Genomic DNA, 70,944 nt, shown 5'->3' on the forward strand with positions numbered 1-70,944 from the left:
TTTCAGTCTCGCGCCTATGTAGTCTCCTAGTAGATGCCCAAGAGTGTCTCTTGCCAGTTTCCATTATTGATTTTACAGGCCCAACAAGTGCGTCTTCGATGGATTTGGATGGTGACGCCGAGAATGAACCCTAGTCATAGAGGTATGGCGGTGGTGTGGTGTCTCTAGCGATGCTTCTGATGTGGATCATGCCACTCTCTATAACCCCCATATAATAGGGTTTTACGTCGCCTCTTGAAAATATTCCACCCCAGAGCTTTCACCAAAGTTACACGCTTTGATGCGTTGATCCTGAGGACCACTGATATGGTCTCCCAAATGGTCGTCTTAAGCGATAGTACTGTACTTCTCCAAATATTTTGAAAACTCCAATCGTAACATGCTCAGTGCGGTTGTCTTCTGTTTCACGAGGTTGTCTTCTGTTTCATGAGATCTTCACAACTGAGTTCCTGGATTTGCACAATTATCCCTTTTCCTGCGGATTGAACAATTAAACATAAATATTACGCATTCGGTGATTAATCAGGAATTAGTTAAGCAATAATTAATCATGATACGTCTTAAAACACAAAGAAATATGATGCATATTTGGGACCAAGCGTCTCTCAAACGACGGTTGTTTCAGCGTATATCATGTTGGGCTTGCATGAGCGTACCCTCGGCTGAACTTGACGAGGCACACCTTAGGCTGCGGTTGCCTAAGCGATGCCCAAGACCAAAATTCTTGGGTGTACCTCGGCTGCACTTGCCGGAGCGTAATCATAAATAAAAGGTGTTTATAGTTGATTCACATTTAATCACAGAAAAATGGTTTTGGGCATAAAGCTCTCTTAATCTGCAAAAACCTTAGACATAGTACACTAGAGAGCTTTATGTTTTATTTTTTTCTGGGCAATTGGGTGAATGGGTAATTGATTTTCTGTGGGTTAATTAGTAGTTCCAAAAATTACATATAGACCTTGAAATATAGTAGAAGATAATGAAAATTGCTAGTGTATTCTAGGAAATTAATTGAATAGTCTAATGCGTAGGTGGAACCAATTTTTGCTATTTTGCACTAGTTTCATGCACTTTATTTACAAGAAGTAATCCTGTAGATAATGCATGGATAATGTAGGATGTGACATGAAGTTCACATAACAATATACCTTTGCCTTGCACCAATTGTATCTTTAAAAGATGCTATGTAACTAGCTAGATGCTAAAGCTAGTGATAAAATTTAGGTAGATTTCACGATTTGCCACTGAATAACTTGTCATGTTCCTTATATGTCATCGTTGTGTCAATGACATGTGGATCTAGATCCCACATGTCATCCTCACAATGGATATCATATTAGGGATTAGACAATTATTCGATGCCATATCGTGGATTTATCCTAAAATTTAAACATACACCTTCCACACCGATATAATGACTTTACACCTTGATGGTTTTTGTACATAGTGTTGTCTGAGCATGTATTGCAGAATCGACAGAAAAGACAATGGAATTAGGCACTTTTGGACTTTACTGGAAGAGATGCGACAATCCATCAGGACTTGGCTCACTTAGGGCTCAAGCCAGGATGATGCCACGTGGTACTGTGTAACATCCTGAGTTTTAGCGTGTAAATGATGATTTTGTGTCGAATTCAATTTTTTTTAGATAATGGAAGTACAACTTCCGACACCCTCAAACTTTATAGGCTGGAGAAGTTGTACTTCCATTATCTAAAAAATTATATTCAAATTTCAATGCACAACTAAGGCACAAATGAATAATTTTGTTGTCATTCCTTGGCATAATATAGTCATCCAAAAAAACATATTCCAAATATAGTGATATATTTTACTGGACTAGTTTTCTTGAAAAGTGGCAATATTGATGGCTATATGCAGTTTGGCAATGATAATTTTGTATCTTACATAGCTTTTTTCTGATGCAGGGTTTCACTAATGATATTTTGAAGTTGATTTGACGGCCGCCATTAAGAAACCATATCAGGGCAGATTACACCTGGGCAGATGGTGAGGAAAATGCATTGGTTTGGTGCCAACTTCTTTCTCCCTCTTCCTTCGTGAAATTTTCTCTACTAGGATTAGCCACCAAACTTGGAGAGATCATAGAAGGGTAGATTTCACCAAGGCAGGGGGTGGAAGGTGCATTATTAGGTTTTCTTGGGTGCTCATCCTATGACTATTGGAGCCACCCTTCTCCCCTCTGCCTCGGTGAAATATCCTCAGCCAAAAATAAAATTAGCCACCAAAATATTTTAGAGAGGGCTCAACCTACATGCACGCATTATGCGACGATAGAGACGTAGTCCTCCTAAATGATGCCGAGGTATGTAATTTTACATATTAATGCCTAATTTTCAATTTGTACTTATATAAATGATGAAAACATATATGAATGATGAACTGCATACCAACCATCTATGACATGCGATGATTACCTATGTATGTGAAGGAAGATGAACTATATGTGAACCATCTATGCTTTTTTTTTATTGGTTGTGGAAGTATCATTGTCGGTTCAAGGTACGAATAGGCAATGATAGTGGCGATATCAATGCCAGTCCGTGGCTCAAACATGTAGTGACAGTGGAGATATCACTGACGGTTTGCAGCTCAAACCGGTAGTGGAAGTGGTGATGTTAGTACCGATTCATGACTCAGACTGAAAATAATAGTGGTGCTATCAGTACCGGTTCATGGCTCAAATCAGCCATGATAGTGGTAATATCGGTGTTGGTTCATGGCTCAAAACGGCAACGATACTAGGCAATCACTGATGGTTCTGGAACCAGCAATGATACTCCTAGACTTTCACCACCGATTGTGCAGTGACGGTTCAAAAATGGGCAATGATGGTGGTTCTGAACCGACACCGATGATGGTTTATGTAGTAGTGCCAACAACATTAATAGGGAACCCCCTCAACGTCCCAAGGATCAAAGGTCTCAAGTCTAGAACCAATTAATCTTAGTGAAACTCGTCCCTCTTTAGCTCTAATTGTCTAGGCGATCTATGTAGACCTCCGGGTTCTAACAAGATCAAGGTTTAGAGCTAGATCTACCGTTATCAAGGTATGCCATGATGGTGGTTTTATCTATTACTTCAATGAAGTACTATCTACTTTTATCTTGAGTTAGAGATCTAGTTTTCTCCCAGTCATGGTTATCATGAGTATGCTTTATTCTTCATCTAACTCACGACTAGATGATTAACTAATGGATGTAATCATGGTGATTACATCTATTAGTTGAAATAACCATGGCAGTTAAGGTATAGCTTAAGTGGGTGCGTTGCTAGTTTTTGCTAAGCTTAACCTGGTTGGAACGTCTATGGTAGATCCTGGATTTCTATTGGCCTTACAGACTTCCAGAAGTTGTTTAATGTTTTACAGTGGTGAGTGTATTGCTTAGGTTGTATTCACTAAAAAGCAAGATAATAGAATTACCCTACAACATGACAGGAAACTAGGGTAGTCTTCGAGGTCTTAGTAGGTGATAATCGAAGGAAATAATAGATTTAAATACGTCTCTCATATATCATGAAATAACATCTTTTGGCCAAGAACCATAACTATTAGCTACTGAGATATAACTTAATACATATCTAACTGAGGCTTGTCGATCTATATTTTGTGTTGTCTATGCTTTCTCACAACATTACAACCATCTGACATCTCTTCTGCAATTATATTCAGGAGTAGAGCTAATTTGTTAGTGTAAACTAGTTACTCATATTTGGTTTAATTGTTGATCCCTGTGGAGACGATAACACTAGAATACCCCGGGTGAAAGGTAGTAGACGACCCTTGTGCTTACGATAGTAATATTGTGCATATAACTAGCGTCAACACCTAGTTCACCAACTTTTTGTGAAAATGTTGAAACACTATAATTAAAATGGTGAACTAGTACATTCAAAATGTCAATTTTGTAAAAAAAAAAGAAAGAAAAATGTATTCATATTGGGTGTCATTTTGTTGAATTAATTAACTCTAAACAAGATTATGTTCAAACGAATTCAAAAGAGCATTTACAGTTCAAGACAAAATACATTTGAAGTTTGAGATTCAAACTAATAATTAAGGAAAAAGTCTAAATTACTCACATGAACTATTACCAGTGTTCGGATAACCTTCGAACTTTAAAACCGGATATTCAACCCCCAAACTTTAAATACCGGATCACATAACCTACTAGAGTGGTTTTTCTCAGTGGTTTTGCTGACATGGCAGCAATTTCACTGACGTGATAGCCCATGATGTCATTTTTGCTTATATGGCAGTGCCCATGTGGCAAGCAGGCCCACCTGTCATATTTTTCTCGCTCACCCCTAAAAGGATCGAATAGCTTAAGATGGGGGGGGGTGAATTGGGCAATTAAAAACTTCTACCGAAAACTAGAACAAATAGCAACTTTAGCCTAGATGAAAAGAAATACGACTACACGAACAAGCTAGGAGAAGGCAACTAAACAAGCAAGCAAAGACACTAAGACAATACGGAATTAAAAGCTTGCAAAAATGTAAATGCTTAAATTAAATTGCAGAATAGTAAAGAAATGGACAAGAGAACACCAGACTTTTTCCCAAGGTATGGAGGAGTTGACACTCCCCCTAGTCCTCGTTGGAGCATCCACCAAGTATATTGGTCCCCTTTGAGTCACCAGACTCAAGTGCTCCGTTATGATTGTCACTTCTCCATCTCTAAATTAGTGGGCATCAAACCAAGTACATAGCTCTTACTAGGGCTCCCACAAGAACTCCAAGAGCTCACCGAGACACCACCAATCACCAAAGACTAGCTAGGTGTTGCCAACTGCAAAGAGTAACAAGCCAATACCTTCACTTGACCAAGATCAAGCCTAGACTACAACTAGATGCACACTTGCTACTCTCCAAGTACTAATGATGTCCTTAATCTTAAATTAGGGACTTGGAAATCAACTCAAGTACTCTCTCTTGCTTCTTGATGACACACACAGTGTATAAACTCCTCTGGGACGTGAGAGAGCAAAATGAAACCAAGTGGAGGGGTATTTATAGGCTAGAGATCCAAATTATAGCCGTTGCCTAACCACTCACTTTTTCTGTTAACACTGGATGATCGGGTGAGTATCTCCTTACTCACATTGGACAAACCGGTGAGTACAAACTTTCATTGCCATTGTGCCAACTGTCATTAGCCATTACTACTGAGAAATAGTCTGATGACATCATCCAGTGAACACCGATCTGACATCGGACCATCTTATGCGTACAAACTAGCTAAATTGTTCGTTACAACACTCTTTAGAAAATATGCTCTGATGATGATTTCATTGCCATCACTGGACTATCTGGTGGATTAAAGTTCTTTTGCCCTCAAAATCTTCTATGGTAGAAAAGCTTTGATGTGTATATGTGTCTATTACCGGACTATCCGGTAAGTAGAACTTCTTCAATCCAACTAAAACTACCCTCTCTGGAAATATTATTTGGTGATCCATTCTTGCTTTTACTGGACCATCCGATGATTGAAGTTTCTTCTGCCACCAGAAGCTGTTCTCTGCTAGAATTGGTCCGGTGTACACACTGTGGTCATTGGACTATCCGGTGGAGTAAGCTTCAGAATTCTTTCCTTGGAATCGCTTATGAAATAAATAGTCCAGTGCTATCATCATTATATCGCCGGATAATCCGGTGAGTTAAACTTTAATTTTTCCTGGCAATGCCAATTATGCTGAAAATAGATCGGTGCTCTCACCACACTATCACCGGACTATCTAGTGTAACACTTCTAACAATTTTAGCCACGTGTCACCCAAAAAATTATCCGATGATTACATCACTTTGTTCATCGAAACATCCGATACATCTAGAGTGTTTTCTGTCTTGAGATAACCATATGCTCCGGTGAGATCACTTCACATTGACCGGATAATCCGGTGAGGTAAATTTTCTCTAAGCTCGTCCAATTCTAACTTTCTTGAGCTCTAGCTTCTCGATATATCAAACATGGGTTTCTATTAGCTACCTAGTACTAGAATTTCATAACTGTGTATCAAACCAAGTCTAGACTCACTACATCAAACTACTACTTTTAGCCCATCTTTATAATACGGGTAAAAGACTAAAGAAAAACAACATATAATACTCTAAATGTTCTTTATCTTATTTGTGACACTTAGAACTAGAAGATCCTTAATCTTAATGCACAAATCCTTTGATCGTCCACATAATCACCTTAGGGAACAAGGATACCCAATTATCATTGTAAACTAAATTTTTGATTCCCTTCAAAATAAATTATTAGTCACAATAATACGATTGTCATTAATCACCGAAACACTTACCACTTACCTAGATACCTAGATGCTACAACCCCTCTCCTTCTGGCCTCTTTGTCCCTCTAGTCGGCCTCTCTCTGCCTCTCCTCCCTCCGGTCGGCCTCTCTCTGCCTTTTTCTCTCCCTCACACTGGCCTCTCTCTCCCTCACATCGTCCTCTCTCTATTTGCCCGAACAACTCAGGTCATATACGACGAACTCCGTCAGTGCCTAAGCTAACTCGGTTCCAAAACACGAAAGGGGTGATGTAGTAGTCACGTGGCAAAAACAGGTGACGTGGTAGTCATGTCATTAAAATCACTGTTACAAACCACTTCAGCAGTTATATGATCCGGTATTTAAAGTTCAGAGTTAAATAAATAGTTTTAAAATTTGAAATTATGCGGATATTAGAAATAGTTTATAGTTTATGAAGTAATTTAGACTTTTTTCAATAATTAATCACCAACCATGGACCCCAACAATAAACTGCGATGTGTCCCCCAACCCATCTCCGACCCACACCTGCCCGCTCCGCACCAGAGCCGATTACAAACATTAAATATCCGGCGCACTAATCTGAAACACCACGCTACCACCGGTAAGCTGAAAACAGACCCGTGTGTTGGGCCTAGGAGTAGATACCTTGTTTATATAACATGCGAATCACGCGCAGATCCTGTCAGAGAGACCGCAAATAACTCTGCATGTGTCCAAAGCGTACGACGTCTCGACAGAGAGACCGCGAATCATTCATGGTGGTCTCAGGCTCTCAGCGCGCGTTTGGCATGCATGTGCTCGATCAGTCGTCAGTGGAGAGCGGAGACCCCGAGAAGCAACAGCAGCAATGTGATGTGCACCTCACACTCCACCTGTCCATCATTTTTACCAGCCAGCGCTACAACACTCCACTGAGGTCCGTGATGCATAATATAGTAATTAATAATTAGGATGGAGAAGTTCACGTGATGCATGCTCCGATCCGGTCTCGATCCACTCCGCTGAGTCTCGCTTGTCTGGGCCGGAGATTACTGCAAGAGTGCGCCGCGTGGATCCACTACCACGGCACGCATGCGGGCGCGCGAGCAAAGGAACGTGGCGCACAGCGCGGGGCGTGCGGGCACGAACTAGTCGTACGTAAGCCTATTTCTCCTTAAAAACTCAACAATAACAGTGTAAGTACAAATACATTCATAAGATTTACTTATAAGTATATATATTCTCGATTCCAATAATTATGTATTTGAATGAAAGTAGCGATGGTATGCTACAAGTTAAATTGATTTATATGAAAGCAATTTAATTGACACATATAATATGAACAACTAACATAAATCAATAACATAATCTATTCTCGTAGGATAACATATACATAAATATAGCCAATAAGTAAACACGCTCTTCTTAATATAAGACATGCAAGAACTATCTTCCAACATCCCACATCCCATCACACCCCAAATTGAACGAAACTTTACGATTGAAGTCCAATAGACATTAAGTATGCTCATAATAGAGAGCACGACAATTCAAATTGATTTTATACTCTGCAGGAAAGCATATTTTTATCCACACGACACGAGACCATCTGCTTGGCCCACATGGTAACTTTTTTCCACCCATTCTCACACGGTAAGCACATCTCTGTGATGCTAAGTACCTAGCTCCCATCGTGCACACACTAGGCCCCTCGGCACTTTATCATATTCTTGTGAGGAATTATCCAAATTGTACTCCTATTAATCATTAGAGCAATCATTTACACAATCACAACCATGATGATTAACAAGAATAAAGAGCATCAAGACATAATAAAGAGTGAGTAATAAAATTTGATTATAAGTCTTTAAGTGATTATAATTTCATAAATAATTTACATAACGAACACTAGGAGGATAAAAGATAGTTTCTCTCATAGTGAGTTAGAGTCACTACGCAGCGGAAAAATACATGGATGACAAAAGATGGGTAGTGTTATGGCTCATAAGCACCACCCCAAAATACATCTCTCGAGTAGGTAACACTACTCTTACCCATCGCCAATGTTGACGGGTGTGAAGTAGCTAAACACTAACTCTTTATCACCTAAAAAGTAAAGCAGTGTGAGTACGAAGATACTCGTAAGACTTAATCCGTAATGGATACTTAATAATAATCTCTAAGGAGAATGCATTTGAGGATACATAGCAAGGAGTCGGCCATAAAGGTTAAATGCATTTCATATGCAAAGCAGAATTTGATTTAAGGTGTGAGCATCTACACCTAACCATAAGCAACCTCCTATCATGAGATCATTAACCTAACATATCTATCATTGGAGCCATTTCAACTCGTCATCAACATCACCATCCATTCCCAACAACGTTCCAGTATTGAAACTCTATGATTGATGCAAATGGACAGAAGCTTACACATAACCGAGAGCGTGATAATTCGAATTGATCTTACATACTGCAGGGGTACATCTTTACTCACACGACACGAGAACCATTTGGCTTTTGCGACCCACTAAAGTCCACACAAGGGGTACCCGTGACAACCTTTCCCAAATGTTAGGCTTCCTGCTCGTTCACACGAGTATCTCTTTGACTTTCCTCTTTTACATCTTCCAATACATATATGAATGTATGCACGGCATGTTCACACTCTTCCTGCCCATTCACACGAGAATCTCTTTAACTTCCCTCTTTTACATCTTCCCATGCATGCATGAATGCATGCACAGCGTGTTCATACTATTTTGCGTGATAGCTTGGGTGCTATATATTTATAAGTTATAATCCTGAATATTCAATCAACAAAGATCGTGTGATTCATTCCACTGTCATAATATCAGATAGGTTCGCTTCTGTGACCTTGCTTCCGCCCCTCTAAACATTCACCGACGACATTCGTTCGTCGGTCCTCTTCCCTGTCTCGTTGCTCTCCTGCACGAGATGTCCACTTTCCACTCTATCGTGCTCTCTCTGCATGCTTTCTTGCCCCTTACCTTGTCTTTCTTCCACTCACTGCCATGGTTCTAAATGAGGCTGAGCGTGCTGAAGCTGAGCACGCTAAAGTCGCACGTCGCCTGAGGCCGCGCGCCTGGAGGAGCAACGTCGCCTCGACGCTGAGGCCACGGCCGCCCATGCCCTCGCGCTCGCTAACTCCATGGCGGCCCTGCACACACAGGTCGTCGCGGTCCAAAACTTTAGTGCAATGTTCCCTATCATCCTCGACACCAGCTCCACCAACTATAGCTGCTAGTGCGGCCTCTTCCTCAACACCCTCGGCAAGTACGCTCTTGCTGACCACGTCCTCTCCGACACATTCTGGATGACGAGGAGTGGCACCTTATGGACTGTACCGTGAACTCGTGGATCTACGCCACGGTTTCTCTCGAACTTCTTGAGATCATAATGGTTCTCAACGCCACTACTAGGGAAGTGTGGCTTCGTCTTGAGCAGCAATTTCTCGGCAGCCAGGAGACAAGCGTTCTCATCCTCGACACCGAGTTCCAAAACTTTATCCAAGGGGATCTCTCTGTGACGGACTATTACCACTGGCTCAAAGCAATGGCCGACGCTCTCGTTGATTTGGGTGAACCGATCGCCGACCAAACACTCGTGCTCTCTGTTCTTTGCGGCTTAAATGAGAGGCTCTCTCATCTGGCCTCGATCCTCAAGCGCTAGCGGCCCTTTCCCACCTTCATTGACATGCGCTCGGATCTTCTTCTCGAAGAAATCACCACGCAAAGCAAGCCTGGTGCGCCTTCTATAGCTTTTGTTGCTAGCACCGATTCGGGCTCCAAACTCGACCAACTAGTGATAACAGAAAATGTGGGTGGTTAGACAACGGCTATTTTATGAATCTCTAACCTATAAATACCCCTCCACTTGGTTTCGTTCTATACTCTTGCGACTCAGAGGAGTTTATACACTGTGTGTGTTATCAAGAAGCAAGAGAGAGCACTTGAGTTGATTTTTAAGTTCCTAATTGAAGATTAAGGACATCATTCAAAGAGGACTTATGGTTCAAGACAAAATACATTTGAAGTTTGATATTCAAACTAATAATTAAGGAAAAAGTCTAAATTACTCCCATGAACTATTCCTAGTGTCCGGATAACCCCCGAACTTTAAAATTGGTTTTTTAACCCCTGAACTTTAAATATCGGATCACATAACCTATTGGAGTGGTTTTGTCATTTGTTTTTCTGACGTGGCAGCGGTTTCACAAACGTGGCAGCCCACGTGGCAAGCATGCCCACATGTTATATTTTCTCGCTCACCGCTCTCATGTCGGCCTCTCTCTCCTTCTGGTTGGCCTCTCTCTGCCTTTGTCTCCCTCCTGCTGGCCTCTCTCTCCCTCACATCGTCCTCTCTCTCTCGGGCCGGACAACTTAGGTCATATACGACGAGCTCCGCCAGTGTCCAAGCTAACTTGGTTCCAAAACGCGAGAGAGATGACGTAGTAGTCACGTGGCAAAAACAAGTGATGTGACAGTCACGTCATTAAAACCACTGTTACAAACCACTTTAACAGTTATGTGATCCGATATTTAAAGTTTGAGGTTAAATAAACAGTTTTAAGCATCGAAGTTATGAGAATATTAAAATAGTTCATAGAGTAATTTGGATTTTTTCAATAATTAGTCACCCAACCATCCACCTAACAATAGCCTGCCATGTGTCCCCCAACCCATCTCCGACCCACACCTGCTACCGATGAGCTGAAAACAGACACCGCTACTTGTAGGGTTTCCTGCAACGCAGAGGAGATCCGTGAGTTGAGCCTAGAGCAGATACCTTGTTTATATAACATGCGAATCACGCACAAATAGTTTATGGAGTAATTTAGACTTTTTTCAATAATGAATCACCCAATCATGTGTCCCCAACCCATCTCTGACCCACACCTGCCCGCTCCGCACCAGAGCCGATTACAAACATTAGATATCCGGCAAACACCACGCTACCACCGGTGAGCTGAAAACAAACCCGTGAGTTGAGCCTAGAGTAGATACCTTATTTATATAACACGCGAATCACGCGCAAATCCTGTCAGAGAGACCGCAAATAACTCGACATGTGTTCAAACCGTACGACGTCTCGACAGAGAGACCGCGAATAATTCATGGGTGTCTCAGGCTCTCAGCGTCTGGCATGCATGTGCTTGATCAGTCGTCAGTGGAGAGCGGAGACCCCGCGCCGCAGCAGCAATGTGCTGTGCACCTCACACTCCACCTGTCCACCATTTCCTCTTCGTTAAACATGTACGACACGGATGAGAGTCTCACTGCGATCTTACGCGCGCGGCCTCATAAAAAATTTCTCGCCTTAATCGCCGGTCCAGAGATCGCACGGCAGGCGCACATGTCAAAACGCTGCACGGATCTCTACAAAGATCCGGTCTCATAAAATTTCTCTCCGGCGATTACCGCATGGCGTGCACCGCGTGGATCCACTTCCCCGCGCGTGTATAAATCCCGCGCCTCCATGGCCATCCATCTCTCGTCCTCAGTCCCCTCTGCGATCGATCACCAGTGGTGTTCTTCGATCGTGTGTCCAGCAATTAATTAATGGGGTTCGGGCGGAAGGGTCGGGGTGGGGTTTGGTGGCTCCTCCTGCTTGCCGCGGTGCTGCTGGCCGTGGCGGCAACGGCGGCCGGCGCGGAGGAGGATGGAGCCACCACGGTGGAGGTCGGGCAGCAACACGAGGGCGGCGGTGGCAGCCGTGACGCCGACGAGGACAACTACGGCAACGACATGTGCGATATCAAATGCCAACACCATCACGACCCGCAGAGGAAGCAGCAGTGCGTGGATGAGTGCAAGAGCCGGGAACATCACCACCCAAGCCGTGCTTTCTGCGAGATGAAGTGCCAGCACTGGGTCGACCAGAATAGGAAAGAGCAGTGCGTGCAACAGTGCATGAGCTACGGCCTCCAGCTCCAGGTGGGCGGCAGCCGCAACGCCGGCGAGGACAACTACGGCAACGATATGTGCGATATCAAGTGCCAACACCACCACGACCCGCAGAGGAAGCAGCAGTGCGTGGATGAGTGCAAGAGCCGGGAACATCATCACCCAAGCCGCGCTTTCTGCGAGATGAAGTGCCAGCACTGGGTCGACCAGAATAGGAAAGAGCAGTGCGTGCAACAGTGCATGAGCTACGGCCTCCAGCTCCAGGTGGGCGGCAGCCGCGACGGCGCCGACGAAGACAACTGCGGCAACGATATGTGCGATCTCAAGTGCCAACACTGGGTCGACCCGCAGAGGAGGCAGCAGTGTGTGAATGAGTGCAAGAGCCGGGAACATCATCACCCAAGCCGCGCTTTCTGCGAGATGAAGTGCCAACACTGGGTCGACCAGAATAGGAAAGAGCAGTGCGTGCAACAGTGCATGAGCTACGGCCTCCAGCTCCAGGTGGGCGGCAGCCGCGACGCCGACGAGGACAACTACGGCGGCCGCGGGCGCGAGGGCGACGAGCGCCTCCACGGCTGGGAGACGGTGGCCGGAGCCATCCTCGAGGTGGTGTGACGTGCATGGCGTGGCGCAACGAGACTAATAAAGGGCGCACGTCCATGGACCTTGACCGACTACCGCTGGTGCGTATATACCCACGTATATACGGGCGTGTATACGTCTTGCTGTACGTAGAGACGTAGGAATAAAGAGCGGTAGCTGCATCTCAGAGGATGCATACTTGTCTTCGCATGTATATTTGCTTCCGGTTGTACGTAGAGACGTAGGAATAAAAATCATGTTTGCTTCTCGTTCTGGTTGCGTATTTGCTTCCGGTTGTGTGTAGTTTCACACGATTGCAGATTTGCCTCAACCTAGTCTTGCAACAGGCTGAGCATATGACGTTATTCATTGGCAGCAAGCAATAGCAGCTGCACAAACAAGCCATTCAGGAAAGGCACATTAAACAGGTGTTGCTCTACTAATAAGGTACCACATAGTATATAGTTATCAACATGTCTTTGGGCTGTAAGTAGGAATATACATAGCATCATTTGTATGTAAAATATATATATATATATATATATCTATCTTAGTCTCTCTTGGCTATCTTGTTAAGTGTTCAAGTTGGCTTGGACTGCACAGGAACCACCTATTGCACTGCTAGTCTGCTACCATCAACTCTGCTGAAGGCTATGCTTACATCTTACAGTTCATTCACACATCGAAGTCAAGGCACATCACAAAGGTTTCCTTTTTTCGTCAACTGGTATCCCCTGAAGGTTAAGCACGGTCACTGCAGCTGCTTCCATAGGGATGCTTTACAAAGCTTCAAGATTCATCACCACTGTTTGAGTCCACGGAAGAGGAGGACGATGATGGCGAGCCAAGAGACATGTACTGCACTTGAGCCTGTCCCTGCGTCTGGTTCCTGAAGCTTTGAGTATGGAGCGGTGGGGAGCGGCGAGACGGGTGCCGGGAATGCTTCTGGCTGTGGCTCATGTTGACGATAGCAGTCACGATGTCCATGATGGTAGATAACAGTCTTGATAAAATAGTGAGGAGAGCAGACAACTGCAATGGCAGAAAACTCCTTTTCAGGTGAACAGGAAACTATGAGTAGCATGGTTCAGTTCCGCTAAAATGCATTGGACAGAAACATAAGAATATATATTCTGTATGTATGATGGAAAAGACATGGAATTCTGGAAGCAGCAACATGCTTTAGATTAATTAAAGGAACTATGAGATGTAATTTCTGCAGAAAGGGATATGTATAGTCTTACCGTGCCATGACGAAAATAAGCACTGATATCATATTGCAACCATACGGCGTAGCATAGTATGGAGGCAACAAAGAGCCCTAGAAGGTATAAAGGGTTCCTGTTCATCAGCAAAAGAAAATGATTACCCTGGTTACATATGTGATCCATGAAACCTGCAGTCTCAAGTCTCGATGGCTTGTCGTCCCATAGTCTCGCTTAGATAAAAATGGAAAAATGAGTAAATGAATAAATTATTTTGGTGACATGATTACCTAAGAAGGAACATAAACTCATTGAAACCTAGCATTGCAAGAAGCAGAATAGTCCATGCGGGTGGCAACCAGTTCTTGCTACGCCTATGTGCTTCCTGGCGGGAGATATTCAGATTGGGAGAATTTTATCAGCATGATGCAACTGTATTCGGATAAAAATATCATAAACACAATTCAACAAAATGCACGTGATACATATAATCCATCAAAACGAGTACATTAAACTGAAAAATAAGCGCCGAGGTAATCTGAAATTAGTGTTCAGAAGTTTCTGATAAGAAAACAAGAAACTCAGTTCCATAATTTGATTATCCGAGTATAACTATGAAATAGATCATAGTTATGCAAGCACTGACCTCAACAGGATGAGCAACTGAGAAGTCAATGACACAAAATATATATATATACCTTCATAGATATTGCTTGTGCAACAGCATATTCTGTCTCTGCATTGAATTGCCTCCAGATGGATTTACACTGCACTGGTGTAATCAGCGTATCCTTTGGTGACACCTGTACAAACACAAAAACGTTCCAAGCTATTTCTCACTGTAGTTGGTCCTAAACCATAATGATCCAAGTGTAGTGTAGGCAGCAGAACCTCTTCCCACGTGCTTAAAGCAAATGGATCGTAAGTAAATTCGACAGTCCTCTTCTGGGAAAGGGGTCCCCCTTCTAAAAGAGCAGTAATCAGAGCTCGATCTATTTTGTCTGGTTTATCATCCAACCGTATAGCTGCCATTACGGACAGAAGTCTTAAAGCCTGTAGTGGAGCATGATATCAAAATTATGCTTCTTATGGATAAACATCATAAATCGGGACAGGTACCCTAGAAATGATGCATTACTGATCAACTGAAAATATGTCAAGTACCAATACCGCTAAACGTGCTTCTCTAGTGATTGCACGGATGTCTTCATCTGCTGTCCATGTCCTTGGCATCGAATCCGCATCGCGGTTCAACACAGTGGAAAACCTACAGACAATCCAATTATATAGGTAGAAAGAGATGAATACTCATGATAGCATGGTCTGAAAACTAAGCTACATTTCCCTTATACTATTTTTTTCCTTTTGAAAGAACAAAGGAAGTAAATTCTACCTTTCTTTCATATGCATCAGAACATTTCCAGCTGCTTCTCTAGCTTTCATTTCCACTACACTTCTTGCATGTTCCTTCAAGTCTGAGACCATCTTATTGGAAGTTGTCTGGTCTAGCTCAAACTCAGAAAGGGAAGCTGAGAATGCAAGAGCAGCATTTTCAGTCTCACGCCTATATAGTCTCCTAATAGATTCCCATGAGTCTCTCTCGCCAGTTTCCAGTATTGATTGTATAGGCCTAGCAAGTGCATCTGACAGCTTCTTCTGCAATATCAATGGCAAAAAAGTCAAAAGATAATGATGATGTTCTGAGAATAATAATGACGTTTAGAACTTGTAAAATGAAGGATCACAGGACGTGCTGACGTCTCTGGACGTTTACTGTGTGGTGAGTGGGAAAGTAACCTCATAATTAGCTTTTAGTTCAGCCAACTTTGTGTTCCTAATAGATGCTACATGAGCTTGTATATGATGTTCCAGTTTGTTCCTAGCATTTGAAGCATCCCACTCCACATGATTAACTGTTGCATCTGCTAAGAACAAAGAACAAGAACTAGACATCAGTGAGTAGACTGGCCATAATTCACAATTTTACAGCGCCTATGGCGCGCGGCGTGACAACGCTATATACACATCGGTGTAGCGAATACACACATCATAGTATAGGATAGTAGGAAATTATATTGGCAAATGATAATGTAAATGTAGCTCAAAAGTGATAGTCTAGAATTTTAGGGAATCAAAAGTGCCCAGTGTGTTTGCTAATTGGCTATTGTGCTTGCTAATTGGCTGCTATAAAAGGTTGTTAGAAATATAGTCCTTATCCATTACTTACAGTTGATAAAGTCTTTATCCTGTACTCCTTCTGTACTCTATATATTGTTCATAGGGACCAAATTGATATTTCTAACAAAGGTTACCTACCATGAGCTTGCTAATTGACTCATTACCAATCCAATTGCCTATAGCTACTGACTACTGTGCTAGTGAAACATCAAACATGGTACTGTTACCTACACCTACCATGAGCTAGTGAAGCAATCCAAATATCCAATTGCTCCAATACCAAGCCAATTGAAACATGGTATTGTTACCTACCATGAGCTATATAGCATTTGTTTCCCAATCCAATTGCCTATAGCAGCACAGAGGAGTATTAGGATCCGTTTAGATAGGCTGTGGCTTTAGAGCTTCTGGGAAAAAAGCTCTACCTGAGAACGGTTGTGGCTGTTGAATTTTGATTGTTGACTTTTATAATAAACTTTCAGCTTTTCAACACACAGAAAGCCAGAAAAGCTTATCTCAACCTGCTTCTCAGACTATTCATTTCAGTCACAGTCAATTTCTCAGCCAGTCAAAAGCCAACCCTTTGGATAGCTTATGGCTTTTTATAGAAAAAGCTAGAAAAAAATCTATCCAAAGGGGCCCTTAGTGCTTGTGCTTCAGCACTTCTAAGTAGTAATATAGCCTATAGCATATACTTACTATGCTGGCGTGCTGCTACTAGTATTCGCAGAGGAGTTCGACACTTACTCTTGGGCGGAGGGCCACACGGGGGTAGGCGACGGGCGAGCAGCCGGATTAGCAGCGGGGGCGGATAGGAGACAACGAGGCGGAGGAGTCCAAACGGGAGGAGGTGGGCAGAGGGCCAGGCGGCAGCGAGCAGAGAGCGGAGGTCCAGGCAGCGGCAGATCTCGCTAGGTCGCGGGTGGACAGCGCAGAGGAGACGGCGGATGATGCGGGCATGGCGGCTCGCGACGCGGCGAGAGCCAGAAAACTACCACGTTGATATGGCGTCGGATATACCAACACCACGACAACTATGAGACTTGCAAACATATAAGATCCCAATAATGAGTATTGAGAAAAATATCTCTATCAAAAGGAGACAATTTACATCTATTGAGGATTCACCGATTCAGTTTAGTTAGTACAGAAGCTACTTTTTTAGTATCAGATGGACCATCATATGCATCATACTTTTTAGAAACACTCACAAGATGATAAAAGATTCCAGGAACCAGGAGCAAGCATTAGGATTGCCATACTGGTATTTAGGGTATCTTCAACAGAGCCGGCTTTTGGAATCGACATCTACTGTGCGCCAGTTTTGCCGCTCGGCCAGTGCTGCATCGCCCTCCAAAGGATACCGTATCCGATGCTACAATGTTGCGACTGTGACACTGTAGCACCGGGCGGAAGCAAATTTGCTGCCAAGTTGGACGATCTGCATCACTGTGGCGTGCGTATGACTGCGGGTCCGAGAGGAGAAGGAGAGTAATGGAAGTTAAGAAATAAGATAGCTGTTGGAGATGAAAAAATAGAAATACTGTAATAATACTATATGATATTGTAATAGTGTTATAGGGATGAATTTTTAAAATATCTATTAGAAATGACCTTACAATTAGAAGCTCAGCAAACAAAAGCTTGGTCTAGTCTGAAGCGTGCAATCAGGAACTAGGTCAAACTGGAGCAGCTACAAAACTCAAACCATGGTGGACAAAAATGATCAGCCCGGCTGCTGCGACAAACTTCATGGACAGGGTCCAGACTGTCACTTATGTCGTCTGGAACATATGGAAAGAATGGTGCAGGCAAGTATTCGACAGCAAAGCTTTTACAGTGCCGTAACAAGAGCGCCGCCCTGTTTCTTCGACCGCTGCTGTGGTTCCTCCACCGCCGCCCCCAATCCACCACACAGCAGCACCCCGCCGTCCCCATTTCTCCACCGACCACCGCCGCCCCCATTCCTTACCCCACCTGCCCCTAATCCCTCACGCAGAAGCACCCCGCCGCCCCGATTCCTCCACCGCTGTCCCCAATCCCTCACACCACCTGCGCCCTCCTGCCCCGAAAATCCATCCACCGCCGCCCCATACCCAGCACCGCCGCTGCCCCAAGATCTCAAGCCAAGCTGCGCCAGCACCACTGCCTTCTCTCGATCTCCTTCCTTGAATTTGGTTCCCGGAGCTCCCATCGACGCCGGTTCAGAGAAGTAGCACCACCTCAGAAAATATCAACACACGAGGAAGGGAGCAAGGCACCTCCCTGGTCGCACCTCCTCTAAATAACTTGCAAAATGTCTGTTTGTTCATCCCCTCACCGCCCCCCCCCCCTCTTGTGCGTGGTGGATATGCTAGAGATTTTTTGTGTAATTTTTGTAAGGAGAGCACAGCAGGTGATTAGTGGCATTCTTGATTTATTTTCTGTGATGCTCTTGCTGGGGGAGATGGAAACAGAGTAGAGTTGTTAGGTTTTAGGGTAAAAAGAAAGCTTATTTTGCTGTAGTCATTTGCTGAATCAGGAGACATTGTGGTGGTATTGATGATACCACCTTTTGTGTAGTGTTGTTTGCAATTTATTTTAAAGATTTTTAAAGAATAAAAATCTATAAAATAAATTTGTAAGAAATTATGCCGTAGTAAGGTTTCAGAGTAAAAAGAACCGTTTATTTTGCTGTAATCCTTAGTTGAACATGCATGTTGATTTTATTTAAGTACGGTAACTCAGATTTGTGAAAAATGATACCATAGGATGTTGTTTGAGCTTTGCTGATTGATGAATTGGTTCTGTAGCATCTTGTTGAATTAGAGAGCACACCCAGAATCAGAATGCAGTAATTTTTATACTACCTGACACTAATTGTAGGCCTCCATGAACTGAATGTCTCTCGGCTATGGCTTTTTTGGCGACAGATTGAGTGTTACTAAAGGTGTGTTGTGGTGTAGTGAAGGCATATGTTGTTTGACTAGATGGTTAAACATTTTCTTCCCAAGATATCTAGTGGCAGTTGTTCACATACCTCTCAGTTCAGCATCGAATTCTGCCATTAAAGCCTGAGCACACTGACGAACTGATGCTGCAAATCCATATCTGCTCCTTAATGATTGTTCCAGATCACTTTTGAATTTGTTGAGGACCACAAGATGCAGGTGTTCTATCAGTGTCTCGAGAGCGGGATATGTGTGCTGCAAAAACCGAAGATTTGCAAGATACCATGAGATCAAGTGGCCAGCTACAAGGAAGAATGAAACTGTACGTTAACTTTCTAAGAAGTTATCCTTTCTCAAAAATAGCAAAATTAAGTGCATACGAACTTAGCAGGGCACAATAAAGATCTACCTACTAAAAATGACTGAGATGTTTACAAAACAATGCATGTGGTTGGAACATATACTCAAAACAAACGAATTAAAACATCACAAATCACTGATTCTTAAGCAAAATAGACGGTAGTCACCAGGCCTGACTATGGTCTTCCTCATAAGCAGACATCGTCAGCTTATCCAAATCAGAAGTGAAATTAGTCATCTGGAAATGAGTTGCTCACATTTAGCATTGAAGATTCTAAATGTTGGCGCTTAGCAGTTCTTACACCTTCATCAAAGTACATGGTTTCCATGTCATACCTGCACAAAAAATGTGGTACAATTATTGTTCACACACACGCACACTAATCACAATAACTCAGGAGATCTCTGCATTTTATTTTGTGGCATACAGTACACAAAAATATATTCAGTCACCTAGATATCAAACATTCTCTTCTAAATGTTTTGAGAATTTGCATTTTCTGTTTGTAGTTCAAATTGATTCAAGAGGATAGAGCACCTTGTCCTACTAGCAGTATGCACAAGCAAACAGCATGCGCAGCAAAGGAAAAAAGAATGCCAAGGGCGATATAAGGAAACCAATACTTAGATTCATTTATTTGTCGGATTCCAACTTAGTTTCCATATAAACAGTCCACAAGAGAAATGACAGCAACAAAAACTCAAAATTAGGGAGAAAATTAAATGGATAAACATGCAAGACATTATGTCTCAAGAGAATGAATACACATGACATAAGTATTCAAGGAGTTTTTTTTTTTCAAAGATAAAGGAACTACGGCAGGCTGTTGAAGCTAGCAATTCTGGTATATGTTAATGAGAATAGAAGCACTGTGGTTCATGACAACCACTGTGTTTATCTAAACTTTCAAAAAGAAGTCACAAGGAGAATTAGACAATCACTCACTCTGATAGATAAAAATCGAGAATGGCACTGAGCTTCGTGCCGAAGCTAGGTACTGGACCAGATTTTACAGCTGCTTCTAGCTCCAACCAACCCTGGGAACGAAATAATCAAATCCTATTCAGCCAATGAAACAAAAAGATGCCAAACAACAACATAAGAATAATGTCACCTTATCAGACATAAAATGTTTGAGCTTTTCATTTGCAGCCTCTTCACATCGAACAGTAGCAACCATGACCTAGGAAATGTACAAAAGACAAAAATGTAACTATGATAATGCTAAAAATTAATTTGATGACATGCTCAGCAAGTAATAATAACTGTTGAGTTTTGTAGCATCAATGGTAAAGAATGGTGTAATAACCTTGTGAGCAGGAAGGTTCAGGTCCTTATTTTCTCGTATTACTTTCCAAATCTGCAGTGCACTAAGACAGAAACCTGAAGCAGGTACCACACCTCTTCTATCGGCAGCAAGACCGCCTGGAGCAATTGAGTGATAAAACCTCTGCCTAAGTTGTCCAACCTGCAATAAAGAAGAAAAAAAATATTACACTAGAAGGTTTTTTCTATCATTAAAGTAAAATCAGATTTTATAAATCTAAGCTTGTAGTTTTCATTACACCGACAAGAATTCCATAAAAAAAATGTAATTGCAGACAGTAGAGAAGCTACACTGAAGAGGAAAAATATTAAGTACTTTCAATCTACCTGCTCCTTAAATAGTTCCTCTTTCTCTTCATAACTCGACAGAGCAGTGACCTCCACCTTTATATTGCAGAAAATATAAGTCAGTTGACACATGAAAGTCTCACTTTCAGAAAATTGGAGCACCGACATTGAAGAATTCACTGAGCGCTGCTTCCTTGTAGACTTCTGGTTTCTGAACAGAGTCCCATATCTGGTACAAAAATATAATAAATAATGAGAATGGCAATATGACAGAGGAAAGCTGGTAAGCAGATAATAAAACAGCGGCACCTTCTGGATATCCTCCTTCAGAGCTTGCCTTAGATACTCTAGTGGAGTCTGCAAAGAACAGAGCACGAGAAAAGGTAAACCAGCTGAAAATACCAGACTGCAGAAATAAAAGAGCAAATTTGTGTGATCTTCTCTGGAACTGTAAAAACCTTTGTTTTGTCACGAATAACTAGTAGCAGAGTTGTTTTGCGAGGGCTGAATAAACGCGTCAACACCTTAAGAAAAACAACAATGATAAGATAACGGAAACACATAATGGACCAAAATAAGTACAGTGCCTCATTGGCATAGAGAGATCACCTGAAATACTGTTTTTAAAAGAGGCCTGTTAGCAGCATGATCTCGTCCTATGTCATGGCACCACCTGCAGAACATACAACACACCAAAACAGAAAACGGGGTTGGAAAACGTTAGACATCTCTTTGCTCATCACAGTCAATATCTACAATTAAAGCAGTAATACATAAAAATAACAACTCACAGATTTATCATAACAATATCTGAAACTGCAAGAGCAAAAAGAGCACTCTGCTTTTCAAAAGTAGTATCATCCTGAAAGAATAAACATAATAGTAAAATATAGTATCAATGTTGGGATGTGTATCTTTAGAATATTAACACTCATAATCAGTCGCAAACTGAAAATACAAGATAAAGAGCATGACCTCAGCGAAGAAACTCCAGCTCAAAAATGTCGAAGATGTGTAGATAGATAGCAATTGTGATTAATTCAAAATAATGTTTTGTTAATTACATTGATAACAATAGATGCTCAAATGAGTCGCTCGTATTTAGACATCACAGGATGGTAACTAGTTACTGAAGTGGCGAAGGGACATGTAGCTCAAAGCAACTAAACGCATTAACGATCCACATGAACACATGGAATCTTCTCTGAATCATGATTCACAGCGTAACAGTACTGAAGATCCTTACAGGAAAGTTAATAAGGGCGCTAATGTCGCATGTGAATCAAGCACAGTACTACCAAACACAGCCATTTTCTTCTTGACAGGTTAAATGCAATAGTACATAGGACAGCAGCTGCTTCTAATTTGGACATCCATCAGCAGGTAAGGTACAAGGAAGTAAGGAACACAACAAAATGCTCTAGACTCTAGAGCGAGGAGGAGACAGTCCATCAAACTAGTTTGCGCACGGAAAAATGGCACGACAGGAAAGAATAACTCTGTTCAGGAATATTTAAGTGGAGAACATGTCTGCAAGTAGAAGTTTCACCTGCCCTCTTTCCCTCCCGTCCGTCCCCTCCAGATCCAGCACTACAGTGAACGGCTCGATGCCAACAGCCTTGGCAATCCAAATGCCCTTGGTGGTCTGGTTCCTGGTATCATACCAAAAAAAAGAGCAGAATATCTCATACCGAATTCCACAGGCCGGAACAAAACAGATGCCGCTGTTCAAGTCGAAAATGTGTCATGCCACACAGTTTCAGCATCTGCGATGTTTACCTTCCTTTCAAGGCATCCATTTCCCTGAAGTCTGTGCCGAAGAGATGGTTGAGCAAGGTGCTTTTCCCTGGCCGAGGAACAAAGCAGCAGCCATCAGAAGAGGTCCCTGAATCCAACTGCCTAAGCAAAATTTGCTAGTACATGACATAATCATACTCAACAAAATTCAGCAATCACGCGGGGGGGGGGGGGGGGGGGACAATCATAATTCACATACGTATGCTATACACATCATACGCTAGGTGGAGCAGAATCCAAATTGCCAAGATTTGCTTCCGTCATGCTCGATTCCTCATCGACCACCATACGTTACCAAAAACGAAAAGCCACGCCGTGCCATGCGAAAATTTCATCAGGAAAAAAAAAATTGGGGGGTTGCCTTCGTTTCGTTTCTCTAAGAGAAACAGAGCGGCGCGTGCAGCAGCACCCTGTGCTCTGCAGGACTACGACGACTCTGCAGGGAGGAAGGAGAGGCCGGCGTCTCACCGCTGCCCTGCGGCCCGAGGATGGAGACGACGGTGTAGGAGAGGCCCCGCCCCGGGAGCCCCGCGGCGGCGGCGAACCGCTCCATCGCGGCCGCGTCCATCTGGCCGTCCGCGCCCACCGCCAGCGTCGCGTGGCACTCCCCGCCGCCCACCGCCATGGCCACCGATCGTGGGGAGAGCGAGCGAGAGAGAGAGATGATAAGTGTTGCCGTGGCGGGGACTGGGGGTTTCTACGTGGTTCCAAACCACCTCTAACGGTTCTTTCGCGAGTTCTTTTCTCTTTATGAAAGTATCCTCGTCTTTTTAGCGCTCTAATCTCTACTCCTTTAAACCACGACTTTCGTCGTGCGTATAGCGTCCCGAGCAGAAGCCCCCGTCTTCATGCGACGTCGGGCCCAAACTAAACCAGAAAGGCCGTCGGCCCCAACCTGTCACGCCCCAGCCACAACCGTCCTTCCCTCCCACGGCCTAATAAAATCGAAAAAACCGCTGAAAACCGACGGTTGCGAGCGGCCACAAAATCAGAAACACTCTCCGCTCGCCGCACGCCCCACCCCACCGCTCGCCGCTCCCACATCCACCATCATTTCTCGACTCCTGCCCCAATCCTTGCTCGCGGTGGAGAGGGCAGCGTAGCCACCGGGACTCTGCTTTGCCGCAAGGCGTCCATCGGTGCGACAGCGGCCGCAGCTTCGTCGTCGTCCATGTCGCCTTCAAGGTCCCCACCTTCCGCCGTGCGCGTCATCCCGGCGGTGCCCAGGCCCATGGACCCCGAGATGCCTCCCGCGGCGTCATACTACCAGTCGGCCCCTGTCCCTCCTCCCCGGAGGAGCGGGCATAGGTGGGACGAGCTCGCCGACGGGTGAGGCGTAAAGGAGGACGACAGGGAGGAGCTCTTCCGTTGGGACGCCGCCATGCTGCTGTCCCATGAGATGGTGATGCGCGTCTGCGGGTGGCAGATACGACGCCTTAGGGAATCCATCCTCGATGCTGGAGGGCCGCGACCTCCGCCGTGTGTGTGACACCGTGCTCTAGCTGTCATCCTTTTCCATGGTGGCTGTGGATGCCTCCGGTGGGTTCTCTCTCCCTTGATCGTGGTCTTTAGAGCTCCCATTTGCATTAAAGATTGGGCTTCTCTCGACATCCATTGAGCACGACGCAAGAGGGAGACTAAGATGACATGGTAAGAGCCCTTCGTCAATCACGGCTGGTATGAAGCAAGCGCTCTTCGAGGGGCAGATGGATGTCCCGGTATCAGAGAGTTCTATGCTGATTCTATCATAATCTGGTTGCTTGCCATGAGGGCTCCCGTTATCTTCATGCGAGCTTTGAGTACTGAGAGTGACAAGATTGCTCTCAGTCATTGCAGGACAAAACCCCAACTTTGTTTTGAGTGACTATTTTTGCTACCATGATGCAACACATTGTCTCATCAAACACTTTTTGTACTACTATGCTCTTGACGCTTATACATCTAAATGCAGCTACTAATCATTCCTTGCCAGTGACCTCCAATTCTGGAACAGAATGCATGAGAAACATCCAACCAAACCTTCTCTTGTCTGAACCTGATCAGATTACTTGTTAGCTTTTCCTACCTTTTGTTTGATACAAACTTTCCTGCCCTTTACAAACATCGGGTATCACCAGTCTTGACTTGATTCTGTTGTGCTTGTATAGACTACATTTGTAGCTTCATAAGCAGGTAGTTTGGCTTCAGATTTGAAGTTGCCAACAGTGATTAGCATGGTCACCATTCTTCAGGGCTAAGAGTCATTGTCCAGCAGGTTCTCCATTTAGTGAAAACTGAACCGTAACTACTTCAGACCAGGGGCGAATTTAGCTTGGTTCATGAATGAAATGTTTATTTACTGCTAGAAACCACTAAGTAACTTTCTCTTCTAGACTCTCATTGATGCCATGATTTTTGTGTAAATAAATTTAGGTCATATATCTTCTTGAAATGTTTTAATGAAGATGCAATGGTTAATTTTTCTTTCTAGACCACTATGGTTTTTGTGTAACTTAAATTAGGTCTTATATCTTCTTGAAATATTTTAATGAAGCTGCAATGGTTAGTTTTGTTATAGTAATTTATTAGATTAAATAAGTTGTTTATTGGTGCAGTCGTATGGTTTCTAATTTAAATTATATCACTTGACTGCAATTTATTAGATTAAATGAGTAATTTATTAGATTAAATGAGTTTTGCTATAGTAATTTATTTAGAACTCACCATAAAACGAGGTATCATGTTTTGTTTTCTTTATAGGAAGTAAAACAATATTGTGTGCAAGATTTAGGAAGCATTGTAATGTAGGGATGATATATTTAGGATTTGTTGTAACACACGGGTATAGACTATATTTGTAGCATCATGTTTTGTCTTTAGTGTGTAGAAAGTAAAACAATATTGTGTGCAAGATTTAGAAACTATTGTGATGTAGGGGTGTCATATTTAGAATCCGTTGTAAAACACGGGTATTGTACTAGTATTTTTTTATGATTCTCTTTATAAATAGATTCTCTTACATTTCTTCTATTTAAAATTTTCTCTTTTTCTTCACAATTTTTTTTTAAAAAAAGCCGCTAGAAATAAAAAAAATTAGAAACATAGGAATGATCGGTAAATCAGAAAAAAAATGAAATGAAAGAAATATAATTGCAGATGATAAGGGAACAGAACAGGTTGATTACGAGAAGTGTTATGAGATCACCCATCCGTATCCATGGACTTCCAAACTCCAATAACCGGATTCTGTTCGATTATTTGCTAATTGTATATCCGCGGGATATAGTTTATAAAAGCTCTGTTATTTTCTTTTGTACTCATCCTTTAGCACATCGATATAGTTTTCGGTGCATGTTTTTTACTATTAATTTTTTAATTATTTTTATTGAAAATACATTTATTTGAAAGTATTTTGAATTACAAATGTATTAATATTGCTTCCATGTGACAACACTTAATATTTTTGTGTATATTTATGGTTAATATTTCTAAAATTTGACCGGATGCGTCTCATTTTCCGAACAAATTAGATCAAAATTAAGTCACCAACGTGTGGCGCACACGTATCTCAAAGACAATCTAGCGGTCGTGAGATCCAATTTACGCCTAAAGGTAGCATCGCGAAACTGAGAAATGGTTGGACAAAGACTTCTTATACGGCCCAGGTAATTTAATTATGCTGCAACGTGTCTGAATCGGAGTTTGGCTAAGGTGGTGCAGGGGAATTTGTCTTTGTTCATATTTGTGTACATTTTTGAGATAAATTTTTGTACATTTAAACATTATCGTGTGTTTTTTTTGGATCATGTAAACACTAGTGTTAAGATGCATCGAAAAGGTGCCTGGAGCCCAAATGGAGTAGAAAGAAGCCTCGAGTTCGTGACGTTTTGGAACGCGGCCGGCCACAAGGCCTTTTGTCTGATGTGAATGCTGGGCCGTTCCACGGATTGTTTCGACGAATGCATATACAGAAAAATATATATTTATATATACATACATATTTCAATATTTGTAAAATTATATAACCGTTTCAAAAAATTACAACAACAGGCTACCGTCGCTCATTCATCGGACGAGAGCAAGGTCTCGCCACGGATGACACCTTGTGGACCCTGCTGGTCAGACATTAAAAATTGCAATGATATGCTTGTGTCGCCCTTCCACCGAACAAGACCTTTCTGTAACCGAATTTAATTTTATTTGTGGTAGAATAGGCGTATATGCGCTGCAATTTTTTGTTGTGGATTTGTTCAGTGCCATTAGATATTTATGTGATATTTTGGATACTTGAATTTGACGAAAGTGGAAGTTGAACACGATGGTTTTAATAGGAACTGCGACATATACGGTGGCATACGGTACACAATCATTCTAACCTAAAAAGTACCGCGTCAAGCCTAACATGTTTTAGGGACTGTAAATAACATGATTACAACATCTGGTCTACGGAGTGCAACGTTAATACTTTCTCTTCCTCGTCGCTTCCGGTCATACCTCAAGTGCCTAACGTGCCCTCTCGCACTTCCTCTCCCTCTCCGCCTCACAGGCCTCCACCATCATATGGTTATACTCCTCCCTCATCTTCTGTTACTCCTCCTGAATACACTTGCACATAGCCTCCCTCCTCTCGTCGACTTTCATCTCATGGAAGCATCTCCAAATGGCGTGGTGATGAGTGTGAAGGAAGAACACATTCGCTTCCGACTATTCAATATCCAGTCACTGTAAGAAGTCACATAGTGGTGGCGGTGACTACAATGAAGATTAAAATATTAAATGGTAAATCTTAATTGTTTTTGAAGTAGTTTGGTCAGAAATTATTATCTGATGACGGGAGCTAACATTGGTGCTTCCTTAGGTTAGATCGTACTCGTAGTTGTAGCACATGAAGAACCTCCTTCTATAGGTGTAGGAGAACTTGGAGGACTTCATGACCCTTCAAAGGTCTTCACACCAGCACATGGGCACTTCGATCCCATCAGGCGTAGTATCCGGTAAGTATTTTTTGGGAAAAGGATATGATGCTATTTTTTTGTTGGAGTTGTGGAGGTCAAGGCTAGTAGTTTTGGTTCTATATGTGGTCAGGAGATCATCTATTTATACAATGAATTCATGCTGGTGTATAGATTAAATCCATGGAAATCGGTCCTGGGAAAGTAGTTGATTATGCAGTAAGGTGTGGTCATATCAACTGAAAAGGATACTTCTAAAAAGGGTACTTCTGAAAATGTTACTTCTAAAAAGTCTACATCTAAAAAGTCTACATCTAAAAAGGCTATATCTGAAAAAACTACTTCTAAAAAGGCTAGATCTAAAAAATGTTAGTCTGAAAAGGCTACTGATAAGAAGGTTAATTCTGAATAGGCTAGATTTGAAAAGACTAGGTCTGAAAATAGAGTACATATTTATTAATGTGAACATTTCTAATATAAGCTGTTAATTTTATTACGACGGTTAGATGTGTGCAGGTAATACAAATTTGACAATAATATTATGTCACGGTAAAAGGATGTATATTGCTACAACGTATCTATAAAAGGTTCATCTATCTGAAAACTAAAGTCACAATGAATTAATGGAGACTAGGGGTGGGAGGGGGCGGGCGAGCAAGAAGGAGGGGGGGGGGGGGTAGTCAACGATGAGATAGGAGGATTATTTTGGTCCAACTGAGTACGATGAACATATCTACAACTTCCCTTTGCAGGATAGGAATGATTTTCATCCTCTAAGTCACATAAGGGTTTATGAGCACCCGAATGAGTCGTGGCCCAAGTGCTCCTATGGCTAAAACTACGTCGTTTAGATGTACGATGAGAGCATTCATGGGGGCGTCGATTCTTCCGATGTCCTCTTGGTAGGGTGAGAACTATATCATCATGACTGTCCGTATCATTTTTTGAAAAAATTATGCATTGTGACATTCACATTTCTACATGCCTCCGACGACAACCTTGACTACTGCTAATACACGAGATACGTCGATTCTCCTAATCTGCAGCATATCCAAGATTATGTCAACCATATGCGATACCAAATCTTTGACTTGCAGAGAGAGGTGGAGAATATACCAAATCCTCTGTAATACACTTGGAGGACCCTTCTGTATGCATCGATCTATGGTGCACCTGCCTGTACCACAATAGTGATGTTCCTCCTCCTCCCTCCGTTAGTGTAATATGGTGCTGAAGATTATTAGGACTCAGGAGCTTCCTTGCAGTTTATTCTAAGTTAGTACGGTTAGAACCACTGTCAGAATAGCGTTGTAATTTATGTATCGTCTCATTGATCTTCATCTTTTTACATTTCCTAAGACATGTTAAGCAAAACCTTGGTACATCATTAGGGGTATCTTATATGTCATTGTACATTAGGTCAACATATTTATTATGATTGTTATGGAATGCTCGTGGTACAACTCTATAGTCCGAATCGAATCACAAAAAAGCAACAACTTTACCTCCAATTTCTCCACCCTCCCCTCCCCTCTCCTCCTATCCTCCCTCTCTCTCGGCTGGGTTGGAAAGAAATGACACGCCGATGTAGGCAGGGCTGGCGCGAGTGGTTTTTATACCTAAAAGGTCTCGCCCGAACAGTGGACGGCACCTTTTGGGTGGGCCTACCATACGTCGCTGCGAGAAAAGTCTCGCTCGTTCAGCAAGCAAGAGCAAGGTCTCGCCCACTAAATGGGCAAGACCCTAGTCACCGTAATTTTTAATTTGTGATCGACTGGGCCCACAAGGTGTCATCCGTTTATGGGGCGAGATCTTGCTCTAACGAGCGACGGTAGCTGTCGGTGAATCAGGAACCGGGGGTCCCCGAATTCCGAGGCCAGGATAGCAATCCGCCACGTGGCGCCATCCCGCGGGGTCTCCTCCGCAAGGTAAAAAAGACTAAGTCCCGGGAGAGGGCGCTCGGGGCCACGGTCAGTGGTCCCGAGTACCCAGGTTCCCCGATGATCTGCGAAGTCTATGTGCCGGGAAGAAAGTGCTCGGGGAGGTATACGGTGACCCCCGAGCACCCGAGTCCCCCGACGACCAGGAAAGCTAAGTACCGGGAGAAGTGTGCCCGGGGCCGCGAGCGGTGGCCCCCTGGGCACCCAAGTATCCCGAGGACCCACTGAAGGAAGTTCCGGGAGAGAGTGCTCGGGGCTGCGTGCAGCGGCCCCCGAGCACTCGGTCCCCCGAAGATCCGTACAAGCATGCCTGTGAGAGAGTGCTCGGGGAGGTGAGGTGTCGGCCAGTTAAAGGCCCGATGCAGCATTTAAGAGTGCACGTGGCCTGTCACCTCCAACTGCTCCCGCCACGCTCGGTGTCAGTTCCTGCCATTCTGGCAGAAGGGTGTGGGGACATTAAATGCACGGGTCCCATCCCGTGCCATTCGGCATGTCTCGGGATAACGTCGTGAGGGCCGAGGCGTTCCGTCTGCCGCGCTGCTGTGGCAGGGGAACAAGACAGGGCGGGCACGCCGGGCCACTCTGCGGCTGCCCGATGGGCCCTCTTCACGGCACCCGTTGCCAGTGCATTTATGGTGATGGATGACCGGGCGCAGGACGCATTTTCCACCCCCGATCACTTCGCACAGATGCTATGATGACGCCATTTCCATTTATGGTGCCTTGGAACTCGTGCCCTCCCATTCGGGGCACGCTACTGCCGGCGGGTATTTAAGACAGTTGGCAGCAGGGACAGAGAAGAGAGGGGGTTCTGGCTCAGGAAAGGCTGAAGTAGTTAAGAAAGTAGAGAGGATCGAGAAGCCCAAGAGAACCTAAAGCCAACAGATACACACAGATCGAAGAACAAGAAGCCCTAGGCTCTAGTATAGACAAACATTCTTGTAACCAGCAACATCTTTGAGGGACATTCCCAGGGCATTTATAGTATCCATACAGGAGTAGGGTGTTACGCCTCCGTGCGGCCCGAACCTGTCTAAACCCCAGTGCATTTACTTCATTCCGTACTAGATCATTCCACCCCGCCAGCTATCGCATTTATACCCATTTATTTCTCCGGCAAACATATTCAGGATCATCCTCCGGCCGAATCTCTAAAAAGGGGTCCCTCAGGATCCCTGCAACAGGAGTTAACCCTCCGACAGTAGCATATTGTTGTAATTTTTTGAAACGGATGTGTAATTTTACAAATATTGAAAAAATACACAAAGAAATTCTGCATATACACACAGTTGAGGTTAGTGGTACAAATCGATGAACTTTAAGTATTCATCTATTTTTTTAGTTCAATTAATAACGTTATTTTTATTAAATTGAATAAATTTTTAAAAAATTAGTGTAATTGATTGAATAAAAAAGATCAATAAATACCCTTAGGTTAATTTGCATCCTGAGTTGAGGTGATCATGGAGTAGCGTGGGCTTGGTTTCGCTGAATATGGTGTAGCCTTGTTATGTAATCTCCTACCTGAATCGTCTTTTAACACATCAAGAAAGTTCTAAAAGTGAAGCATACATATTAATGCATATCATCTCTTGGCTGATAACTTTTTCCAAGTATAAGTTAGACACACATACGTACTTACATATCCGTATGAATACGTCTTAGAACATGTCTAAATTAGATTAGAGACATATCTAACCTCACATAGTGTATATATACATTTTGGCGATTGAGTGTATCTACGTGTGCATGTACTATTTCTTTATTAGATTTAATTTTATGAAAATATAAATACCCGTGTCGAATATATGACTCAAATCCGGGTGAGCTAGTTTCACCGTAAGAGTCCTAACCAACTGAGCTAAGAGACGGATTAAAGAATCATTGCTTAGGTTTGTCCTAAAACCTACACGGAGGCTGATATATACCGCACCGATAAGATACAGGAAAGGGACAACGTGAAACAAAGTCATAACACGGAAGTAAAAAATCGTATACATCACTCTCTGGAAAATGATAAGATACAAGAGAGGAACAACGTGACCATGACTTTATTACATGCACAAGAGAAGGACGCCCGCCGAATTCAGTCAGTCAACCTAGGTATGAGGATGACATGCTCGGTCGCAGTTGGCGCCTAATAATAAGCATCACCACACAATAGATCTGGTTTGTCAGTACTCTAGCTTTTAATTTTACATCAAATTTTAATATTATAAACTATAATAAATTAGTTTAAGTTACTATTTGTAGTCTAAAATAAGAACACGATAGATTATTTAAATATCCTTAGTGTATTCACAGCTCTAGACCTATAAATTTCTAAAGCTATGGATATCAATATTTAAAAATTCTTCAAACTAAAACTCTACCAAATATGTTCTTAATAAATCGAAACACCCCTAACCACATAGATGTTATTTCACAAAATCAAACCATCATGTATAAGAACTAGGGGCGGATTCAACCGGGAGCTTCTCTAGAAACACTTGAGAGCTCTCTAAACCCCTAAAAATTTTTAGCCATGGAAGAGGGAGAAAAGAAGAAGAGGAGGAGAAGGAGAAGGAAGAAGAAGAGAAAAAAAGAGGAGAAAGAAAAAGTTAAGATCCCTTAACATTTGATTTTGGATCTACCATTGATGAGAACTATGGTGACAAAAACAAAACTGAGCTAAGTGAGGTCTGGATACACACCTACATCGTTTAGGTTCGAGTATTCTTCAACTTAAATTAGATATTTATTTTTTTCTTAATAAAATACCATCTAGTTCCTTCTGTCTTCTTGTATCGTGGAATTTGGCAAATTAGTGGCATTTGTAGTAGCCATCGGGCAGGAGGATTGAGAGAAAAACAGCAAGAGGGAATAAAGGTAGAGAAGAAAGAAGAGAGAGTCCCTCAGGTCTGCATCCGTCACCGCCGTCTGGATATCAACGTCGGGATTCAGGGTATCCTCGGCCAGTTGAGGTTTTGCAGTTTGTTTGCGCTTGAGATGTTGGCGTTGGGCACGGCGACAAATCACGCGCAGCCTCCTGCCGGTTGCCGAAGGTGCCCAGGAAGCTTCACGGAACTTTGCGTTTGGACCGTTTTGCCTCTTGGGAACAAGGGTTGTGTTGGCTCTCTTTTTTTCAAGCTGGTCTTTTGACCTCTCTAGGTCACTACTTGGGAGAAGATATCTTCACTTAAAATCATCCTTTTTTTTTAAAGCTGGTTTTTTAACCTCGCTAGGTCACCATTGGGAGGAGATATCTTCACTTAAAATCTGAACTGATTAATAAGTCTGTCATATAAGATCTAGATAGTAGACAAATAGGGTCATGCACTATAGACAGTGAAATCTAAAAAAAAAGTCAATGCATTACACTCGTAGAAGGGGTATGATCTGAATAGCTCTGTTCATTTTTAGAAAAAGAGACATAGAGGGGAAGGGATTGGTTGAATAAACACGAACAAAACTTGTTGATGTATTCATATGGTACATGACCTTGATATCCCGCATACTTTCATTCTATATCACCATGCCTATGATCAGTGGCGGATCCAGACAAGCAAAGAAGGTAGGGCGAACTTTAAGAAGAAATTAAAAAAAATACCTTAATTAAGACAATTGGTAGGCGAGGCGAAAAGATCCCCAACATAAATTGATAAAACCATATAAACCTGCAAAATGAAAAAGAACCAAAGGTAAACAATACGCAATTATGCAAATATACCAAATGTAACCAAAGACAATAGAAGTAACTAAGTATAGAAACTTACGGAAACACAATCATTAATTATGTCTAGAACTAGAAGGCTTAGGCAAATTCATCTTCCTTGTTTTCATGTCTTGAAACCGGTTCTTAATGGCATTAGAATCTAGTCTTATGAATAAATCCTGCTCAATATAACACAACATCAAGTCATTGAGCCAATCATTGCATATCCTGTTGCGCAAATCAGTCTTGATGATGTTCATGGCCGAGAAGACTCTTTCAACAGATGTTGTTGCAACTGGTAGTACCAATGCTAACTCAATAAGGTGGTACACCAATGGAAACATAATATGTCTTTGGGTTTGTACCATTTTCGTTGCTAGACTTGCAAGATCATGACAACCAATAAAATCTTCAACTCTTCGAACATAAAGAATGAATGTTTCAAGTTGATCTTTTATAACTGCACGATCGCTGATGGAGAAATCTATGTCATATATCTCCGTAAGTCTAGCAATCTTGTGCACATCAAATTTTGAGAAACTATCTCTTAGATCAAGACAAGAAAAACATATAAGCAACTCTGAAGATAGCTCACTGAAACGATGAGTCATCTCTGTGTTTATAGCATCAAGAGCTACATAAAAGGTGTCAACACGATAATGATGGTCTTGAGTGACACTGATCTTACTTCGTCTTGATTGGCCCCATCTTAGTACTATTTCATCCATATTTGGAATTGGTATCTCATTTTTTTTACAAAATGTTTTGACTTCCGCAAACAATGGCTCCCAACCATGATTCCTCAAGTTAAGCAAACGTGCTTTCACATCAATCAGTAATGATATGGCCTCAACAATATTTTGATCCTTTCTTTGCAAGAGTAGAGATAACTCACTTGTAATATGAAAAATTTTCAACATCATCTTCATAATGAACACAAAGTTGAAGCTCTCTATTATTCTCATCAAACCACCCGCTGATGTTGGATTTCGGGCATCTTCCTGTACAAGCCCTAGCACCTCTATCACTGCAACCCACATGGATTCAATACGGATTAAAGTTTTGTAATGAGAACCCCATCTAGTATCCCCGGGTCTGGCCAAGTTAGTTTCTTGATGTTTCCCTCTTCCAGAAAAAATATCACCGCTATCTAACTTGGCCAATAAGTTTTCACGGTGCTTGCTAGATAATAAATCCTTTCTCTTGCAAGATGCACTAGTTGTGGTCACAATCATATTAACATATTCAAAGAACTCATGAATAGATGTGCAACTACCTACGATAGAAACGACTACCAATTGCAATTGATGTGCAAAACAATGGACATAGGAAGCATACGGGTTCTCATCTCTAATAAGTTTCTGAAGACCATTGAATTCACCTCTCATATTCGAAGCTCCATCATACCCCTGCCCTCGAACTCTTGCAATGTCCAAACCGTGTGTAGAAAGCAACTCAAATAAAGCTCCTTTCAATGCATCTGATGTTGTTTCTGTGACATGCTTAAGACCCAAAAATCTTTCCATAACCTTTCCTTCCTTATTCACGAACCTGTGCACCATCACAAACAATTATTACAACATCAATATATCACACACCCAATAATATCATAATTTAACAAATAAATAAGATCACAAACCTCACAATCATGGCCATCTGCTCCTTGATTGATATATCACGAGATTCATCGATAAGAATAGAGAAATAACCATCACCGATCTCTTTCTTTATCTCTTTGGTTATCTTCTGTGCACAACTCTTAGCAAGGTCCTTTTGAACTGACGGTGCAAGCATACGAACAATTTTAGGACATAACTCCTCAAATGCAATCCTCACTTCCTCATTTCTTTTTTTACCAATCAATCATCTCTAGAAAATTGCCCTTGTTCGATGAAGAAGAAGATTCATCGTGTCCACGGAATGCATGACCTTGTATTAGGAGATAGCTTGCACAATCTAAAGATGCAGTCAAACGGATTTCATATTTGGCTTCTGATTCCTTACTATGAGTCATCACCTTATATGACACACTAGCCTTTTGATTTTTGAAATCTTTGCATGCTGTTCTAGCTTTATTGTGGACACTATTAGGCCCACCAACATGTTCAGGTAATGATTTATATGCATTCTTCCAATTTCTAAATCCTACTTTTGAAAATACATCATACCCAAAATGAGACTCTGAGGGATCATATCTAAAAAGATAGCAATAGAAACAATAAGCTGCATCCTTCTCCACACTATATTCTAGCCAATCATATTTAGTAAACCATGCTGCACAAAAAGTCCTTTAAATCTTTACCAAACTGTTTTTTGGGAAAGTATGTCCAATTAGTTGAGTCGGACCCTTCAACACATAAGCTCTTCTAACTTCATCTCTAATATCATGATCAAATTCATCTATTAGAATACGAAGTCCCGGATCGGCAATAATAAACTCTTGCCTAAATTCTTTAATACCTTTGTATTCTATCCGAGAAGTTGCAGGAGCAGGAGTAACAACTACTATATCATTTTCTGCATCACAGTCTTCACTAACTCTACTCTCCCTCGTACTTTGGGTATTCAAAGATGTTGGTTTGAAAAATCTCTTCATTATTTATATCTTAATATTCTGCGAAAGAAATGCTAATGTTATAGGAGAAAAATACAAAATAGAATTCATCTATATGGATCAATTAATCTAAATAGCTCAATATAAAAATCTTAATTTATCATTTCACCTCACTGGATCCGCCCAGGCCCCTGCACAGCACAGCCCGTCGCGCGACCGCCCGTCGCGCCGCGCTCACGGCAGCCTGCCGGTGCCCGCAGCGCCCGCCAGCCGTGCTCGCGAGTCGCGGCCGCCCGACGCCCCACCGCCCGTCGCACTCCCGGCCGCAGCGCCCACCCACCTGGCCGCCCGACGCCCCGCCTGGCGCGTGGCACCTGCCCTGCCCGCCGCCCGGCCGCCGCAAGCCTGCTGCCCGCAGCCAGTTCGCAACACGCTAACACGCACTCGGGACTCGGCAGGGAGATTAGGGTTGCTGAATTTGTGGGCTGCGAAATTGCCTGGGCCACTCGTGACTCGACTAATGGGCCTCACGGAGTCACGGGCCAGGAGCTCGGGCGGCCGCCCAGGCTCACCCTGGCGGTGGATCCGCCCCTGCCTATGATATTAATTTCTCTCTTTTTGCACAATTTTGTTGCCTATAACGTGAAACTGGCTATTGTATATTATGGCAAATCATCAAAATTATGGAGTTTTTCTCCAACTCTAAAACCACAAGTTTAAACCATGTGCCCTTTTCTCTCTCTTTTTTAACAAACGTTTTGAACCGTGTGTCTTGGAGCAAAATGAAACACATTTTACTGTGCCTATGAACCAAGGGTGGTTTGGTAAAATTGCCACGGCAGCATATCCCCTTTGGAACCGGACTCGTCTTCCACGCAGTTTCCTCTCGTGGTCCACAACGCCACGCCAGCGTCCACTATCGTGCCACGTCGTCGTCTTCCTCCCCTACCTCCTCCTCCTCTCCTCCTCCCAGCTTTCCCCGCGCTTTATTAACCCACCAGGACCAAGGCGCCGAGAGAGAGAGAGAGAGAGAGAGAGAGGAGCAAGCCACGACCCGGCCAAGAACTCGCCCGAGAGGAGGAGGAGGGGATGCTTCCTGGCGTCGAGCTCGCGCGGCGGCGGCGCGTGCACTACCACGGCGACGTTGCGGCGGGGGAGCACCACCACCACGGCTCCCACGCCCAATACCACCACCATCCTGGAGGAGTGGCGGGGCCCGCGCTGGCGGCGCGCATACGGCTCGAGGAGAAATTGCGCGGCGCCGGGCCGCCGTCGCTGTCGAGGTTTGTTCCTTCCCCCCTCCCCTGTTCCTTTGTTTCGTTAAGAAGACGAGTGATTTAGCCAAAAAAAAAAAAAGTAAAAAAAAGGGAGGAAGGGAGAAGAACCGCTGATTGATTCCAGCCGTGGAACAAGGCCAAAGATTGCGTTTTTACGGGTTTTTTTTTTTCAGCTTGATGGTATTAGAAACGATTGGAGAAGAAAAAACGGGGTTCCTGAATTCGATGGCGATCACTAGGATCTAGCAAATTCCTTGGTTTCGATGAATTACTATTGGCTCCGATCCGATTCCAGCCGGTTCTCACAATGCCCTTCCGTGACGACGCATTGCTCCGTCACAATTCATACTAGAATCGGAATACGATGATGAAGGATCTGAGCTTGTCGATCCTCTGTTTCAGAAAAATCTAGGAACCAATAGGCTTCTGAATTGCAATTGAATAATTGCATCACACGGCTAAAGCCCCGTAGGATATATGTTTTTTTTAAAAGGATCGTTGTGTACATCGTTATACTAGTATCGCTAAATTCAAGCATAAAAAATGTGAAATTCATGCAAGAACTATCATGTCTAGATCATTTGCATCGTATAAACCGCTGAAAATGACATTGCTTACGTGGAACGCTGTTTTCGCTAGACCAGAGAATCCATGTGGGTTAGCCTAGCTATGAGCCAGATCAGTTGGATGATGGCATCCAACTTTCTGAAAATTCCCATGTTAGATCACAAACTGACAAAAGCGCACAATGATGTGTGTAGGGGATTTGCCAACTTATGACTTCCATCTTTGTTGGGGTTCGATTTGTTTGATCCCCAGAAGGTAGGCCAAACAGCATCAACATGCGAAAGGGGTGTCCCCTTTTTCCCTGGTTTTTGTGGCTTCTGCGTCACAAAATTTGGTGTGCACCTACCCCGATTATTTTCCATCGATCGCATGATGCGTTCTAGAGGATTCTAGTGTTCTCTAGCGCCTTTGTTGTTGTAATCTTCATGGCACAGTTCTTGATGGAATCTTGCATGCGTAGCATGGCTTCAAGTTGATATTGAATTGTAGGAGCCCCTAAAAGTTCACCCTAAAGAAATATTAGTTCCTTGCCATGTGATGAGAAGCAACTTTTCAGTTTTCACCGTTTGGATCTCAAGTAATTGATCGATTAGAGAGGTAATATAAACCCAGATTGGATGACTCTGCATTCCAAATTAGGTATGACACGTCAGCAGTAACCTACTGTTAACTGGACATTGAATCAAACTACTGCTTCTGAATGGTTCGAAATTGGTCAGTGTGTTTTCCTGAAACTCTTCTGAAATGTGCCATAATCTTGAACCATAAATACCAGTATGATCAAACTGCAGGTTGATTCTCCTGTGACCTAACAATTAGCTCCATTTCATGGTCGAATCAACGCAGGTGGAGCAGGCTAATCCGGGAGCGAGACGGGAGAGCAACGTCCAGACATAGAAATCGCCAGGAACAGCAGCAGCAAGAAGATATCCTGGCAACCGGCGCTGAACTCTGGCCGCCGCCGCCGCCGCCACCCAATCCAGCGATCCTGGAGGAGGCGGCGGCGTCGACTGGCCGTCGCGCCGAGCTGCGGCGGACGCTGTCCAAGGTCGACCTCTGCGCGGTGTGCCTGGACGAGGTGCGTGAGCGGCAGCAGCGGGTGACCAGGCTGCCGTGCTCCCACAAGTACCATTCGGAGTGCGTCCTCCCGTGGCTAGCCATCCAGCCGGACTGCCCCTGCTGCAGGACGCTTGTGCCGTCAGTGGACACACTCTCCTAGCAAGCTGCTGGTGGTGCAGACTTGACCTGTACTCACAAAAAGAAACAAACACAAAAGGAAAGCTGGTGCTGGTGAGGTGTGTCTATATATGTTATAGAAAACTATAAGTTGTGATATTTATTTTAAAAATATACAATTATTTTGATATATATTAAAAATATTATAACTTTCTTGTAAGTCTACATGTTAGTCCTCGTAACATGTAATAGTATGATTAACTATAAATTATGTGTTGCTAGAACATGATAGGTGGGTTTATGATGAAAAAATTATAATGTTTTATATGTATATGATAAAATAGTTGTAGGTTTTTTAAACAAGTATTAAAAGTTGTAGATTTTTATAAAACGTGTTAAAATAGTTGTAGGTTTTTGAAATATATTGAACTTCATGAGGCCTGGCCTTGCACCGTGAGGTTCACACAGCCTAAATGTTTGGCTATAACTCATGAAGAAACATTAAAATGAGGATATACACGCCTACGATCGAGTAAGACTTGACCAAAATCCTTTATAACCCGTGACGGCAAACAGGATCTACGATGGAGCTCAAAACCACATGCAAAACGTGTTCGGTCGCCTAGAAGCTCGAGAGTGTTGTATCACCTATCCGTGTAATTTACACGGCGTTTGGCCAGGGATGTAAGTGTGGCGTGCGTTTCATGTATCAACATAGCAATATCGCTAATTGCTTTAACGAGACAAAAGGTATTAAAAGTTAATAACGACAAATAGATTTTCGATGGCAAATCAAACAACGCCATTTTTCGCGTCGAAAAGCCGAGATAACTCCCGTGCGTGCCAACTGATCTCCAAAAGAACTGACCTTTTAAATTGTGCCGGTCCGCACGTGCTTGATTGTCAGCTATCAGGTACGGACGCATCTTCATCGAGCGGCGCTGCCTCATGCACTACTACGGCAGCGACGCTTTGGAGGTGGTGACCGGGCGACGGGCCTCTCCACCCCCGTTGTGTCTCCGGCGCGGACGGCCAGCGTTGTGGCGGGGCGGGCCAGCACGCGCCTCGAGGAGAGGCCGCTGGCCCCGCCGTACAGGTCAGTCTCAAGGTGACCTTCTCCGCCCCTTGATGCCAGCTTTGTCGGTGGCGGCTTGGGCGGGACGAACTAAGACCTGACCTTAGGAGGCGGCCGCGTGGGGCGCGGCAAGCGGTGGGGGTGGGCACCGGGCAAGGACTTGCCTCGGCGGTTGTGGGTCAGGAGGAGGCGCCGGCCGCGAGTGGCGCATGCGCTGAGACCGGGCTAGGGACCGCGAGTGTGCTGTCGTAGTAGGCGTCGCCCGTGCTCTGCGCGGTCTGCCTCGAGGAGGTGCGGAGCTGGAGCGAAGCGGAGGTGATGAGCCGACGACGCTGCCATGCTCACACGCGTACCACCCCGGCCGGCTGAGCATGGCTCGCCGTGCACCGCGCCTGCCTAGGCCACCGTGCCATCGCCTAAGAATTGAATTGAGATGGAGCAGAAGCGTTCCTTTCATGTTACACAGCACTACCATGTTCTTGTTTATTTGGAAAATTGTGACTAGGTATTTAAGGAGAATGTTGCTCAACTGCCTCCATTTTGGATGAGAAAAAAAAACTTGCTCTACTGCTTTTCTTTCACTTAGCATATGGCAAAATCTTTTTTCTCCTGGAAAAATACGCCTAACAAACTTCATGATTAGACTTCATTTTGAAAGAAAACTTTTTAGGAAGCGTTAAACCCTCTGGGGCCACGTCTATTTATTTATACAGCTAGGAACAGTCCCTAGTTACAATTTGTTTTGATGACGTGAGATCTCTTTCTATCTATACATGAGTACAAATCAATCTAAAGCAGATCTCTGGATCGGTTGACAAATACATGAGATATATTTCCTATCTAACAGCCTCCCTCAATCACAACTTGATCGGGTTGAGATTGTTCTTGAAGTTTGCTAGATCTCAAGCTGATAGAGATTTCGTGAATCCATCTGCCACTTGAACCTTTGAGGCAACAAATCATATATCCAACAATTTCCTTGCTACTCTTTCTCTCACAAAATGGAAGTATATCTCAATATGCTTAGTTCTAGCATGGAACATTAGGTTTGCAGAGGGATAAGTAGCTCCTAAGTTATCACACCAAAGACATGGTACCTGAGTTGAAAAGACTCCAAGTTCTCGTAACAATGATTGGACACAAATAATCTCTGTTGTTGCATTAGCTAAGGCCTTACTCAGCCTCAGTGCTTGATCTAGATACTTTGGGTTGTTTTCTGTCACTCCATGAAATTAGACTTGGTCCAAAAAATACTGCAAAGCCTACAGATGATCTCCTATCATCCAAGCACCCTCCCAGTCTGCATAAGAAAAAGCACTCACCAAAGAAAATGCAAATTTTCTTATAGACAATCCAAACTCCAAAGTTTGCCTTATATATCTTAAAATACGTTTAACTGTTGTCCAGTGCATAGTAAGGAGCATGTAAATACTGACATACTTTATTAATAGAAAATAATATATCTGGTCTTGTGATTATCAAATATTAAAGAGCCCCTACAATGCTCCTGTACCTTGTGCTACCTTCAGCACTTGGGGATCACCAACTTGCCCAGACAATTTTTCTGAGACTGAAGTGTTGGAGCGGGTTTACAATCTTTCATGCCCACACAAGTTAGCAATTCTAAAGCAATTTTTTTCTTATGATAACAAAATTCCACCATAATCTTTCTTGACTTCTATGCCCAGGGAGAAATGTGGATCTCTTAGATCTTTTAGTGCAAAATCACTGCTTAGATCCTTCAATAATGCATAAGTGGCCTCCCTTGATGAACCAGTCACAATAATATCATCAACATAGATGAGAACAAATATAATTATGCCAGACTTGTTATATATAAAAAGTGGTATGTCGGCCTTTGATGGTATAAAACCAAGATCCTGTAATTTTTCACTTAACTGAGAATACCATACTATAGAGACTTTTTTTAATCCATAAATTGTCTTGTCAAGTCCGCATACATGATGAGGAGCATGAAGATTAACATAGCCTAGTGGTTGTTTTATGTAAACCTCCTCTTCCAAAATACCATGAAGAAACGCATTTTGTACATCCAACTGCCTGAAACTCCATCCTCTTGACACAGTAATAGATAAAACAAGACGGATAGCCACAACTTTAACTACTGAACTAAATGTATCTTCATAATCTATGCCATACCTTTGTTTAAATTCCTTTTCTACTAATCTGGCCTTATATCTTTCAATTGTGCTATTTGCTTTCTTTTTGATCCTGTATACCCATTTGCAATCAATCAAATTTTTACCTTGTTGCGGAGGTACAAGATGCCAAGTTTTATTTTTCATAAGTGCACTATATTCATCATCCATTACCTTCTTCCATCTTCGGCCATGTAATGCTTCATGAAGATGACTTGGTTCTCTTGTTGAACTGAACATGCCATATCTTATTTGACCATCAGTAAAGAATTTAGGTTTAAATATACCACTTTGTAGTCGGGTCTTCGGTCTGTGATTAAAAGCTTGCAAATTCTAATGATCCTGCACATGTGCATGCGGTGATGCTGGAGTAGTGAGCAGTGGAGACGCTGGCGTAGAGGATCTAGAGGCAGCTGACTCCAAGGTGGATTATTGGCCCAGTTGTGCTCCATCTAGCCAACTAGAAGGTGAGCCTATTCCAACAGTCGGACTCCCAGGCGCCAGAGAATCGCCGTAAAAATTAGTGCCACCCTGGGAGTTAGTCGCATCAGCAGAGGCAGGCGAACCAACCTCGATGGGCACGCCAGGAGTGCCATGAGCTAAAGGTGTTATTTCATGTACCATTTGACGCTGTATTTGAACCAAATCTTCACCATTTGATACCAGATTTTCTCCTGAGATCTGCATGTTGTCATCACTATCAACAATATTAGGATGTATAGACATTTGATCAGTGCAATATTCACCCCCTTGATCAAATACCGAATTATTAGTCAAATGGGAAGGAAGAAGGAGAATTTCCTTGCGGAGATGAGCGCCAGCGTTGGGATGAAGCTTAGAGAAAGGAAAAACTGACTCATCAAACACCACATCTCTAGATATATAGACAGGACCAGAAGAGATGTTAAGACATTTAAAAACTTTGTGAAGAGGACTATAACCAAGAAAGATACATTGCTTAGAGTGTAAGGCCAATTTTTTGGGATTGTAGGGTCTAAGATTTGGCCAACAGGCATAATCAAATATTCGAATAGACGTGTAATCTGGTTTTTGCTTGAGTAAGCACTCAACCGGAGTTTGGAAGTCAATGGCTTTGCTCGGCAACAAATTTATAAGATGTGTTGCGGTAAGGAAAGCTTCGTCCCAAAATTTTAGAGGCATGGATGCATTTGCTAGAAGAGCTAGTCCCATCTCAACTATGTGTCTATGTTTTCTTTTTGCAGCTCCATTTTGTTGATAAGCATGAGGACATGACACGTGATGAGTTATTCCAATCTTTTGGAAGAAGGCATTTATTTCTCATATTTACCACCACAATCAGTTTGCATGGTGATGATTTTAGTGCCAAATTTTTGCTCAACAAGATTTTAAAAATTGTGGAAAATATGAAACAAATCAGATCCAAGTGTATTTGCTATATTCAGCAATAAAGCTCACATAGTAAACATGTCTTCCAATAGAAATTGGGGCAAATCCCCAAACATAAAAAAAAAGCTCCAAGGGAGAAGAAGACACACTTGTAGATGTAGGATAAGGCAATTATGACTCTTAGCCCTTTGACAGGAATCACAAATTGACTCAACACTAGTTTCACCCAAACAAGAGATATCATTATTCTTAATAATTCGATGAATAATAGGAAAAGCAGGATGACCTAGTCTATTGTGCCACTTTGCTAGAGACGGCTTGGTGGCGCTATAGACCTGTTTATTCATTCTTGGACCTGAAAAAGATGAACCTACGGGATAAAGGCCTCCTTCACATCTATCTCGAAGAATTATTTTCTTCGTTGCTTGATCCTTGATCAAAAAGAAATTAGGGTGAAACTCAAGATAAGCTTTATTGCTAGTGGCTAAACGGTGAACAAAGACAAGATTCTTTTTGGTACTATGAACATGAAGAACATTATTAAGATGAAGATTACGAGTAGGGGCATGAATAATTGACTAACCAACATGTCTAATTCTCATACCTGCACCATTCGCAGTATGAACTTGATCATGACCATTGTACTTATATCTGATCGTCAACTTTTCTAACTCTCCGGTGATGTGATTTGTGGCACCGGTGTTGGTATACCAATTTGTATCCACACCATAGGATGTCACGACCGCCCTTGCGACCTTCTCCTCTGGTTGGAAACTAGGGTCAAAGTGCTTCCAATAATTGAATGCGATGTGCCCTGATTTGTTACACAACTGGCAGGTAAGCCTTTGTCCGGAGCTCTGGCCTCCTTGCTTTGGTGCCCCGTTGCTATTGTTGCGGCTGCCACTACATCCACGTCCGCGGCAACTGCCACCATGTCCTTCACAGCCTCATGAGTTGAAACTGTTGCGTCCTCTGGATGCTGAGTTGGCAGAGGTTTGAAATTGCCCTCCAATGCCAGGCCCCTGAAGAAGCTCAAGGCGTGTATCATAGGAGAGCATCTGAGCATATAGATCACTCAGAGAGATGGGGTCTATTCTACCGACGATGGAGGAGACAAGTGGGTTGTAATCCATATCCAACCCTGCAAGAATATAAGAAACCATCTCCTCCTCGTCAAGCTTATTCCCTACAATGGTGAGCTCATCACCTAGGCCCTTCATCTTATTGAAGTAGGCTGCAGTTGTCATTGATCCCTTCTGAGTGGTGGCAAGGGCGATCCTGATATTGGTCACCCAAGCACGAGATTGAGAGGAAAACATGTCCTCTATTGTAGTCCAGACTTCAGATGCAGTTGTCATCGTGGCAACCTGCATAAGAACCTCCTTTGACAAAGAGTTCAGCAGGTAGCCAAGAACTTGTTGATATTGGACGATCCATTGGATGTACGCCAGATTGGTCACCGTCTGGACATCCTTGCTGGTGGTCTTGTTATCCACCATGCTGTCCTTGATGACGGTGATGGTCTTCTCATGCGCAACAACCAACCCATCAAGGAAGTTGGTCAAAAGAGCACCACGAAGGGCCGAAATGACCTACGCCTTCCACAGAAGATAGTTCTCCTGACTTAATTTCTCGAAGATAGGAGGACCGAGATGAGTAGATGTAGATGAGGAAGATGACGCTATGGTAGTTGGATTTGTTTTGTGGAAGAAATGCTCTGATACCATGAAATAATTTTTTTAAGAAAGCGTTAAACCCTCTCGGATCGCATCTATTTATTTATACAGCAACGAACAGCCCCTAGTGTGGCAGTTACAATTTATTTTAATTATGTGAGATCTCTTTCTATCTATAGATGAGTACAAATCAATCTATAGAAGATCTCTGGATCGGTTGACAAATACATGAGATATATTTCCTATCTAATACATTTCTCTAAATATGTAGATCGTTACTTGACCAGCTTAACCAACTTGCAAGTTTAAACATCACTTGACTGATTAAGCCCTTGTATGCCAGCCTCAACAAGTCACCGTGAACAAATCGATCTGGCCCTGTTGAGCCCAAAGCCCCAAATCCTGTCTTGCACAGGTTGGGCTTAGGTACATAAAAGCCCAAAATGAGCTAATCCGAGTTTTGCACTTGGACTTTTGTGTGATAAGCATTTCAAAGGTCATTGTTCGTACACGATTGTCTAGCACGTTTAGAGGGCGACTAAATGCTAGTCGAGAGCTTGACATCTAGTTTAGTCATGACTTAGTGTCCTATCTAGATATGTCTAAGGGAATGTCTAGTTGATAATCAGCTATTTTTCTTTTGAAATGCAGTCAAATTTCTCAGCCAATAGGGAAATAACATGTAATCAAGCACGCTTTTTACATAAAAAAACTGACAGAAATAATTTTTATTGCAATCACGAACAATCAGTAAAAGATATTTGATACTTGACTGATTATTTTAAGGTTTCAATCAACTTTTTGGCTGCACCATCATACATAGTGAGCTCCATATATTTTTGACATGTAGGTAGTGCATGTGACATCCCATTTGTAGTAAGTGGCACCCAATTTAGACCTTTTTGGAATTTGTACAAGTCCCTCTCAATGGATGGAAATATGGGTTACTCAATCAACCAAACACAAAATAGAATTAACAAATGAACATAAAAATTGATTAATGAACTGTTACAAAAAGAAAGATGGAAAATAATTATATTCCAATTAGTACAAAGAAAATAATAGGATTAATGAACTCCTAAAAAACAAAAAACTAATCCTCAGTAACATACAAATTGATGGGATTAGTGGTACCATAAGAAAAAGAAATACAAGAGGTGATATTGGAAGGAAAGGAGAACTATTTTCATAAGATGGCAAAGAAATTTGAAATTAGTGAACTCCTACAGAACCAGATGACATTTTTTTGGAAAAAAAGACAAGAAAAATATGGGATTAGCAAACTCTTAAAAAGTAAAAAACATAACACCATTTTTTCTTAAGGAAGACAAGAAAACATGGGATTTTTTAAGCCCCCAACCCCCCCCCCCCCAAAAAAACCGACATAAATAAAAATACCAATAGGCATCCTTATATTGGTCAACAGTTGATATAAAGAAGGTAACGTATAGGAAACTTAGAAGTTGTGGTGATAAAGTTTAGAATTTACAACACTATTTTAACTGCAAGAAATATTTACAATAACCTTTCAACAGTAAACCTGAAAGGAGAAATATTAACAATACCGTTTGCAAGAAATATTTACAATCCTTATATTCAGCTAACGAAGTAGCTAAATCTGAAAGGAGAACCGATAAAAAAAACTGAAAAGACGAAATACACATGCCAGCCGAAAACAAGAAGCCCAAGACACGCACAAAGCCGGCCCATGATGCGAAACCAGTCAGCCCAAAAGAATCAACCCAAGGGGAGCCTGAATCATAAAGCAAATCCAACAGCCGAAAAAATAGCTAGCTACTGTATTGCAGCTGTGTATGTCTAATGTGTCCAGACGACGACTAGATGCTAGTCAGAGGGATCGTATGTCTATATCTAGCATCTTGATGAACATTGTCAAAGGTAAAATTACCTAGGTTGTTCAGCCCAGCCCAACAATTTTAGGCTCGATGAAGCTTCTGGTTCGAATGGAACGTGCATTTCCCAGCCCGGCTCAACCCAGGTCCAGCTGAAGATTTGGTCAGGTCAAATTCTACCGAGTCCTTTCGTAAAAAATAAATCAATCAACCAAGTCCGTGAATTACCACATAGGCTAAGTTGTAGAGCTGAAAGATAGCTCCTCGTAGTCCCGTACATTTTCACATTTTAAACATTCTGCCTATACAGTGTCTGACATGAATATGGACTCCGTTTCTTTCATTTCTCAGATCATTGCATCACTAAGAACTTAAACAGACCCAAACCTTCCAGAAGTACCAACACGGAGAGTGAAAGTGAAAGATCAGGCGCCGTCGATTCAAGAGCCAACATCTAGATCTAAAGCTTCCTATAAGGTAGATCTTTCAACTCTGAAGAAGGGGAAAAAGTCACAGGAATCCGGCAAAATTGACCTGACTGGGAAACACAGGACACAGCTTCGATCAGTCCCCATGTTCTAGATGAAATTAGCCTTCAAAATCTTCTTGGGCAGGCAGAGGCCGTCTCAGGGAGTTTATATGACTCAGCTCGAGAACTAGACTGGACTGTGGAGAAGCCGTCAAGTCTGAAGGTGTCATCGTTTTCTACACAATGTGGCTCCCGTTTTCGTTGCGCTCTTCTTCAGGTTTCCATCCACGAAAGCATGCCGAATTGATCGGTCCGGCAGTCAATCACGATTGGCTTCATCAGTATATAAGCTGTCGCTGCGATCATCCTTGCGCTAAACTGCCCAAAACCAGCCAGCCAGCCAGCTGCATCCTCTTTTTCTCGCCCTTCCATTTAATCTCCAAGAACACAACTCTACTTTTTAGAGAGAGAGAGAGAGAGAGAGAGAGAGAGAGAGAGAGAGAGAGAGAGAGAGAGAGAGAGAGAGAGAGAGAGAGAGAGAGAGAGAGAGAGAGAGAGAGACTGAAGAACAAAGCACAACAAGGCCGGAGCGCGTCACTGTGAAGGAGAAATAATGGAGTGTGGTAAGCTGATTCTTGCGCTGGTGTGTCTCCAAGCCGCCATAGCTGCCTTGCTGCTACCCCATGGAGTTTCTGCAGGTGATCCTCTCAACAACGTTCGCAACACGGGAATTTCTGAAACGTATCTTATCTCGTGAAACTCCCGGATTCGATTCACCCTTAGCCTTCTCTCTCTCCTTCCCCCCTCTTCAGATGGCTTTTCTTTTTCTTTAACGAGCTGGGAGATTGAAACATAAGCGACTGGGTTCAGTTCGGACTTCAGAACTTCTGATAGCCCAGATTAAACCTGTCGGCAGTTGTTGATTCCTTCAGCTGACGATCGGTTGATGTATTTCTGCAGATGGCGAGTGCGGCAAGGTGAAGTGCGGCATGGGGACGTGCAACGAGTCCAGCGACTACGCGTTCGGCTTCGCGTGCCAGTGCAAGCCCGGATGGAGCCGGAACCACCTCGGCGACGTGCAGTTCCCCTTCCTCCCCTGTGTCATCCCGAACTGTATGACAATCAAATTTCTTTTCGAGAACGCGCAGTTTTCAAGCAGCCGTAACTCGTTTCTCCCAGGATTTCAATTTGGTTTTACATTTTTTTTCATTCATCTGTGAAAAGACCAAAATTTACGATAGTTTACCGAAGTTTTAGTTATTTTTCGTCCTCTGCTCCATGGATTCCCATGTGTTAGCGAAAGAAAATTCCGAAATTACATAATTCATTTCGCTTCGGAATTCCCAAAATTCATGAAATTTTAACAAAATTTTGTGAATTTTAATCCTTGTCTCTCCTTCCTTCCTCTTGCAGGCACCATCAACTACTCATGCCGGGACGGGTCGTCGTCCCCACCGCCGGCACCGTCACCGCCGCCGCCGGCAGTGCCGCCACTGACGAACCTCTCAACCTTCGACCGTAATATCCCTCCCCACTCAAATCCACGCACTACCATCACGTTTTGTTTTCTCAGTTGACCAACTCCCGCGCCAACTGAACCTAGCATCTCTCGATCGCCAGCGTGCCTGATGCAGTACTGCGGCGACGGCGGCGACTGCGAGAAGGCGTCGGACTTCACGCACCGGTGCAGCTGCCGCGACGGCTTCACCAACCTCCTCAACGACACCTCGTACCCCTGCTACCAGCAGTGTAAGCAACAATTAAAACACCTTCTCACCTGAAGCCTGAAGCTGCATGGCGCATGTACGAGTTGACCGACGCCGGCTCGCCGGCGGCTGGTGTTTGATCAGGTTCGCTGGGGTCGGACTGCAAGGGGCTAGGGATCGAGGTGTTCAACGGGTCGACACCGAGCTCGTCGCCACCTGCGCCGGTCTCGTTCACCGTCAAGAAGTCCGGCGCCGGAGCTTCCGCCGCGCCAGCTGACAGGCTGCTCGTGCTCCTCTTGCTGGTCTCCTCCGTCTGGAGCCAGGCGATATGGTGAACAAGCTGACAGGACATCAAAACTGATAGCCAGAAACAGATTTCACATACATGAATTCTATTCTTTTCCCCCTTCAATACAACCTTTTTGTTAGGAATATTTCATACATGTGGTGCTGATTAGGGAGCCATACAGTCCCATTTTTGCATTGGATTAGAGCGCGTGTAAAGTTAAGCATTCCAGAGAAATAAACCAGCTACTAGTGTTAGCCATCTGCAATGAATTGCAGCAGAAATTCACAGACCAATCCTACATGCCCGGGAGAGATCGGCCTGCAGCGCTATGGAACACAGGAGAACAACCAACACAGAAGCAGCAACACATTCAGCAGAAGAGAACAGCTGCTAGTCTGTGCTAGAGCATTGCGAGAACAAGCGATTGGCGAGTGTTCAGCTACGTGATCCGCCATGTACTGGACGAGGGAGGAGAGTCAGGGGGTGAGGCGAGTGAGACCGGCGATCACTGGACGTTGAATGAGAGCTGGGCCATCAAGAGGTTGATGACGTCCAGGTAGAGGGAGATGGCGGCAATGACGTACGTACTCTCGCTGTACGTGTGGCGCTTGAGCAGCAGGCTGGTGTCGGAGATGATGAAGCCACAGAACACTAGGGTTGCGACGAACACGTAGATGGTCATGCCGACCTGTCCCGTAGATTACACCGGAAGTCGAATAGGTGGCACGAGGGAAAATGAATCTGTTCAAAGGAAGACGGTGCTGCAGGACAGGAAAACCTGAATGGCGATGTACACCAGCAGCACGAGGAGGCTGGTGAACATGAAGGTGAACTCGAAGCCCCTCTTGATCGCCTAGAATGTGAAAAGGGTGAGGCCAATGACAGCAGATGCTGTGAGGATCGCAGCGTGCAGAACCACAGTACCTGTTGACATAACACAAAAAATACAGTTCATTAGCCATAAGGATAAAAGGAGACAGCTCTGTAAAGCACTAAACGGACTATGAAAAGTAAAGCATTAGTAACTGGAAAATATTAAAAAAAAAAAAAGTATGCCTGGAAGGCTGGAAGTTGCAGAAATAAGATTTACTTTACATCTAGAACCTGTCAGAAGTTAGTTGGATTCATTTCAGATCTATAGCTGTTCAATATAGAAAATGTGAGCCATGGATTTCATCACAACAAAAACACAAATAGGGCAATCTCAACATTAAAGATGTCTAAATGGGCTGTGCCTACTGGACCGGCTCGAGACACGACACTGTAGGCACGTGTCTGGGCTGAGCGCGTGGCACGGCACGGCCCGGCTGAGTCGGGCTGGCACGGGCACGGTCCAGCCCAGGCCGGCACGATCCGACCCGACTATTTTATATTTTCTATATATATTTTAAATTTGTAGCTATTTTTTTTATCTATTTTCTATATATTTTTTAATTTTTTAGCTATTTTTTTTTATTTTTTCGGGCTGACTGTGTCGACGAACCACCCGTGGCACCGTGCTCGCCGGGCCGACTGTGCTCACCGGGCCGAAATCGTGCCCGGACCGGCCCGAATGGCATGGTGACCGACGGACCGTGCCGTGGGGCAAGGGGAGGCACACGAGCCAGCACGGCACGGTCCGTTACAGTAGCTGAGCCATCTCTGCTCATCATCCAATAAAGATAGCCATTTTCAGCACTGAATCTCAGTAGAAAATAAAGATAGCAGGTAATCAAAGAATGACAGATACACTAAAGGTTCTGCAAGAAGATCTGGATCCAGTTGTTTGATCACAAAGTACAGAACTATAGAGATCATGTAACAGAGATTTATACTAATCTTCAAAATGTAAAATTAACATCTTATTAATGACTGTTACCAAAACCAATTGGCCCATTAAAACAGTAGTACACTAGATGGTCTGAATTGAATGCATGGAAGCACAGAGACAGACGAGCGATAGTACAGACAAATACTAAACAGTAGACATCACATGTCAATTAGTAAAACTAAATTGTGATGTTTAACTGTTGTGCAGCTCACCCACATGCAGGCATGCAGCCACAAGAAATGAAACAGGAAATGTAAATGGAGTCAACATACGATATGTACCATTGCAAACTTTTGCACTTTCTAACAACAAGAATAAGAAATTGTAGAATGCTATTTTGTCATCAAATACGTACACATATAAAAAAAAAAGAGAGAGAAGGAATAGAAGTAAACCAATGGGCTGCCTTCTTTTCTCCCGTCTCGCGCATGTCAGCCCATATGCATTTGCTTTTGCTTTTGGGCCAGCCCATGCCCTTCTTTTCTTTCTTTTTTTTTCTCAGCATCACAAGACAGCAGCCACGCTCATCACCTACCTCCAGCCACCGTGCTCTCTCTCACAGACTAAAACAAACTAGCCCCAAAATCTCTGCCGAATCAAACTCGAAGGGGAGGTCATCTAGAAGCTAGCACACGAGATCCTTATCCCATTTGACTGAATCCCCTTCCATCTCTATCGCGATTCGATTTGAACGCGGATCAGATTGACCTCCGCAACCACCGGCCGTTCTCCCCAAATCCCAACTAATTTCGAATTTATCTCCTCGGTGGCCCTTTTGATCTGTGTCTATATAAGCAATAGAAGGGCTAGACCAAGGGGGGCGCGCAAAGAGAGGGAAGGGCTGAGCCCCTGCCCCCTGCCGCCGTTGATGGGGCTCCGAGGACAAGAGAAGCTGCTCGCGCCGTCCCTGCTGTGCTCGCGCTGAGGCACTGCTACGCTGCCACCGCATACCGAGGAGACGACCAGGCTGTGGCCCTGCTGCTATTTGTGCTTTGCCTCCGTTCCGCACCGCTGTGTGCGAGGCACCGCCATGCTGCTGAGCGCCCGAGCGCCGTGTCGCTGTTGTTGTTGGCTGGCCGTGTTTGAGCCGCCGCCGTCGCATACTGAATTGCCGGCATGAGCGCCGTGCTGATGTGAGTGCCTTGCCACCGTGGGTATGCGTGTTGTCGCCACAGTGCTGGCCGGCGTGTGTGGTGCTCCTGCGGCCTTGATTGTTTGGCCGGCGTGCATAGTGCTGCCGCTGTTGTGCTCTTCATGTGTGAGCCTGGTCACCTCTTTTGATATCTGATTGCTGTTCCACGTCGTTGTGCTTGTACATAAGCCCGGTCGCTATAGTTTTGGCCACAACAAATAAGCATGAATCTGCAACAACAAAGTGCATGACCTTTGCACATGCCGACATACAAGACCCACAATTTCAATGGAGAACATGCTGTGAGCAGCAAAGATACGTAGGAGCAAAAGTCTTTACTACAGGACCATGCATATATGCAGCCGTGTGTATAGGAGAGCAAGTCATTTGCTTCTTCGTTATTTTTTGTGTTATCCATGAGAAAAACTCAATATGAGGGCCATTAGATTATGCCAAGTCGAACTGGGCAACCGAAGTCCGATGTAGTTGGCCGTCAGCCTGCTATCATCTCTTACAGCTGCCTATCTGCTACCACCGCACGGCCCCAATAATCTCACAACACCGCGACCTGTTACACGGCTTGTTCTTTTGTTGTCTGGCCTTGACCAGCCCCAGACTTCACCTGCAAGCTCGTTTGCTTGCTCTCCAGCATTCCTGAATAATTCTAAGTGTCACATATCAGCTTACATGTCAAAGAAAGATCTGAGTTTATGCATGTATATGCTACCAGAGAAAGCTAAGCCAGCATATATGCGACGACTAAGGTCGTGGAGATGATCTCATCAAGAGACTACACTGAGAGAAATCTCCAAATTATTGCATGAGCATAATGCTGCTACTACCATACATCCGTTTGTCCGTGCTGTCAAGGGCGGTGTACCACTTGAAGTCTTCTCATTTCTCTCTGACCGACAAGGCTGTGACTTTTCCTTTTTCGTGACCGACGAGGCCGAACACTCTTTTCGAGATTCCATTATGGGATCCGTACGATGAGGCCCTATATATTTTGCTAGAGGCCGAGGAGGCTTTGGCACTCCACATTTCATGCATTATATTTATGCATACTCGGAGACAACTCCTATTTTAGAGACGATGATCATTAAGTAGCTTAATCGGAGGTGGTCTGCAGTCCAACATTATGGATGTAATTAACCGGCGGCCTTATGAGGCCACGGGAACCAAGAGCCATGCAATCGCCAGTTAATTTAGTCGGATGTACTTGGCATAATGTAAAGCGTGAGAAATTGTACTTTGTAATTCTATGATGAATGAATAAAGTGGTGTTTTCCGTATTTCACATTTGTGTATTTATTTAATTCGTATACGATGGTATACTGGCATGCCCACAAATATTACATACAAAGTTATATACACAATTCGACGCGAGTTTCCTTTGCATAGAATGGTGATGGGTGCCCATGTAAGGACAAGGGCGTGGAAGCTGTTGTTGAGCCAAAAATCTTTTGTGGGTCACGCGGCTAGTTCATTCTTTCCCGAGTAAACACGGTTGATTATTCGTATTTGCTCATCTATATCTATACTCTTATAAAATTATGAGTTGTAGCAGATTTGATCGATCTTCACTGTTTATCTGAATTGATCAAACGGTCATCGTGCAAAGTTAGACTCATTCTTCCTTCAAAAAATACATTTAATCTTTTATTATTTATCTTTTATATATTCTAAAAATGCATTCAATATCTTATTTTCCTTCTATTTCTACATGTTCAATATTTGTCTTCCATAAATTCACCGTCGGGTTTCTCCAAAGAGTGCACCGTCTCCCGCACTTTGCATATAGCACTGGGTTTCTATAAAGGATACGTCACCGCCCGCACATCGCCTTCACTACCATCTTCCACAGAGGTCATGTCCGTCACGCTATCTTTATACAAAGGTACTACGCGAGAATTGTTTTCATACCTTTATAAAATCGGTTATCATTTTAATTCTCCTCACAGCGTTGCTATGAATGATAAACTCTTGATGATACAGTCCCCTCTTCCTTTAGGAAATTACATGATAATGTTGTGAATTTCGTGTATATAAATATCTCTTTTGTTATTTTTTTTTACTTCTTCAGATTACTATATCCTAGAATGATTCTATGTGTGTGAAATACGTGCGCAGTTGCTAGTTGTTGGGGATAATCTCCCGCCACCTCTACCTCGAAGGGAACCGCGAAGTCTACTGGAGATGCTGCGTGATAGCCATTGTGCTTTTGTTGTAGGGAGTTCATCTGTCAGCGGCGAAGATCGTGGAGCAACGTTGGTCGAAGGGTGCAGGCCCGCTCGCATCTTCGAGTTCCCGAACCAGCGAAGACGAAGGCTCACGACCTTCGACTGACGGGCGAAGCCCAGGTTTGCATTCCGCATCATTCGGAGCAGGCGAAGACGCGAGCTGACCTTCGCCGAGGGGTGAAGGCTATCCGACGTGCGTTCGGGCGAAGGAGGCTTCAGCGCTCTTCGGAGGGATGAACCACCTCGGCACAGTGGGCCCGACTATGGTCGCCCTGGGTACTGCTGTAATTATGCGATCATGCTCATTTGTACCATAATACCCCCGGATATTCCGGGAATGTAGCAGGTTAGGGGGTAAGATGTGTAAACGGCACCTGTGGTCGCCGGGTACGGGCTATAAATAGATCCATAGTGTAACCGGAAGGGGTATCAAAAAACTGTTCCACCTCCAGTACGTGTCATTCTGAGGAACCTTCGATATCTCCGTATCCAAAGGTCCACCTTGTCTGGGAACTCAATCCCAATAGTTGGCGCCGTCCGCGGGATCGAACCCACGAAGGTATGACACCCAAGAAGAAATCGAAGCCAACTGGAACGGCGGAGGCATTACCGGAACCCCCAGCCGCGGCCGAGCCTTCGGCCGATAGACCCACTTCGGCCATACCAGGATCAAGTAATGCTTCGGCCGGGGGGGGGGGGGGGGGGGCTTCGGCCGGATGAGAGCGGCACTGCAAAGTTGAAATAGGACCACAACAACCCTGCGATGGCCGACAGGGTGAAGCACTCCGGGTTGGCACGGAGCAAATGCCGGTCATGGAACCAATAGATCGCACTCGCTTCGATCCTCTAGAAAGAGAAGGCGAAAGGGAGCGAAATGAAGAATGGGAGGAACTCAATGACTTCGCATAGTTTGAGCACGAGGAAGAAACAAATGAAGAAAGAACAGCAAGGCTAAAAGCCGAAGAGTTGGAAAGGCAGCTAGCGCAGAAGAAGCGCATGTTGGATGGCTTGGCAGCGAGTCGGAAAGCCGCAGAGTACCGAAGGCGGGCAGACGAAGCAAGAAAAACATTGGAAAAAATCTAGGAGGAAATCGATATACTCCACCAAGCGGAGGGCTTGTCTCGCCGGCCAACGCCGCCGGGAGACTTGATACGAGCTTCGCAGGAAGTTCAGCGAAGATCTTCCACGGGAGATCCGGAGTCACCTCTGGCCATGGATATGCAAAATCAGCCATGGCCGCCAGGATTCAAGATGCCCAGAGTGGTTATGTTTGATGGAGAATCAGACCCCAGAGAATTTGTCATGAGTTTCGGAGCAGCTGTGGAGTCTGCCGGAGGGGATGATGTAACCTCGGCGAAGGCCTTCGTGTTGGCCATAAAGGGGATAGCAAGGTCTTGATACTCTGCGTTACCCCCGGGATCCATATATTCATGGGAACAGCTGCGCAGTGCACTATATAGCAACTTCCAGGGGAATCGGGCAGACAAAATCACCGCAACCGACCTCTTCGCGCTGAAGCAGCAACCAACAAAAACCTTGCAGAGCTATATGCACCGCTTCGTACACATACGTTGTCAGGCGAAGGGGTTGAGCGAAGATACAATCATCGATGCCGCAATACAGGGAATTAGAGGTGGGCTATTGGCAGGAAAGCTCACTAGAAAAAGACCCGGAAGCGTCCAAGAGCTGCTCAACAAGATGGAAGAATACTCAAGATCTGAGGTCGATCATCTCCGAAGGAAAAACGAAATGACAGCTTCCAAAGTAAAACAACATGCACTAGCTAAAGAGGCAGGCGGCGGCAATCCTAGAGACAGATTGCACCGTCCAAGAAAGCTCGAAGGCTCTGATTATCCAAGGCAAAAAGAAGTCAATCAGATCAATCCCAGCCCGCTCGAAGCCGTTCAAGGATCATGCGAAGCCTACAGCTTATCCAATAGGGGAGGCTGAGTGGGCAGGGGAAGAGGCCGCGGAGGCAGAGGAGGACGGGTTCTGTAGGACCCAGCAACCTTCTACTGTGAGTTGCATGGCGAAGGAGCCGGTCACCGGACCAAACAGTGCCCACAGGTTGTGGCTATGAAAGAAAGCTTGGCGAAGCAGTTTGTTGATCACGGAAGGACAGTTCACCATGCAACAAGCTTCGGAAGAAGTGAAGGGTGGCAGAACCACAATCACAACATGGCGTTTCTGAACCAATGGCAGCAAATTCCAGCGTCACAATATGCACCTGCAACTTCAGCTCAGTTTGATCAAACTAGGAAAATGAACCTTCAGGGGGACCTACCTCCGCCACCACCAAGACCCGCAATCGAGGCACCACCAGAAAGTAGCAAATCAGTCAACCCGATAAATCATGGGTACAACGTGGTGTTGGCCATCTCAGGGGGATCAAACCAGCAAACAGAATCTAAGAGACAACGAAAAGAATACGTGCGAAGGGTCAACCACGTCAGAGTGGGAGCAACGTACATCAATTCAAGATGGTCAAACATTCCCATTAAATTCTTGCAATACGACATGAGGGTCTTAGACTATCCACACATAGATGCTTTCGTCATTACTGCAAACATCTCGGGAAATGAAGTACACAGGATATTGATCGATGGAGGAAGCTCGGCGGACATTATCTTCACCGACGCCTTCGACAAAATGGGGCTACGAAGAAGTGACTTAAAGCAAGCTGGATCGCCATTGCTAGGCTTCGGCGGAAACACAATCAACGCTCTGGGAAAAATAACAATCCTAGTGTCGTTTGACGAACAAATGAATTTCCGCACAGAAGACATTACCTTCGATGTAGTGGACATTGGATATCCGTACAATGCGATATTCGGGAGGGGAGTCCTCAATACATTCGAAGCAATACCACACCACGCATACTTGTGCATGAAGATGTCTGGCCTGGAAGGAGTCATAAAGGTGTTGGGAGATCAGCGAGTGGCTAGACGAATCGAAGTGAGAATAGCTCCAGGAAGAAGAAATGTCCACACCATAACAGACCCTTCGATCGGTCGTGAAGCAAGCCGCAACCAGCCAAAGATAGGAAAAACAGCGAAGGCTGCACCAGAAGGATCGACCAGAATAGTACAGCTAAATCAAGAAAAAGAAGATAAAAAGGTCACTATAGGAGCGGAGGCTCCGGCAGAGGATCAGCAACAACTTGTAATGTTCCTTTGCGACAACGACGATGTCTTCGCTTGGTCTCCCAGGGACCTACAAGGAGTAAGTCAGAAAATCATTCAGCACAACCTAAATGTGGACCCCAAAGCGAAGCCAAGGAAGCAAAAGCTTAGGAAAGCTTCGGGTGAAAGAGAAGAAGCAGCGAAGGCTGAAGTAGAAAAACTGCTCAATGCCGGAGTCATACGCGAAGTAATTCACTCAGAGTGGCTGGGCAACCCCGTGTTAGTAAGAAAAAGCAATGGAAAGTGGAGAATGTGCATCGACTTCACAGACTTAAATAAAGCTTGTCCCAAGGATGACTTCCCACTGCCTAGAATTGACTAGCTGGTAGACTATGCGGCCGGCTGTGAGATGCTAAGCTTCCTAGATGCTTATGCAGGGTACCATCAAATATGGATGGCAAAGGAAGACGAATACAAAACGAGTTTCAGGACCTCCTTCGGAACATACTGCTTCATAAGGATGCCTTTCGGACTTTGAAACGCTGGCACAACCTTCACAAGGTTGGTGCAGGCTGTATTAAAGCCGCAGCTGGGACGAAATGTATTGGCCTATGTTGATGACATAGTGGTCAAAAGTACCAGAAGGAGCCAACACCTTGAAGACCTCCGGGAAACCTTCAACAATCTGTGAAGAGCAGGCCTAAAGTTAAACCCAGAAAAATGCGTCTTCGGGGTGCAATCCGGAAGACTGCTAGGGTTTTTTGTGTCGAAGAGAGGCATCGAAGTGGATCCTCAGAAGATACAAGCAATTTTAGATATGAAACCCCCACAGAATAGAAAGCAAGCCCACAACGCTTGGCAGGAAGGCTAGCAGCATTGAACAGGTTCATTGCAAAGTCTGCCGAGCGAAGTTTACCATTCTTCAAGGTGTTAAAAAGCTCTGACCCTTTCAAATGGGATGCAGAGCAATAAACAGCCTTCGATGAGTTAAAAATCTACTTGACGAAGCTTACAGCATTGACCAGCCCGAATCCAGGCGTAGATTTGCTACTATGCATAGCGGCATCCCCTTCGACAGTCAGTGCTGTACTCGTACAGGAAAAACCCGAAGACAACAGGCTGCGCCAAGCACCGATATATTATGTATCAGAAGCCCTAGCAGGCCCAAAAAAGTCATACATAGAGTTGGAAAAAGTAGCGTATGCACTGGTAATGGCATCCCGCAAGCTTCGCCACTATTTCACGTCTCACAAGATTACAGTACCAACTTCCTTACCCCTTTGCGACATGTTTGAAAACAAAGAAGCCATTGGAAGAATAGCGAAGTGGGCAACGGAGATCGCTCCATTCATGATCGTTTTTGTGGCAAGAACATCATTAAAATCGCAAGCACTGGCAGACTTCGTGGTGGAATGGACACCCTTAACCGAAGCCTCGGATGATGAACCGCCAGAACCTGTCTGGACCGCATATTGAGACGGAGCTTGGGGAGCTACAGGAGCAGGAGTTTCAGCAGTAATGTTTTCACCTTCGGGGACGAAGCTAAGATACGTCGCTAGGTTAGAATTCCGCTCCACAAATAATACGGCAGAGTACGAGGCAGTCCTCCTGGTACTTCGTAAGGCGAAGGCTTTGGGCGCCCAGAGAGTACTTGTCAAAATAGACTCGAAGGTCGTAGCAAGTCAAATTGACAAAACATTCCAGGCAAAGGAACCAGAGCTGATTAAGTACAAAGCAGCGGTACGAAGAATGGAAAAATACTTCCTCGGATTCACAGTCAAGAGTGTATCAAGAAATGATAATACCGAAGCAGATGAACTAGCGAAAGCGGTTTCGCAGAACCTACTGATGCCTTCAGATGTTTTCTATCAGAAGTTGACTGAACCAGCCCTTGAAGACAATTTGAACCAAACGCATCTAGTTGCGACAGTCGAAAGCGAAGATTGGCGTTCTCCAATACTGGCATATCTTCGTGGTCAGAGAGACATCGAAGATCAGGTCGGAGCAAAGCACATGGCTTAGAGGGCCAGAAACTACAAAGTTATGGAAGACAATTTGTACAAAGTAGGGGTCTGCGCACCATTCTTGCGATGCATATCTCAGAAAGAAGGCCAGAACCTATTAAGAGAGATTCACAACGGGTTGTGCGGTTCTCATATCGGAACAAGGGCTCTGGTCGGAAAAGCATATATGCAAGGCTTCTATTGGCCAACGGCTGTAAATGATGCGGATCAACTAGTCCGAAGTTGCCAACAGTGCCAATTCTGGGCGAAGGGGTCAAATAGACCGACGACGAAGACACAACTCATTCCGCCGATCTGGCCACTAAGGCAGTGGGGAATCGACATTGTTGGGCAGTTGCCGCCAGCTCCAGGAAATTTGCGGTATGCGGTGGTGGCAGTAGAGTACTTCTCAAAATGGGTAGAGGCAATGCCACTTGTGAGCATACATCAAGAAACATACAGAAATTCCTATGGCAGAATATTGTATGCCGCTTCGGAGTCCCAAGCGAAGTAACCGTGGACAATGGCACTCAATTCGATAGTGCGCGTTTTAGGGATTTCTGCAATGGTATGGGGATAAAAGTAATTTTTGCATCAGTATACCACCCACAATCTAATGGGGCAGTTGAGAGAGCGAATGGCATCATCTTCGCGAGGGTCGCGAAGCGTCTTCAAGGATTGCCAAAAGGGAAATGGGTCGAGGAACTGCCCAAGGTATTGTGGTCATTAAGAACAATAGTTGCAAGACCAACCGGGTACATGCCATTTCGCCTCCTCTTCAGCGAAGAGGCCATGACCCCAGAGGAATGCAAAACCAAATCATTCAAGGTCGGGAATGAACTAGATGATTGCGAGGAACTATCATCAAAAGATGCCCTTGAAGAAGTAAGATTGCAAGCTGCAGAAAATTTGGCCAGTTATCAACAAGAGACAAGAAAATGGAGAGATAGGAATATATCCGAAAAGACCTTCGCCCCTGGAGACTTGGTGCTGCGAAGGTTCGGTACAACAACATCGGTTGGAAAACTTCAGAGTAAATGGGATGGCCCCTTCATAGTAAAAAGATCGTTGAGACCTGGCTCATATCATCTAGCTAATATGGAAGGTGAGGAGCTTCCGCACACCTGGAACGCAGACAATCTTCGCAAGTTCTACGCCTGAAAGTCGGCAAGTAAGTCTGAGACTCCAATGTAATTTTTCTTTCGTAGTATTTCTTATAATCACATTGTAAGGGTATTGCACTCTTTTCCTCACAGGGGGACCCCTTCATTAGGGGGTAAGGTTTTTAACGAGGCAGGAACCCATGTAAACATTGATACAGTAGCACCCTCAAAAAATGTTGCTTGTCTCGAGTGCTAGTAGTATATCGTCGAAGTGCGCCAACCTAGGTAGATTGGTGCACCAATCGATGACGAGAACGCGGTGCGAAGTGTAAGCAAAAAGACATACACTTTCGACCTTTACAAAAGTAATAATATATATATATATATATATATATATATATATATATATATATATAATAAAAGAGAACGGGAATACAAAAACCACTCGGGGGCTAAGAGTGCCTGCCCCCACACCGAAGGAAAAACAAACCTTCGGGAGTAAAAATGAAGTGTCGCTTGACCGACGAAACGGCAGCGCACTTCACGAAAAAGTCAGGGGCTAAGAGTGCCTGGCCCCGCACCAAAGGAAAAACAAACCTTCGGGAGTAAAAATGAAGTATCGCTTGACCGATGAAACGACAGCGCACTTTGCGAAAAAGTCGGGGGCTAAGAGTGCCTGCCTCCGCATCAAAGGAAAAACAAACCATCGGGACTAAAAACGAAGTGTCTCTTGACCGGCGAAACGGCAGTGCACTTTGCGAAAAAGTCGGGGGCTAAGAGTGCCTGCCCCCGCACCGAAGGAGAAACAAATCTTCGGGATTAAAAATGAAGTGTCGCTTGACCGGCGAAACGGCAGCGCACTTCGTGAAAAAGTCGGGGGCTAAGAGTGCCTGCTCCCGCACCATAGGAAAAACATACCTTCGGGAGTAAAAATGAAGGGTCGCTTGACCGGCCGAACGGCAGCGCACTTTGCGAAAAAGTCGGGGGCTAAGAGTGCCTACCCCCGCACCGAAGGAAAAACAAACCTTCGGGAGTAAAAATGAAGTGTCGCTTGACCGATGAAACGGCAGCGCACTTCACGAAATAGTCGGGGGCTAAGAGTGCCTGCCCCCGCACCGAAGGAAAAACAAACCTTCGGGAGTAAAAACAAAGTGTCGCTTGACCGGCGAAACGGCAGTGCACTTCGTGAAAAAGTCGGGGGCTAAGAGTGCCTGCCCCCGCACCGAAGGAAAAACAAACCTTCGGGAGTAAAAATGAAGTGTCGCTTGACCGGCGAAACGGAAGCGAACTTCGTGAAAAAGTCGGGGGCTAAGAGTGCCTGCTCCCGTACCGAAGGAAAAACATACCTTCGGGAGTAAAAACGAAGGGTCGCTTGACCGGCCGAACGACAGTGCACTTCGCAAAAAAGTCGGGGGCTAAGAGTGCCTGCCCCCACACCGAAGGAAAAAACATACCTTCGGGAGTAAAAACGAAGTGTCGCTTGATCGACGAAACGGCAGCGCACTTTGCGAAAAAGTCGGGGGCTAAGAGTGACTGCCCCCGCGACGAAGGAAAATCAAACCTTTGAAGCAAAAAGACAGGGGCTAAGAGTGCCTGCCCCCGCGCCGAACTAAAAAGAAACCAAATCTCTACAGGCCGAAGTTACCTGTGACTAAAAGTCGGGGGGGGGGGGGGGGGACGGCGTTTTACAAAAAATACATAGCACAAGTACTATGTAATCGCAGGAAACTGCAGTAAAAGTCGGGGGAACGGCGTCGCTCGGTACGTCGAGTCCGAAGCCCCTACCCACAAGATTTGGAACGTCTCAAATCGCAGACAATGCTTCATGCGCCATGTCGCTAAAGTGTAACAAAAGAACAAGTCGTAATGCAAAACAAATTTATTCTGCATGGTCATCAACATCTGGATCAACAAAATTCTTATACCAATGACTGAAAGAAAATTGAAAAAGCAATGCCTTCGCTGGCGTGAAAATGCATCGTTGGGGCCAGGGGGGCCCCAACTTGAGTCGAATATGATGGGGACATACGGGCATCATCGTCGCCACCGTTGCGCCTTACTACTTGTGAAGAGGGACACGACGATAGCAAAATTGAGGTCGGCGTAAAACTGGCTCTTCGTCCTAAGGCTCAATCTTTGGCTCAAGGAGCGTCGAAGTGCCTTCGACGTCTCCCCTCGCTATACAGCGCAGGTCCCGTTCAGCTCAACGACTAGCTAGCATCGAAGGACTAAGGGATTTCCAAAAAGCTTTTGTCCTAGCATTCATATCATCATATGACCTACACTTCGCATGCCAATACCGCTCCAGCTCGATATCGGCATGGCGACGGTGAAATGATTCCCAGCAAGACCAAGACACATAAAAGTTGTCCCTCATCATGGTCAAAGGGACAGCTTCTTCGGCTACCTGCGTAGTGTCCGAAGGAAGGACCTGCGCAGGGAGTGCAAAAAGTCAATAACACTTCGATATAAATATAAGATATATTACACAACCAATGTGTTACATCGTCAATCACAAAAGTGAAAACAAAAACAAGACGACCCTTCGCGCTGAGTCAGCCCACCTTTCCAGTATCTTTGGCTGTCGTGGTCGTTGGTTTCGACAAGGGGTCATCCCTCGCCTTGGCCTGAAAAAAAAAGAGATTTTGATTACACATAATTTATTTATAATCTTCGACCAGATAACAGAATAGGTAACTCATCGTACCCTTTGTCGGTTCATTTCGGTTTCTTGAAGAGCGAGCTCGCGGCCGTGCTTGCACCAATAGTTAGTGGTGAATGATCGAACGGTGATCATCGACGCCTTCGTAATAGCTGAGGTCGACAGATCCGCCGGCTACTGGAAGGAGGGCCTCTGGAGAGCAGTATGATGGTCACAACCCGTCATCTCGACAGACTGCACGAGACTTCGGGCGGCAACCATCACGCAGAAGTCGCCGTAAAGTTGCACGGCAGGAAAGAGGCTTCCACTGGTTTCGTTGATCCAACTTATAAGTCCCCCCAGCCCGACAAGTTCTATTGATGGGGGAGTTGTCGAGGCGCCAATACCTTCGAAGGTATGCCTGATTGCTTTGCACGCAGCGACTGCCTTCGGCTCGAGCTCCCCAATAACATTAAGGGCATCATCGGTAAAAGCCTTCGCCTCGCTTAATTCAGATTGCAGCCGCTGTGCTTTATCCTTCTTTGCTGCACAAAGTGCCTGCAAGTCGCACACTTGCGCCTCAGAGGACTGTAAGTTCTGGCGAAGGCAGCTTACTTCGCTATCGGCATTTTGCTTCTCCGAGCGAAGGGTGCTAAGCTCTTTTTCAAGCTGCTCCAGTCGCAATTCAGCATCCTTTGCTCGGCGCGACAGCTCGCGTTTTTGGCCTTCAGCTTTCTCTGCCCATTTTTGCAGCAAGTCAATCTGTGCGTGTGTGCTTCGGGCCTGGGCTTCAGATTTCTCAGCCTGCTTGCGCTGAGCCCGCGATAGAAGCAAAGCCTGCAGCGTCGAACACAAATCAGCAAAATACCAAGTATAATAATGTAAGAAAATAAACAATATACCTTCGCAATAACCACATCAGAGGCATCGAACAGCTCGTTGGTGGACTTTTGGGCGAGCAGAATTTCGAGTTCGGGGAGGACAAAGGTACCAAAAATCTTCTTCGCATCACCAACCTCCCCGGCACTTGGCTCAAAAGTGGCAGGCCGCAACGCCTCAGGCGCAATGGCCTTCACGTCAAGCAGCCCACCGAGGCTCATCAAACCCTTCCCGCCGCGGCGGGGCGCACTTGGCGTCGACTCTTCGGTCTCAGAAGATGAGCTCGAAGGCGAAGAGGGCGAGGAGTACACCACCACTTCAATGTTGTTGGTACCCTCGGCTTCGGGCTCCTCCTGAGTGGCGGCCTCGGGTATCACCCCCGCCTCTGTCAACTCCTCGTCATCGCTCAGTATCAATGTTGGAAGATCGACGCGAGAGCAAAACAATGATTTTGGCGCCTGGCCCTCCTGCGCGCCTTCGGAACTTTCCCGCCGGGCCATATTGCGCGAGGCAGCAGAACCCTCCGGAGATGTTTCTGCGTGAAAAACCTCAGGTGCGGTCTCGCGCCGCCTTTTCTGGAGGGCAACAGCTTTCTTAGTCCCGCCTCCCTTCGGCGATCACTCGGAGTGCTTCCTCTTCGTTGAAGGGCCAGCGGCAGCCTCTTCGCCCGTGTCTACTGCTGGGGAACCTCCCGCGCCACTTTGCAGCACGGCGGCGATCTTCGGCCGTTCAGAATAGGATAGGCCTCGATACTCGAAGACTCTATGCATTGAGCCTCGCTCTGCACTCCGCGGGCAAAGATTGGCGATACTTCGATAGGCCGAAGGGGACGGCGTTGAGATATCTCAAAGGTTACAGGCTCGGCCTGTCGAAGACAAACCTTGCCAGTAGAGGGCTACTGTTGGGGATCATCTCCCGCCACCTCTACCTCGAAGGGAACTGCGAAGTCTACTAGAGATGCTGCGTGATAGCCATTGTGCTTTTGTTGCAGGGAGTTCATCTGTCAGCGGCGAAGATCGTGGAGCAACGTTGGTCGAAGGATGCAGGCGCGCTCGCATCTTCGAGTTCCCGAACCGGCGAAGACGAAGGCTCACGACCTTCGACTGACGGGCGAAGCCTGGGTTCGCATTCCGCATCGTTCGGAGCAGGCGAAGACGCGAGCTGACCTTCGCCGAGGGGCGAAGGCTATCTGACGTGCGTTCGGGCGAAGGAGGCTTCAGCGCCCTTCGGAGGGATGAACCACCTCGGCACAGTGGGCCCGACTACAGTCGCCCTGGGTACTGCTGTAATTATGCGATCATGCTCATTTGTACCATAATACCCCCGGATATTCCGGGAATGTAGCAGGTTAGGGGGTAAGATGTGTAAACGGCACCTGTGGTCACCGGGTACGGGCTATAAATAGATCCATAGTGTAACCGGAAGGGGTATCAAAAAACTGTTCCACCTCTAGTACATATCATTCTGAGGAACCTTCGATATCTCCGTATCCGAAGGTCCACCTTGTCTGGGAACTCGATCCCAACACTAGTGAATCCTTAATTATTTTCTTTTAGTGCCTTCAGTCTAAAATAAATATATGTTTCTGTTTAGGGGTTCATCCATTGATACATATAGAGTGGCTTCAATCTATCTTCTCACCCCTTATCTCACCCCCCCCCCCCCCCCACACCCACACCTATGCCACCTTTTCTTGGACGCTATAACATGTTTCTAATTCCCAAATAAAATTTTCTTTTCGAAACTTAATTTTCTTCCTTTCCCGTGGTACATTCCTAATTAGTATTTCATTCATCATTGTACTTTTACTCTGGAGCTTATTTAACCGATTACAAGAACTTTCATTTGGAATTTACTCAGCCAATTACAAAACGTTTCTTAGTATTTTTGCAGCTTACTGTATTTATTCCATTTATTTTTGAATTTATTTAGTTTATTTTTTCTTATTATTTATTTGATTTCCTTTGTGTTGTAACACAATCGAAAACAGAGAGAGGAAAAAGAAAAAAGTAATAAAACAGCGTTGACGTGAGATCGTCCACGAGTTGTGAGACTTGTTTGGGCTTGTTCGGCTGGCTGCCTTAGTTGGCCGAGCCCATAAGGACTAGGCTGCAGAAGACTGTGGGCCTTGTTTCTCGCGTGAGAGATATTCTTAGGCTTGTTTCCTGCGTGGGTGGGCCGTGTACCGCGTGGACTAGGTTTTTTTTCTGAGTACCGCATGGGAGTTATAATAACACGGTACTCCTCTCAGTCATAAATACATATTTTTATAGAAAAAATTTGATTAAATTTTTAAAATTTTAACTAATGATAACTTTTAAAAGGTTTAGTGTCAAAATATTAAAATTATATATGTAGATTTATCTTAAAAAATGGTTTTATAATATCACATATTTAATATATTTTATAAATGTATTCTAATAAAAAATAGTGTTCAAAGCTATGCATTAGACACCATATATTATTTAAAATAATATGTATTTATCATTGGAGGAAGTATAATATAAATCCAGCTTACGGTAGTGATCGGTCTGGTCACTTTTAGCCCGCTTTGATTGGGTTACCGTGCCTAGGCTATTCAATTTTATTAGTCAGCATCGTCCCCGGGCGCAGCAGCTTTGTCTTCCTCGTGGTCGTTGGAACGAGCGAGCTCGATAGAGTTTTCCAACAATATAACTCACATAACCACTTGCATGTATGTGAATGTATATTGTAGCATAGCATCAGGGCCGTCTCTAGAAATTTGAGACCTCAGAATATAAAATAAAGCTCTAAAATTGAAAAAATTATATAACCAAAACATATTTTCACTTAATTATATAACTTCAATACATGTTATTTCTTACCATACTTAGGAATATATCAAATATTAATGCTAAAAGATTAAAAGTAGTATTCAAGCAATAAACTAACCTCATATTCTACTGAGAAACTTCATCCTTTTAGTATTTCTTGAAATGAAATCTTCAATTATATCTTCATACTTAATTTTCTCCAAGATACTTTCAAGTGCTATTGTCGCCAATCCAGTGAGTCTTTCTTGTGTCATAGTAGAACACAAGTAGAACTTCAATAACTTGAGTTTAGAAAAGGCCCTTTCCGCAGATGTAATAGTCACGAGAATGGTTAACAAAATTCTATATACAATAATGGCATTAGGGAAATAACCTAGCTGTTTCAAATACTTCAGAATATCAAGAGAACCCATAGATTTCTTAATAAAATCCTGGATGAACTTTAACTCCACATACAATTCTGTTACGTCGATATCTAAATGTTCTCCACTCCTAAGTACAGCCTCAAGATTAATAAAAGAAGAAAATAAACTTTTATCATCCAAGGAGCGTAGTTTATCTAAATTAAACAAGAAACCAAAAATATTTTTGTACTCTTGATATTGTTCAAATCTCCTAGTAAGTGAAGCTATAGCTTGATCAACAACAGCTATAAAATAATTGATCCTAAATGTCTCCTATGCAGATTGTGAAGCAATAGATGCATCATCAGTGCTCTCATCAAATTGTCATTTTCTTTTAATTTTATGCTTGGTGCGGAATTCTAGATCAATATCCATCTCAAGTGCAATTTTTTTGCAGCTTCTAATGCATTTGAAAAGCCAGTTTCTCTATACTTATTGAAAAAGGAAATCAGCTCCTGTACTTTCTCCATTGCAATATCAATAAGCATATAATTTGCTTATAGTTGTTTGCTGACCAAATTAACAGCAAAAAATATTTTATATCAGATAATTATTACCACTAAAAATCAAAGCCACCAAGTTCACTGTTCACCAATGATTTAGCTTCACTACTTATCAATGGATCATTATCAGTTCCAACCACTTATAGTAAAGCCTCCCTTATTTCTTGAATCTAAAACCTTATAGCCTTAACACCATCAACACGACTTTCTTAACGAGTAGATGATAATGACTTGAGAGTCAATCTTGTTATATTATTTTTAAGAATTTGTCATTTCTTAGTATAATTAGAAATATTGTATAGATACGTTGTATAACTAAAAAAATCTTTTGCTTTACCACAGGACTTTGTCATATCACATAGTGTTAAATTCAGACTATAACAGCCACAAGCTAGATAAAAAGCTCTAGGATTTATATCCAATAGTTTCTTTTGTACCTCTTAATATTTTACTTTTATATTCGACCAATTATCATATCCCTATCCTCTCATATTGTCTATATCAAGATCAAGATTCTTCGATTCATTTTGTAGAACATCAAACAATTTTTGCCCAATTATATCATTTATATCAAAAAACCTAAAAAGGATTCTTCAATGCAAACAGAACCTGAAGATGCATCAACATACCTTATGATAAAAAATATTTGTTCTTTGTGGCTTGCATCAAGAGTACAGTCAAGTATAACTGAGAAATACTTTGTTTCTTTTACCTTTCCAATGATCTTAGACCTGATTGTAGCAACGAGCAAATTTATTAACTCATTCCGGATGCCAAGACCAAGATAATGAATATGAATTTCATCATTCGTGATGCGTTGAACATGATGTTGGATAACTAGGTCAAATTCAACCAACATTGAACCATTCCTAAAAAATTACCATTGCTATCTTAGTACAACCTGTTATTAGTGCTACTAAATGCTAGATTATATTATGCAATAAATTTTACAATCAAGATAATACTAAACAAAATTTTCTCCAATAGTCCTTTTCTTTTTGAAGTTCTCGTTGAGCAACTTTATCAATTGTTTGATTCTTTTGCAACCCGAGACGCAAGTCATACCAAGTAGCCATATTCATAACATGTTCTGCGCTAGTTTCATGCTCTTTAAGTCTAGTGCTAGGATGATGCCAGTCATTGAAACCCTCATTTGCTAACTGACCTTTCTCATACCCCTTTCTCAATAATTTGCAATAAAAACAAAATACTCTGTCAAGCTCTTTGTTGTATACAACCCATTCTCTGTCTCATTTTTCTCCATTTGAGAGAACTCTAATGTATGATATTGCAGAAAACTTTCTAGAAAGTTTGTCTTTAGGACCTTTCTCAATAAACAAGTCTCTTATAGGACCCTTTTACACCAAAATATCAATCGTTTTAGGATAAGTGCATCCCAAGTTCTTGGATCAAATATATCATGTTGAAAAGAAGTATTGATGTCATTGTTACTTTCAATACTTGGTGATCTATCCAAGCTGTGATCAACTCTATCAGTATGGCCACTAACTTCATCGGCAATATTAGCATCATCACCTTAAACAATTTCTGTAGCGTGAGCCTCAATTTCTACTGCAATGTTAGCATCATCACTATGACCCTTATCAACATTAGCATCTTGAGTTTGATTTTCATAATTAAATTAATTGATATTCTTTCACAACAATCTATCAAAAGCACCCTTTTGAGATTGAGCTGGTGCTTCTAGTATTTTTTTTTCTTCTTACGCTTTTCATAACCAGAATCATACTTCCCATTTCTAGAAAATATGATGAGGATTAAAGAAATAAACGTCTTCCTATTTTATAAACCAAACAAAACTAATGATTTAAACAATACATAAATTTTAGGCTTAGCAAGATAAGAAAAGAAGATGAACCTTGAATCATTGTTGCAATGTATCAATATGTGGAAATCTTGAACCTTGGAGTTGGAGGCGAGGAGCCAAGGAGTCCACTGTCCACAGGCACTGATAATCGAGTATCGACCAAAAGGGACACCAGGAAGCTTCACTTCAATTCAGGTCCAGAAGATAAGAATAGCTATCTAGTATTCACTAGCACTCTAGCAGGTGGATTTGTCGGGCGTGAGGGCGTCGGCAACTTGGCATGAGCCACACGACAACAATGACAGGTGCGTCAACAGGGCAGGGTGCGCAACCTGACTGGGAGACGAACATGCGGAACAACACGATCGATCAGAATTCGCGGATCACAATCAGTTGTTGAGGCTGATCAGAATTCTCACACTTCACGTTCACGTATTAGATTTTGCTGGGCTTTTCTTTTTTCTCTTATTAAGTACTCTCTCTATATACAAATGTAGGTCGTTTTAGTCTCTTTAATTATTCTCTAAATATAAGTTATTTTCGAACTTCTATGCACTTTTTTCTCTCTTGTTCCCATCTTACCTTTATTTAATAAATACTACTACTTCACAAATAAATAAGTTATCTTTTTAATACAGAATAAATGAAGGGCAATAAGATCATTTGATCTTGTATAAGTCTAAAACGACTTACATTTACCATTGGAGGAAGTATATACTGAAGTTAATTAGGATTTTAAGTCCCTACGCGAGTGCCCACCAGTCGACGGCCCTGCATAGCATTTTGTAATTAAACAGCATTTACAACGAAATCTTTTGTCTTGCGACGATCACATATATGGAGGATCGATCGGACGATGGACCGGAGAAGATTTCGT

The 70,944-nt window shown here is 43.7% G+C and overlaps 5 protein-coding genes and 1 non-coding gene across 9 annotated transcripts; 3 read left to right on the top strand and 3 right to left on the bottom strand.

Annotated features, from left to right (window-relative positions):
• Positions 1-11,783: 11,783 nt before the first annotated feature.
• LOC133886664 (antimicrobial peptides-like) lies at positions 11,784-13,056 on the top strand. Its single transcript, XM_062326435.1, has one exon. It carries the CDS (start codon positions 11,862-11,864, stop codon positions 12,819-12,821), a length of 960 nt encoding a protein of 319 aa, XP_062182419.1. The 5' UTR covers positions 11,784-11,861; the 3' UTR covers positions 12,822-13,056.
• Positions 13,057-13,229: 173 nt separating this feature from the next.
• LOC133886663 (protein ROOT HAIR DEFECTIVE 3 homolog 2-like) lies at positions 13,230-23,607 on the bottom strand. 2 transcript variants are annotated; one of them, XM_062326433.1, is made up of 22 exons: positions 23,342-23,607; positions 22,856-22,922; positions 22,626-22,728; positions 21,868-21,938; positions 21,686-21,749; positions 21,535-21,600; positions 21,386-21,433; positions 21,243-21,305; positions 21,116-21,172; positions 20,772-20,930; positions 20,577-20,645; positions 20,408-20,499; positions 19,719-19,797; positions 19,191-19,356; positions 15,791-15,918; positions 15,387-15,649; positions 15,164-15,260; positions 14,885-15,046; positions 14,692-14,796; positions 14,284-14,378; positions 14,033-14,129; positions 13,230-13,820 (listed from the first exon to the last, which is right to left on the bottom strand). In XM_062326433.1, exons 1-22 carry the CDS (start codon positions 23,496-23,498, stop codon positions 13,578-13,580), a joined length of 2,451 nt encoding a protein of 816 aa, XP_062182417.1. In that variant the 5' UTR covers positions 23,499-23,607; the 3' UTR covers positions 13,230-13,577. The 2 variants fall into 2 exon arrangements, with proteins under 2 accessions (XP_062182417.1, XP_062182418.1); XM_062326434.1 differs by having other exon boundaries at positions 15,791-15,915; positions 23,342-23,606.
• A 13,359-nt stretch (positions 23,608-36,966) lies between these two features.
• Positions 36,967-48,151, top strand: LOC133886757 (uncharacterized). Of its 3 annotated transcripts, none has more exons than XR_009903419.1 (3): positions 36,967-37,275; positions 38,683-39,131; positions 47,495-48,151. XR_009903419.1 is itself a non-coding variant. In XM_062326573.1 (2 exons), exons 1-2 carry the CDS (start codon positions 37,082-37,084, stop codon positions 39,053-39,055), a joined length of 567 nt encoding a protein of 188 aa, XP_062182557.1. In that variant the 5' UTR covers positions 36,967-37,081; the 3' UTR covers positions 39,056-39,463. The 3 variants fall into 3 exon arrangements, 1 of the variants encoding a protein (XP_062182557.1); XR_009903418.1 differs by lacking the exon at positions 47,495-48,151 and adding an exon at positions 39,920-40,552; XM_062326573.1 differs by lacking the exon at positions 47,495-48,151 and having other exon boundaries at positions 38,683-39,463.
• On the bottom strand, positions 44,657-44,795 carry LOC133887576 (small nucleolar RNA Z247). The gene has a single exon (XR_009903612.1). It is a non-coding gene; the product is annotated as a small nucleolar RNA Z247 (small nucleolar RNA).
• Positions 48,152-48,169: 18 nt separating the features above from the next.
• On the top strand, positions 48,170-50,778 carry LOC133886756 (uncharacterized). The gene is made up of 5 exons (XM_062326572.1): positions 48,170-48,310; positions 48,573-48,725; positions 49,026-49,130; positions 49,233-49,361; positions 49,463-50,778. Exons 1-5 carry the CDS (start codon positions 48,226-48,228, stop codon positions 49,651-49,653), a joined length of 663 nt encoding a protein of 220 aa, XP_062182556.1. The 5' UTR covers positions 48,170-48,225; the 3' UTR covers positions 49,654-50,778.
• LOC133886452 (protein LIFEGUARD 4-like) lies at positions 50,113-56,023 on the bottom strand. Its single transcript, XM_062326155.1, has 3 exons — positions 55,889-56,023; positions 50,386-50,460; positions 50,113-50,295 (listed from the first exon to the last, which is right to left on the bottom strand). The coding sequence occupies exons 1-3, from the start codon at positions 56,021-56,023 to the stop codon at positions 50,113-50,115; spliced, it is 393 nt and encodes a 130-aa protein (XP_062182139.1).
• Positions 56,024-70,944: the final 14,921 nt, after the last annotated feature.

This window comes from Phragmites australis, chromosome 12 (assembly GCF_958298935.1).
Source record: "Phragmites australis chromosome 12, lpPhrAust1.1, whole genome shotgun sequence".
Lineage (NCBI taxonomy): Eukaryota > Viridiplantae > Streptophyta > Magnoliopsida > Poales > Poaceae > Phragmites > Phragmites australis.

Excerpts from the sequence above, each read along its gene's own strand:
- LOC133886664 (XM_062326435.1), top strand. The coding sequence starts at position 11,862 with ATGGGGTTCGGGCGGAAGGGTCGGGGTGGGGTTTGGTGGCTCCTCCTG.
- LOC133886663 (XM_062326433.1), bottom strand. The coding sequence starts at position 23,498 with ATGGCGGTGGGCGGCGGGGAGTGCCACGCGACGCTGGCGGTGGGCGCG. Across the intron at positions 20,646-20,771 it reads TGAACCTTCCTGCTCACAAG|GTCATGGTTGCTACTGTTCG; the intron begins GTTATTACACCA and ends TACATTTCCTAG. Across the intron at positions 15,650-15,790 it reads AACTAAAAGCTAATTATGAG|AAGAAGCTGTCAGATGCACT; the intron begins GTTACTTTCCCA and ends TTGATATTGCAG.
- LOC133886757 (XM_062326573.1), top strand. The coding sequence starts at position 37,082 with ATGCTTCCTGGCGTCGAGCTCGCGCGGCGGCGGCGCGTGCACTACCAC. Across the intron at positions 37,276-38,682 it reads GGGCCGCCGTCGCTGTCGAG|GTGGAGCAGGCTAATCCGGG; the intron begins GTTTGTTCCTTC and ends GAATCAACGCAG.
- LOC133886756 (XM_062326572.1), top strand. The coding sequence starts at position 48,226 with ATGGAGTGTGGTAAGCTGATTCTTGCGCTGGTGTGTCTCCAAGCCGCC. Across the intron at positions 48,726-49,025 it reads CCCCTGTGTCATCCCGAACT|GCACCATCAACTACTCATGC; the intron begins GTATGACAATCA and ends TTCCTCTTGCAG. Across the intron at positions 49,362-49,462 it reads GTACCCCTGCTACCAGCAGT|GTTCGCTGGGGTCGGACTGC; the intron begins GTAAGCAACAAT and ends GTGTTTGATCAG.
- LOC133886452 (XM_062326155.1), bottom strand. The coding sequence starts at position 56,023 with ATGGCTGATTTTGCATATCCATGGCCAGAGGTGACTCCGGATCTCCCG. Across the intron at positions 50,461-55,888 it reads CAAGCCCTCCGCTTGGTGGA|GCGATCAAGAGGGGCTTCGA; the intron begins GTATATCGATTT and ends TTCACATTCTAG. Across the intron at positions 50,296-50,385 it reads TGGTGTACATCGCCATTCAG|GTCGGCATGACCATCTACGT; the intron begins GTTTTCCTGTCC and ends TCTACGGGACAG.